Genomic DNA, 50,564 nt, shown 5'->3' on the forward strand with positions numbered 1-50,564 from the left:
CGCCTGTGCAACTTCGGAAACCCCGTGCGAGGGGGAACGACGCTCTCTTTCCGGCGTCCGCCATTCCGCGAGCAGGTGGTGGGTGAGTCCCCCCTCGGTCCCTCGCGCCTTCCCTCTCGAGGCCTCGCGTGCGGCCCAGGGCCTGCGCGCTTTCTTATGAGCCTGTTCCCTCCGCTTGTTGTCTCCTCCTCAGGTGCACGCGACGCCGGCGGCCGCCCTTCGAGCCGTCGCCATGCAGATCTTCGTGAAAACCCTGACAGGGAAAACCATCACCCTCGAGGTGAGGGAACCGGAGACGCGAATGGGGGCGGGGATTGACCGGACGAGGCCAGGGCACGCTAAGGAGAGGCCGGGCTGTAGGCCTCTGGCTCGCGCTCGTCTGAGTCGACTTCAGCCCTTTCTAGCTTGGCTCCTTTGTGTGTCGTCGTCCCCCCCCCCCCAAAAAAAAATTAGCTCTCGTAATTCCTTATTAGTGGCTGTTAATAATCAAGAATGGCAGTCTACCCTACGCTTCACAGAATAACTACAAGAGTCCTTCTGGATCAAACGAAATGCTGGATTGAACACATGAAGCTGCCTTGTACCGAACCAGATCCTTGGTCCATCAAAGTCAGTACTGTCTACTCAGACCGGCAGCAGCTCTCCAGGGTCTCAGGCAGAGGTCTTTCACATCACCTATCTGCCTAGTCCCTTGAACTGGAGATGCCAGGGATTGAACCCGGGACCTTCTGCGTGCCAACCAGATGCTCTACCACTGAGCCGTGGCCCCTCCTCTTTAGGTGCCTTTGGAAAGTCATGGGCGGTGCACGGAGACTGGAGCCCTTTGTACCCCCGCCCCCGAACTGCTGTTCACAGATACACTGCCTCTGAACGTGAAGGTTTTGATTGGCCATCGTGTCTGATACCTGCTCATAGACTTATTCCTCTGTAGCCCTTTCGAAAGTCGTCTTTGCTAGTGACTATCACTGCTTTGCAGGGCAATGTCAGGTGTTTTTTTTTTAAGGCCTCTGATCTTAAATTATTATTGTCTGAATTTTGACAGTGTTGAGGCAGCATGGGAAAGAATGGTCGCTTATATTATTGTACGCAATTACATTATTCTTGCAAAAACTAAGCCAGAGACCTTGCTGTAACATCGCCTTTCCCCCTCTCTTGTATGCAGAGCTGTGCGGACAGAGGAGGCAGAAAGGGTGATATTGTCCACTTCTCTCTCCCCACTGCAGCTTCTGACCCATGTGGCTATTAGTCCATATAGGCCCTGAGACACTTGGAATGGTGACTTGGGTGGGGGGTACAGGAAAGATCTGCAACCGTCAGCACATTCTGTGGACAGGTCACTGGATCCCACCCATAGTTTGCTGCTTTTGCCTCATTTTACAGTTGGGATGTTCTCAGCGTTGTCTATATGGGTTGTGGTACAGGTAGTCTCCGTCACTTGACTTCCATTTTTTGGCCATCTCAGTAGTTGACTACACTTCTAACTTGGCCTTTTCCAGCCTTGCTCTTGTAAAGGTTGAAAGGAAATTAAAGGGAGGGTCATTCTATTAGCATGCCTACCTACTACTAGCCAGTGGGTTGCCAGCTATGACTTCTAGTTATAAATACACTGTAAGCTGCAGAAAGATGGGTTAGAGGGAGGAAATCAAGCTGCTAAAGCTTTTTCTCATCACTTCTCCATTCCTGGAGAAGCTTCCTGCTAACTGTCTTGTGATACAGGAGGAAGGTCAATTAAAAAATATTAGCTAGAATGAAAAACATCCAGACAAAATAATTAACGAGACTCTGGAGTAGGGGATGCAAGTAGAATTACTTATAATGACCATCCTTTGGTTTTCCTGGTTACCCTATCCTCAATTGGCCCTTTTGCCCAATTCTCTCTGCCTTGGGATGGTCTGAACTATGTGAGCTTCCTTCCTGGGGTTACTGTTTTCCTTATAAGAAATGTCTCTTGAATTGTTTTTATTTTTGGATTCCATTTTACCTTTTCCTCCACCCTTTTCCTCAGAAGAGAATGTTCCCTGTTCCCAGCTCACTGGAGGAAATTGTCTAAATACTTTGTGCTCTATTAACATAGTTTGTTTTAAATGGATCGGTCAGGTTCATCATCAATTGCACAGTGCACAATACCTCTCTATATGTGATGTGAAACCTGCATTGTGGGGCTGCTTGAGTAAACATGCATAGAATCAGATTGAAGTTTTGACTGCAATGTCTGCAATGTGCAATTGCAGTATTTTACAAGAACATGCATGTTTTGAGATGTGCAATACTATGCTTTTAAGCTAGAACTATTTTCATTAATACGCTTCAAAGATATAGTGTGTACATATGCTGTTTTACAGTTGATGGAAAAGGGCAGTAGGATTGTCAAGTGTTTCATTGCTGACTTCTAACTTTTATGACAGGTTGAACCCTCTGATACTATAGAAAATGTCAAGGCCAAAATCCAGGACAAGGAAGGTACGTTTCACTATAGATTGGGAACTCTTATGTTTTGTAATATGTTCCAACTACACAGTAGAGCTTTTCAGTTTCTTGTTAAACAAGAATTTACTATACAATCCTGACTATGCATACTTGAGAGTAAGTCCCATTGAAAGCCTTAAGACTGACATGTAACTGGAGTGAGAGGCTGGTTGGTATTGCTTGTGATGCTATAAAACTTAATCATTAATGATCTGGAGATGTAGAAGCGTTAGGTTGGCTGTAGCTGCAAAAGAATTGTTTGATGTTCTCTTTAAAAGTAATTGAAGAAAGGCTGCATAACAATTCAGTGTTAAAATTCAGGGTAATTTTTCTCAGCGTACACTAACTTTTTGATTCATGTACTCCGGGTTCCGAATTAATTGTAAGCTCTTATGCCATTAAAGGTTTTTTTTTTAATTTTTTGAATTGTAAGCTCTTGGGAGGAAAAAATCCTGTGTCATAGAAAGCTCACAATCAATCCGGTTTGCTTTTGCAAATGGAACATTATCAATTAGGAAAGGGAATGCCCCCTACCCCTCAAAAAACCAAGTCAACCTATCCAAAACAAAAAAATCCTATGAAATGCAAGTAGGATGCCTGTCTAAAATATTTGTGAATATTTATTTGCACAAGGTACTACAAATGTGTACGTATAAACAGACGCATGCAGGGCTCTTTAGTATGGAAAGATGCAGAGAATAAAAAAGAGGAGAGGTGCAATATGGCTATAATTCTGAAAATGTCCAGAGAATGATGGGCAACAGTTACTGAAGACTTAGTTCATTGTCTGTAAGAATAATGGCCAAATTGTTGTCTGATGGGCACAAATGTGGAGGCTGTCAGGTACAAATAAATGATCACAATAGCCAACCAAAAGGATATCTTTTGTTCTGACAAAGTGGTTTCCAGTTATTAGGGACTCAGTATCATTGCCCCATCCTGTTGTATAAAACAAACATCAAACTTGAGATTAGTGTGATACCCATGTTTGGCATGTTTTGACATTATTTTACTTCTTGTTGCAGTGTTAGTAAATTGATCTGTTTTTTCTTTGCCTAGGAATTCCTCCTGACCAACAGCGACTGATTTTTGCTGGCAAACAATTGGAAGATGGGCGCACTCTATCTGATTATAACATTCAAAAGGTGTCTGCCTTCTCTGTATTTTGATACAGTAAATTGCTGAACTAGTACATTAAAAGTACATGCCTTAATATTGAGTGAGGATAACTTCCTTTACCTGACACTAGGCAAAAGAAACAGTGGTGACAGTATCCCCACGCATTCCTTGTTAAAAGAATGGGAATCGGCTTGTGTATGAAAGGCAGAAGCTTACGAAGAATTGTTTTGTTTTCCCCCAGCATCTCTTTAATAGGGTGATACAACTTTGACAGGAACAAACTGGAGGCTTAACTCTTGCATAGTTACATGAGCATATAGCAAGCCTTGAGCATACAGAACTTATTCTGACATTGCTTAATCCAAATAGATCCCCTCAAACGTGGTGAGTTTAGCAACCATGAGATTTTAAAAGATTGCTTTATTAAAAGGTAAAGGTCCCCTGTGCAAGCACCAGGTAATTCCTGACCCATGTGGTGATGTCACATCCCGATGTTTACTAGGCAGACTTTGTTTATGGGGTGGTTTGCCAGTGCCTTCCCCAGTCCTCTTTACCCCCAGCAAGCTGGGTACTCATTTTACCGACCTTGGAAGGATGGAAGGCTGAGTCAACCTTGAGCCAGCTACCTGAAACCAACTTCCATTGGGATCGAACTCAGGTCGTGAGCAGAGTTTGGACTTCAGTACTGCAGCTTTACCACTCTGCGCCATGTTATGTTAAAGAGTCACTGGAATTGTTTTCTATTCACAGCAGCCAGCGTTTGATTTGTTTCAGGCGCTGGTCGCAAGATGGTAGTGTTGAGTGATTATTTGTACTTCTTACATTTATCACCGTCACAGAAGCAGTGATGGTGTTGCCCTCACACAGTCCTGAGATAGGTTAGGCTGAGTGACTTGTCCAACGCTGTCTAGGGAGCTTTGCAACTGAGCAGAGAACTAGGCCTGCCCAACCCTAGCTGTTATCATTACATAGTCAAAATCATGTGCATCCCTTTTCCCTTAACAAAGTTTGCTTACTAAAAACAGGAGTCTACCCTTCACCTTGTGCTGAGACTTCGTGGTGGTGCAAAGAAGAGAAAGAAGAAGTCTTACACCACCCCTAAGAAGAACAAGCATAAGAGAAAGAAGGTGAAGCTTGCTGTCCTTAAATATTACAAGGTAAGAACAAATTCATTAGTTTTCTGGGATGTAGTGCAGTAGGAATAGGCACAGGGATAAGCAGCAAAAAACTGTTTGAAGATTTTCAAGTTCTCAGTGGATATGGATGTCATAGGCTGTGGTATTTGTATACTCAGACAAGCTAGAAAACTAGAATATGCTCCAGTCTCATTCAGATGACTTACCTGTTTTATAAGCCTGTTCATAAACAGAGCAAATAGGCAGAAGGGGCAAATAAATGCATTAGTACAACTGATTCATATTATACATTATTCTCCCCAAAACAACCCAGTGAGCTGGATTAGGCTGAGGGTGACTGGCCCACGGTTCTGTGGCAGTGTGGGAATTCGAAGCTGGATTTCCCACCAGCTCGAGCCACTACAGTACACTGCTGTAGGAAAGTTAATTGCTCTAACAACTTGTGCTTGACTTTAAAAGCTGGGCTCCTGCATTTGAAAGTCGGGCGTAGGGGCTAATGCAGTGCTGTTGATCACGCTTTTCTTCCTGCAGGTGGATGAGAATGGCAAAATCAGCCGCCTGCGGCGAGAGTGTCCCTCTGAAGAATGTGGGGCCGGAGTGTTCATGGCTAGTCACTTTGACAGACACTATTGTGGCAAGTGCTGTTTGACCTACTGCTTCAACAAGCCAGAAGACAAGTAAATGTGTCTGTTGTAATAAAAAACTTTAAGTGACCCTGTTTCTCTGATTACATGAGGGCAGACAAGTGGGTGGGGGCTGTACAACACTGCTCGGCTTGTATGTGTAATAGAGGTGCAGAGGGGGAAGGTGGTGTGGGAATGCGGGCGGGGCAACATCTTGTCAACACAATCTTGTTGCTCTTACACTGCCCACAGCATCATAAGATACAGCATTAAGAACCAAGACATTGTGCAGTGCTCAGATGTTGTTAAATCTGCAGTGAGGTTGAATTCTATGACTGCCCCTTACCTTGGTTTATTTTATATAACATAATCCGATTCCATTTCCCTGGTTGTTGGAAATGGTATACACACTCTGCCTCTTTTTGCAGTAATAAGAACTGTTTATTAAAGTGGGTCTGGGGACGCTTTGTGTCTGATTAATAAATGAAGTATAAACATTAAATCCACATGGATAATATCAAAACAGAGAGCCTCCTCAGTTTTGGAATGGGATAGTGGCATTTTAGTTGACTTCCTTGATTGTGACTCCAGTTACTCGATGCTGAATTTCCTTCAGTATGTTAAAAACAGGCAGTGCATTTTTGTTTCTGCTTCATTATTGCACAATTCATTTCCCAATGCATAGACACTTTTCTGTCTTAAACTATCCAATTGGTGATAGTTTTCAGGGATTATACACATTCCATGGCATATTCCTAGCAGAAAAGTTAGGCAACCTGACACAGTAGGTTTAAATATAGGAATTGCCATTCCCACTCTGATGATAGTGATATGGAGAGAGGCTGGGTAATTTTTAATAATTAATTTATGTAGTCCTTGTAAATGTTGCAATGTGTGTAAGGTGAGCTAGCACTATTCCATATTGCAGATGGCTGCATGACTAAGCCTACCTATTGATTTATGGTAAGACAACATTTGACCCAGCAACTCAATTCACAGCTCATGTTTTAGCATATTCTACAACGGTTTCCAAATGTACCATCTTTACAGCAGGCATGCAAGGTTTAGTTAAGCTGAGGGCAAGACCATCACCTGCCACTGTGCGATGTGTTCCCTTTTTCTCTAGGGCGCCACTAAATAGAGACTAGATATCTGATTGTATCCTTAATCATTTTTAGAAAAGCACCCACTTGTAAGCGGGGGCTGGGTGATTTACCTGCCACTCCCTAGCGATTAATATGTCATTAACAGAAAAGAGCTTTTTAGTGTGGTAGTATAATGGTACTCTGGACAAGAGGTTACTGCTAGGACATAATATGGAAAAACAGGAAACGTTTAAGTGTAAGGATGAGTCACATCTGTGAATGCCACAGCATCCTTGGGGTGCCACGCTGAGGTTTTACATGGTTCCTGAGAGCTCAAGTGTAAGGGGGATCTGTATCCTAAAATACAAAGATACTGCTATGTGTAAGAAATTCTAAAATACTCTCCCGCTTGATCAAAACCCTACCACCATATCATCCTCATCCCCCATGTTTTAATAAATACTCAAGCAGTCAGATATGCCCAGCAAAATTATATTTTGGTCCAGCCGGAACTGAGTTCTTGTGGGTTCTTTTTTTAATTGCAGTATAGATCAGGCATCCAACCAACTTATGTCCCATTTTGCAGCTCCTAAAATGGTTGTCCTGTCATCCTCAGCTGAAACTACCACAATGTAGTAAAAACAAATTATCTCCCCAGTAATCATTTCTGAAATGTCAGGGTGGGAGCTGTAATTCCTAACAGTGCAACCTGCTTCCCAAAAGGCTCCATGTTTTGCTTAGAGTTTGGGCCATTAATTCCACTGTCTCACATCAGCTGCTGTAAAACTCAAAATCCTGGGTTCCAAGAAATTTTCTGTTCAACCTCCTCTTCACTGAAACAAACAATCTCATCGCCAACTTGCAGCTCTACGTTTTTCTCCAGGCTGAGGCCACACTCCATGCCAGTCTTCACTACAGAAACATCATCTTGGTGGTGCTTCAGTGATGACAAGTAGCCTAGATGCAATGAATATGAAAAATATAATTGCAATATAAGAACATAAGAAGAGCCCCGCTGGATCAGACCAGTAGTCCCATCTAGTCCAGCATCCTGTCTCACGCAATGGCTAACCAGTTGCCATAGAGGGACTTCACAAGGGCATAAAGGCCAAGGTCTCCCCGCCCCCGCCCCCCGGTGTTGCCTCCTGGTGCTGGTATTCAGAGGTTTACTGCCTCTGAATGTGGAGGTTCCTTTCAGCCACCATGGCTAGTGGCCACCAATAATACGCTTTCAGAACTTAGAAGCATATGCTGAGCTCTGAACTCTATAGTCTCTTATTGGTGAGTCACTACTATTTGTGAAACATTACTTTTCAGAATGCCTTGTGCCAAAATGAAGCACTGGGTGAAGTAAGGTGAAGTTTCCCAGTGGCACGGATCCATTTTTTATTTTGTAATGCAGAGCTATTTAAATTCCAGTTCTGTTTGGCCTGTAACTAACTTCTCAACTGCCAACCAAATTTCAGCCTTGTGGGGGGGGCGGATAATCAGGCATAAAATTACAGTCAGATGGCAACCTGGTCATAGGTAAGCAGCATCCTCAATGACTCAAGAGATATGAAAACTGGGCCTTGAAATTAACTAGCAAGTAAGGAGTCACTTACCTGACCAAACAACATCTCCTTTACGAATTACTTTAAACTTCATCTTTCTGTCTAGTTGTCCCTTCTGTACCCTGCAGCCAGCTACTGGAACTTTTTTCTTCCCTACTGTGACTTCAAATGTAGCTAAAACAGCAGCTTCTCCTGCAGAAAATAAATGGAAGCATTAGATTCATAATTTTCAGCTGTTTCCTAAAGGGATATGCCCAGTTACAGAGCAATTCTCAAAAACCTAAGTTCTAGTTCGAGTCAATATTACATGTTCCACAATAAAAGAGTCTGTACTTAGGTTTTCCAAACTCAATGTAAACTGAGAATGTGTCAACCGTATCATTTTTATTGTGCAGTGTGCTTAATGGGGGAGGAGCAAGGAGCCACTTTGTCCCTGAAAACATTATTCAGTTAACTGTTACTGCCATTTTAGCTGGCACCGGGCACACATTTTCAGTCTTAAGATATTCAGGAAGTCGGATTTGACATCCATTAGGACATGCTGTATTGTTTGTGTTCCCTCAGAGTCATGGCAGGCCCAGACTCCTGAGCACTGTTTCTTATCATATCAATATTAAGAGTTTTAGAAGTCTGTCTCCACTACAAGTTCTACTGTCCACTGAACACCGGAAGAGCCCTGTTGGATCAGACCCTCTAGTCTGGCATCCTGTTTCCTAATATAACCTAGTTGGTTATGGCTGGGAAGCCACAAGCAGCTTGAAGGCACTAACCTTCCCCATCGTTTGACCTTAGCACCCAGTATTTATTCAGTTATACCTAATATATGCTCTTCCACAACATGGGGCAACGTGCAGCTCAGCTCCGCCTGCAAATCCTCAATCAGCCGGTAGATGATATTGTGGACTTTAATCTTTATGTCCTTTTTAGCAGCCAACTGCTGAATAGATTTACTTGCATTCACATTGAACCCATACACAATACCTGGCAGGTCGGGAGGGGGGAGGAGAAATAAATTAAGTTATTGTGTTTCTTAAAGATCGCTATTAAATACAAGCACTTAAATACAAGATGAGCTGTTCTGCTTATTAAACACTAAGGCTTGGACTGCAAGCACACTTTCTGTTATGGGAAAAGAAAAGGTTCTGTAGCATCCTGACAAAATCAGAACCATTAAGCAATGTGAATGGATTATGAAAATGTGCATCTTTGCCTATTTTGCATGAATCTGCAAGTCATGGAAATAGGCAAGAAGTTACATAGTATCCAGATGGCTGAAAACTCCTACTGGGAATTCCACTGTGGTTTTGAGATTTGCAAATACATTTTCAAGACAAACTTCACAGCCACAGGGACCTGAGGTTTTATAATAAAAAAGAAGAAAGGCTGAGGTTCTAATGATGCTGAATTCTTCTCCCAGAACTCCCAAATCTGTTCAAACGCTGTAGTTACACAGAGTTCACACAGCCCCAAGGTGAACCACTTTCACTTGCAACATTAAAAATACTGTATTTTCTTGCACCACTTTCCCAACCAGATTCCTGTTTGTAGCGACATGTATTTTACGACAGTCCATGGGTTGGATTCACCAGTAAAGTTCCATTAATGGGGAGGAGGGGGATTTTGTCAATCCCCCCATTTTATAGCAGACCCCCAATTCGTCCCCCATGCTGTTCTTTAGGATCCACTAGAATGAGCATTCTGGGGAACATTTCAGGCTGCAGTGGAAACGGGAGAGGTTGAAAAGTCCCATTCTGCTGATGGCAATCCCTTGCATCAGTGGAAATTACCCCTGGATCCAACCCAACATGCTAATGCCCCAATCCAGAATGTACAACATTGAAGAAGCACAGTTGCATGTGTGGTTTCCAACCCTGGATCAGAAGCTGCACATACAGCCCAAGCAGATGCCATCAGAGAGACATCTCTTATTTTTTTTTATGTACTTAATTTAAATTGTGACCCACCCTGAGCTCGGTAAGGAAGAAAGATGGCTAATAAATGTTTCAAATTAAATAATACAATAACAGTACAAAACAACTTGTGTGGGTTAGAATGCATCCTCCCATCTCTTATGACACGGATGGGGATTCACATCCCATTCTGCTATGCAGAGATAATTCAGTCAGTCAGTGTGGCATGCTTAATGTACATCTCTGTATCAGAGCACTGCTTGATCCCACTCTTCTCAGCTATTTACTGAGTTGCCAGTTATGCTACTGGAAAAGTGAAATCACAGTCTCCTAACCATCAAAGAGCCACACCATTTCATACAGATCACCTCAGCATCTGCTACCTTGAAATGTTTCAGCAAGGTTTAGGTCATTTTCACTTATATCCCCAATCCCAAAATGGAGAACGTCTAATTCACACTCCTCATCAGCATCATAGGTATCGAGGATATTCAAAATGGCTTCCACTGAACCATCAACATCACCTGGGTGGACAAGAGTGCATTAGTTGCAATGCAGGAAAAACAGCAAGAAAAAACAAATTATGGAATATCAACTACTAAGATTTGTCTACCAGGAATTCCAGGACCAGTCTCAATTCAATTAACGGGGGCTGAACAAGAAGTGCAACTTTGAAAGGTTCCTAAGGGCTTTTGTTCCATTTGTTTTTAAAAACCTCTTTTATTTTTAGTGTACATAACAACTTACACAAATCAACACGGATTACAACAAGAACACAAGGAATGTATTATAAATCAGGAAATATGTTAAAAGAAGCAAAATAACAACATGAAGAGAAAGTGGGTAACAAGAAAAAAAATCAAGACTCCCCTCAAACCCCAGAGTATAAATTCCTTGATTGTAGCAGAGAGAAAAATTATATTTTTATTTACACTTGTAATAACACTTGTAATACACTTGTAATAAGAGCCCCGTGGCACAGAGTGGTAAGCTGCAATACTGCAGTCCAAGCTCTGCTCACAACCTGAGTTCGATCCCAACGGAAGTCGGTTTCAGGTAGCCGGCTCAAGGTTGACTCAGCCTTCCATCCTTCCGAGGTCGGTAAAATGAGTACCCAGCTTGCTGGGGGTAAAGGGAAGATGACTGGGGAAGGCACTGGCAAACCACCCTGTACACAAAGTACCTAGTAAACGTTGGGATGTGACGTCACCCCATGGGTCAGGAATGACCTGGTGCTTGCACAGGGGACCTTAACCTAACAACACTAGTTCTAACATAATCTTCCTTAAGAAAATAAGTGCTTAGATTTGGGATTCTATCCATATTAGAGTTTTGCTCAGTTCAGAGTAAGAAAGGAAGTCCAACTCCAGCAAAACTATCTGGATCTGTTTGGCCTGTATTCTAGCTTAGGTGGCCAAGTTGACTTTCCCATGCCTAGTTTGACAGATGTAACTGAACCTGGCTTCCTTATCCATGTACCTGTGAGTCTTCCGCTTAGAAGCAATGGTTTTCCAAGCTGCTGAAACTCAATGGACATTAGGAACCTTCAAAGTGGCACCAGTTGTTCAGCATCCATTAATTGACCCCCCCCCATTTCTGAGAGAGCCACCATAAACTTTCTCAAACTACCAGATTTAAATGCTGTCGGAGAGCTGGGGTCCAGGGCCATTACAAATCAGATAGATGCCATTACTGGACAAGAGATGCTATTTACAATTTCCTTTACTACCATACATCATAATCTTAGCTAAGGGGAATTCAGTACTCCTATGGCTTCTCCCCTAACAGTTGCTATCGCAACAACTTTCATTTTAGCTTCCTCTCTAGCCCTCCTGGAGGCCTCTTTATGGTCCCTGCTGCCCCAGTTCCCCTCAGGGCATTTCCCTCTTTCCCTATAATCTGCTATGTTTTTTTCACAAAGAAAGGCACACTGAGTCAAGCCTGGCTCCTCTTGCATTGTTTCCCTCACAGGGCTTCTTGTGTTGTGGACAGTAAGTTTTGTGGGCTGAGGCTGGGGCTCAAAAAGTTCAGCCTCGCATTGTGACTTTGAGCATCAGGATAACGAAGAAGCAAACAGAACCTAACCTTTGATAATGATGGGCAATTTGTTTTTGTCACTCTGCACTCTTTCCTTAGGCCGCAAATACATGAGATGCCTTTTGGCTTTGTACATGGTTCTCTGTCTCTCCCTCCAGGTCATGTTGGTCAAGCCCTCTCGCTCCTTCTCGTATGCTTCTCTGTGCTCCTTTTGTTTCATTTCTATGACCTCTAGATCCTTCTTTATTTTCTCTTGTTGTTCAACAAAGACTCTCCAGTCGATAACTTCGTGAGCTCTTTGCTTGGCAGAAGAACACAACAAATTACTGTGCTAGATTGGAGCAGGGTCCATCTAGCTTAGCATTAGGTCTTCAGCAGTGAGTCAGACAGATACCTCTGAAAAACTCACAGCCAGGGTCTAATGGAGTCAACCATCCCCTATCGTTTACTTCCAGCATTGGTTATGCGGGGTATACTGCATCTAAATATGAAGGTTTCATCTAATTATTTTTTTCAATATAGAAATCCATCCATTTCTGTTATGATTTAGAAAAGCAGATAAAGCTCTACGCAATTTGCTTTCTGCAGATCCTTTTATCACCTGCAATAAGCTCAGAGCAAAGAGAAAGGGGTGGAGTGGAATTAGAGGGAAGGGGTAGAAATGAGGAGCTCCTCTCTGCTACACTCATGAAACAGGGAGAGTTGTTCTAACAAAATGGGACAGAGCGAGCTCACAACTGGCTACAGTTCCAGTCATGTTAATCTTTTCTTGCATTCTATACTTGAAGCCAAGCTGTAAGACCGAACCATTTGTTCCCTCCAGAATCTCTTTGAAGAAGAAGAGTTGGTTTTTATATGCCGATTTTGTCTACCTTTTAAGGAGAATCACACCAGCTTACAATCTCCTTCCCTTCCTCTCCCCACAACAGACACCTTGTGAGGTAGGTGAAGCTGAGAGAGTTCAGAGAACTGTGACTAGCCCAAGGTCACCCAGCTGGCTTCATGGGTAAGAGTGGGGAAACCAACCCAGTTCACCAGATTAGAGTCTGCTGCTCATGTGGAGGAGAGGGGAATCAAACCTGGTTCTCCAGATTAGAGTTCGCCGCTCGTAACCACTATACCACAGCTGGTCCTCTTATAACTCCACAGGTTTGGTGTCTGGGATAACTGACTCATCCTGGCAGGGCTGAATCAGTTTCTGGGTTCAAATCTAAAAACTGTGGTACCTCAGACTCTACTTCAAGTATGTCCTCTCCTGCTGAAGGAACCTCCTTCCATCCTGCAATCTCCACTGGCATGCCCGGGGAGGCAGTTTCCATTGGCTTGCCATTTTCATCAAACATCAGGCGCACTTTGGCCCAGCTTTTTCCTGCAACCAAAATACAGCCCTTTCTCAGAGTTCCTCTTTGGATAACAGCTGTGGTTACTGGACTAAAGGGGGGGAAAAGAAGGAAAATTACATTTGGTTCCACATTCATAAGAACAGAAGGATCATGTCAGTTTATGCTTTGTGAAAGCAAAATACAAATGGGACTTCACCAGGTCATTTCTGTTCAAGTTTTTCCCCATTGCACTGAGAAGGTGGTCAAAGACAGAAAAGAGAAAAACGCTTTCAGTGGTTTCCACCCAAATGGGTGACTCAGATAGGAACACTGTGAATCTGTCTGAGGCTTTCAAATGCTGTGTATTTTGCAGTTTGAATATTTTTTCTGAGGTTTTCACATGAACATATGAAGCTGTCTTACACTGAATCAGACCCTTGGTCCATCAAAGTCAGTACTGTCTACTCAGACCGGCAGCAGCTCTCCAGGGTCTCAGGCAGAGGTCTTTCACATCACCTACTCGCCTAGTCCCTTTAACTCAGGGGTGGGGAACGTCAGGCCCGGGGGCCGTTTAAGGCCCACAAAATCATTTGGTCTGGCCCTTTGTGGGTCCTGGCAGATCTCTAGCTCAGAAAGATCTAAGACTGGTTATCCGCCCTTTCCGGCGGACAGGAATAGCCTCTGTTCAAAGCAGATGTGAATTTGTTTTGCCGAGAAAAGGAACCTTTTCCCCTCCTTGCAGAAGAGTCTTTAGCTATGGAGCTGCTAGGACCGCCCAAGAAACTGTGTTAACCCTTTCCCACCCGGACCGTGGAGAAACGTATTCCCTCTGTACTACAAGTCGGCTGGGGGCGGAAGTGGCGACAATGAAAGGGTTACGGGTTAGGGCCAGAATGCGTGCGGTGGGGGGCTCATCTGGGGCAGCTGACTGCTTGGGGCTTGGTCGGCTAATTTTTAAGTTGATAATTTTGTGTGGCCCGCGAATGATGTTATAAATATCCAAATGGCCCTTGGCGGAAAAAAGGTTCCCCACCCCTGCTTTAACTAGAGATGCCAGGGATTGAACCCGGAACCTTCTGCATGCCAAGCAGATGCTCTACCACTGAGCCACAGCCCCTCCCCTTATACTGTAAACTGCCATATGGTAGAAAAAGAAGATATGCATTTATCAATACTTTCCAAAAAGTTTCAAAGTTGTTATGCCAGCCTATAATATACAGATAACAAATATTCTGGATCAGGATTTTTTTAATGGGCACAATGCAAGAAACATTAGCAAGTTCATATATCACATGAATGCAAGTTTCTGCCTTATACCAAGTCAGACCATTGCTCCACCTAGCTCTGTTTTAGCTACTTTGACCGGCAAGGGTCTCAGACAGAAAGATTTCCCCATCCCCTCTTTTTTAAACTGGAGATGCTGTGAACAGAATCTAAGACCTCTGGCCTGTAAGACAGGCGTTCTGCTGCAGCTGGAGCAGCCTGTGGCGCCTGCCATGATCTGTGAAGCAACCCAAAGCCCAACTGAAACCACAGTATAGCCGCAACAAAGACTTGTTCAGTACTCTGGATGGGATTTAGTAACATCTCACTTGTGTAGGATTGTGCCCACTGCTTATAGTTCAGTACGCAAGCATGTACTGATCTCAGTTGTATCCTGTCCTTAATTTCCAGCAGCTCAGCGCCATGTACATCCACTTCAGATTATCCCGACATTATTAGGCTACCTAATTTACTTCAAAGCAAAGAAGAATGACTGCTTGAGGGCCACCCATTGATGACTCAGGTCTTCACAGTTCAACACTTTTACTGCTTCAAAATAGTACTGCTACCACTCTCCATGGTTTTCATACACACCCTGGTCAGTTTCACATAGAAATTTCCTGAACTAACCTAGCCCTACAACACTGGAAAAAGCCTGATTACCAAATCCAGACAAACAAAACCCTCCTAAATTTATTTAGAAGGAAACTGTTTTATAGATAAATAGCTTTATTACTATAAAGCGTTCAGATAACAGGAGCTTTACCAAAGAAAGGTTACATTACAATGAAGTCTAGAGTCGGATCCAGTGATCTGTGGATGCAAGGATAGTGGCTCTTTCCCACATTCCCTTCCCCACAACAGTCCTCTCTGACCTCAGGTAAATTTATTTATTCCTGGAGCTGTGAGACTCATAACAGCAATGAGAGGTGGGCGGCTGTGCCCTGGGGAGGAGGAAGGAGGCAGAACTGCTGACAGAAGAGACTGAAAGGGCGATTTCACGCCCTTCCCCATGGGAGCCTTCCGACCCACTGGACCTTAGTCCATACGGGTCCCACAACTCCAGGAATAATCTTTCCTAGGGTCTGAAAGGACTGCTGGGGGGAGGACTCACATGGAAAGATCTGCAATTGACAGAGGTAACAGAACGTTGGATCCAACCCTATTTCAGTTCCACCTTTCTTGCTTTAAATGGTGAGCCAAAAATTATTGTGGGTTAAAAATAAGTATACATTCAAGCGAAGTTGGGAATTCCAATATAACTGATTAGGCAACAGATTAGTAGTTCTGGCAGAAAATGAAAAAGATGCGCTGACACGGCACCTTACCCTTTTCCTTTGTCTGTACGAGCTTCTATGATGGTGCCTTCTGCTAGGCCCATGAAGTCTGCCTTCAGTTCCAGCACTTCAGCAAGCGTGACAGTTGCCTCCGCCAAAGCCATCAAGTTGTCACCCTGTGCCCAATCACAGAGTTCAGAGGAGAATCACAAGCCACCACAGGGTCAAGAAAATGGAGCCTTAGCACATAGATCTACCCATTACTTCAGATGTTTGCAGTCACCAATTAGAGGCTGCCACCATTTGGCTGGGTATTCATGAGCCGCGTCAGCATCAGTCAGTTTTTCTCTGCCCTCAACTTTTGTCGTGTGGGTTTTTTTAAACATGTATGATTGATTCTTTAAGTTGATTTAAGAGGGGAGTGGACAGGTTCATGGAGGAGAGGGCTACCCATGGCTACTAGTCATGATGCATACCTATTCTCTCCAGAATAGAGGAACATGCCCATTATATTAGGTGCCATGGAGCACAGGCAGGAGAATGCTACTGCAGTTATCTTGTTTTGTGGGCTTTCTAGAGGCTCCTGGTTGGCCACTGCGTGATCAAACTGCTGGACTTGATGGGCCTTGGTCTGATCCAGCAGGGCTTTATCTTATGTTCTCACAATTAGATTTCACAAATAAAAATTTTGCTCTGAACACCCAAAACTGTCTCCTCCCAATTAACCAACTAAATCTTGGTTTGATTTATGTATCAGTTTGAGGATTTTCTCCTGTACAGAAACAATAGGTTCACAAGCATGTCTGCACTCCTCCTGTACTGTCCATCCTTAAGATCCTTTCCTTGAGCCCTGCTCTGGGTGCCCCGGCCTGCAGAGGTGAGGCGGGTGGCAACCAAAGACAAGGTTTTTTTTCCAGTGGTAGTGCTTGATCGTTGAAATTCTTACCTTACTTTCCTTTAATCTGCAGGCCAAAACATTTATTTTAAATAATTAAATAATAACATTTATTAAATGATACACCTTACGGTAGAAACCCACCTGGAACTAGACTGTGGAAAGTTCAAACAGGCTTTTAAGATCATGAGCCAAATTGAATTTGCAAAAGTCTCATATTCTAACATGTGTTTGTCCCTTATGTGCAATCTAGTTCAAGGCAGATGTTCACACTACAGAGATTTCAGGAAGTCAGCCTGCTGTGAAAACAGTCCAGATGAACATGGCACTGTTTATTTATTAAAAATACTTCCATTCTAACTTTTTGACACAATGTGCCTGATTTACCAGGATGAATTACCACAATTCTCATTTTCCAGAACTCAAGTACACAACAATGGCCCTGGAATTCTCCATTACCTTCAAGGCTGAGATGTTGATGGTCTGAACATCTCCTCCGTAGTCTTCACAAACCACATCATGAGCGAGCAGCTCTTTCTTCACTCTCTCAGGATCAGCTTCTGGCTTGTCGCACTTGTTGATGGCAACAATAATTGGAACTAAGAGCCGCACAGCAATGAAAAAGGGGAGGGAGGAAGAATGAGATCAAACAAAATTAAATATTTCCCCCCCAGCAAAAGAGGTTTTCCTTCAAATAAAAGCAAGTTTTATTTGCTTTTTTGCCATCAAGTCACAGCTGACATGGCGACCCCAAAGGTTTTCAACGCAAGAGACGTTCAGAGATGGTTCGCCATTGCCTGCTTCCACATCACGCCCCTGGTATTCCCATCCAAATACTTGCCAGGGTTGAGGCTGAGGTATGTGACTGGCCCAATGTCATCCAGCAAGTTTCCATGGCAGAGTGGGGATTCAAACCCTGGTTTCCTAAATCCTAGTCCAACACATTAACCACTACACCACAATCATTTCCAGTGGAACAACTTCTTGATATTTATTTATTTATTTAAACATTTGTATCCTGCCTTTCCCCCTTCTGGATGCACACCTTAATGTGGTGAGGGGGTTTGTGTGTGTCAGGGAAGCTGAGAGCAATACCATAAGGGGTCTAGACTCTATCAAGAGACTAAACTCCTAACAGAGTCACTCAAGACGGAATGGTCACAGCTGAGACACCAGATGAAGATGCAACCACCCCCTTAAGGGATCAACGGCCACATCCGCAGAAGAGAACAGGCAGTTCCAATGGGGATGGGGGCAGAGGAATCCCTGAAGGTTAGCTACTGGGCAGCAGCAGTAGTGGAAGGTGACACCGGCGGAGGATTTTTCGTAGACAACGGCAGTGCCACTACGGCTAACTCTGGTTAGTAGTGCGCAGAAGAAGGCACTGGTAAACCACTTCTGACCAACCTTTACCTTGAAAACCCTATGATGAGACAATCCAAAATGAAAAAAGATATAGTGCTGGAAGATGGGACCCCCAGGTCGGATGGTACTCAATCTGCTACTGGGGTAGAGCAGAGGACATGTACGAGTAGCGCTGTTCTTAATTATGCGATTGGACTAAAGCCGAAAGGACGTTCAGTGGTTGACATGAATAGATGCAAAAGGAAAGTCCGAAGCTGTTCGACGCATATAATAGGAACATGGAATGTGAGAAGCATGAATCAGGGTAAGCTTGACATTGTTAAACAAGAAATGGAAAGTATGGACATATCAGTCCTGGGAGTATGTGAATTAAAGTGGACTGGATTAGGACATTTTCAATCAGAAAATTACAAAGTGTTTTATTCAGGGAATGACAAAAAGAGAAGAAACAGAGTTGCTTTAATAGTGAGGCGAGATGTAGCAAAGGCAGTCAGGAGCTATAATGCAAAGTCTGACCGAATAATATCAATCAGACTTCAGGGAAAGCCTATCAACATAAGCATCATTCAAGTTTATGCCCCAACTACAAATGCTGATGAGGAAGAAATTGAAAGTTTTTATGCCAGTGTTCAGGAAGAAATTGATCACACACCTAAACAAGATATGCTGATAATCATAGGTGACTGGAACGCAAAAGTAGGAAACAAAGCAGAATCAAATGTTGCTGGCAGATTTGGGCTAGGAGCACGGAATGAAGCAGGAGAATGCCTCATAGAATTCTGTGAAGACAACAATCTGTTCATTGCAAACACATGTTTCAGGCAACCAAATAGACGATTGTATATATGGACATCACCAGATGCCAGTATAGAAATCAAATAGATTATATAATTGGAAGCAGAAGATGGAAAAGCTCTATTCTCGCGGCCAAAACAAGACCAGGAACCCACTGCAGTACAGATCATGAATTGTTAATATCGAAAATCAAGATAAAGCTTAAGAAAAACACCAAAACATTCATAGCACCAAAATACAATCTAACCAATATTCCGGAAGAGTTTAAAGACCATGTAAGGAACAGATTTGCATTACTGAGTTCAAGTGAATGTAAACCTGAAGAACTATGGGTGGAAACTAGAGATATTATCAAGGAAGAATGTGCAAAGACTATTCCTGTAGCCAAAAGAAAAAAACCTAGATGGATGTCTGAGGAAACTCTTAAAATTGCCAGAGATAGACAAAAAGCTAAAGTAGAAGGTGACAGAAATAGAATCAAAAGTCTAAGTGCAACGTTCCAGCGACTCGCACGTAGAGACAAAGAGACCTATTATAATAACCAGTGTAAAGACAGAGAAGAGAACAACAAAAAAGGAAGAACAAGAGATCTGTTCCACATGATCCAAGAAATCAAAGGGAAATTTAAAGCACGGTTAGGTATGCTGAAAGATCAGCATGGAAATACATTAACTGAACAGGACAAAATAAAGAAAAGGTGGGAACAATACACTGAAGAACTATACAGAAGAGATGAAAAGATAAAAGATTCTTTCCAAGAAGAATCTTTTGAAGAAGAACCTACAGTTTTAGAAAGTGAAGTGAAAGCTGCATTGAGAGCTATCGGGAGAAACAAATCACCAGGAGCAGATGGGATATCAATAGAGCTATTCCAAGCCACAGAAACGGAGTCCATCAAAATCTTGACAAGAATATGCTCACAGATATGGAAAACAAAACAATAGCCCACAGACTGGAAAAATCCATTTACATTCCAATTCCCAAGAAAGGAGACATCAAAGATTGCAGCAACTATTGGACCATCGCATTAATTTCTCATGCAAGTAAAGTGATGCTCAAATTCTTACAGCAAAGGCTGTTACCATATATGGAACGAGAAATGCCTGATGTTCAAGCTGGTTTCAGAAAAGGAAGAGGCACTAGAGATCATATTGCAAATATACACTGGTTAATGGAGCATACGAGAGAATTTCAGAAGAAAATCAGCTTGTGTTTCATAGATTACAGCAAAGCTTTTGACTGTGTGGATCATGAAAAGCTATGGCTGGTTTTAAAGGAAATGGGTGTGCCACTACATCTGATCGTTTTGATGCGCAACCTGTACTCTGGACAAGAGGTCACAGTTAGAACAGAATATGGAGAAACGGAATGGTTTCCAATTGGCAAAGGTGTCAGACAAGGATGTATTTTATCTCCCTATCTCTTCAATCTATATGCAGAACATATAATTAGGAATAAACTGGATTAGATTTAGATGAAGGTGGAGTGAAAATTGGAGGGAGGAACATTAATAATTTGAGATATGGTGATGACACTACATTATTGGCAGAAAACAGTGAAGATTTGAAACGACTACTGCTGAAAGTTAAAAGAGAAAGTGCCAAAGCAGGACTACAGCTGAACATCAAGAAAACAAAAGTAATGACTACAGGAGAATTACACAACTTTAAGGTTGACAATGAGGAAATTGAAATTGTTCAAGACTTTCTATTCCTTGGCTCCACCATCAACCAAAAGGGAGACTGCAGCCAAGAAATCAGAAGGAAATTGAGACTGGGAAGGGCAGCCATGAAGGAGCTAGAAAAGATTTTGAAGTGTAAGGATGTGTCACTGGCCAACAAGACTAGATTAATTCATGCCATTGTATTCCCTATTACTATGTATGGGTGTGAAAGCTGGACAGTGAAGAAAGCTGATAGGAAGAAAATAGATTCCTTTGAAATGTGGTGTTGGAGGAGAGTGTTACGATTCCGTGGACTGCCAAAAAAACAAATCAATGGGTTGTAGATCAAATCAAGCCTGAACTGACCCTAGAAGCTAAAATGACTAAACTGAGGCTATCGTATTTTGGTCACGTCATGAGATGACAAGAGTCACCGGAAAAGACAGTTATGCTAGGAAAAGTTGAGGGCAGCAGGAAATGAGGAAGCCCCAACAAGAGATGGATTGACTCAATAAAGGAAGCCACAGCCTTCAATTTGCAAGATCTGAGCAAGGCTGTCAAAGATAGGACATTTTGGAGGACTTTCATTCATAGGGTCGCCATGAGTCGGAAGCGACTTGACAGCACTTAACACACACACACACATCCTGCCTTTCCTCTTGGTTCAAGGTAGCTTACAATAAGAGATACCTCTCTTGTTTATGCATCTAAAGATAAGGAATGTACCGATGACCTTGAGGGTAGACAGGACTACGTGCATTATGTCAAAGTAGAACTTATCCTTAACATAAAAGTACCTTTGGCATTTTTTGCATGTTGAATAGATTCCACAGTCTGCTTCATTACTCCATCTTCTGCTGCTACCACCAATATGACTATATCAGTGACCTGAGTACCTCTTGCTCTCATGGCTGAAAACGCAGCATGGCCAGGAGTATCAAGAAAAGTTATCTTTTCCCCAGAAGGCAAATGCACTGTGAAAGTAATTGAAACACACACACAATGTCTTGAATACAGACTCGGTGCTTCTCACACTGCTTTCATGGAGCATTCTGAACACATTACCATTTCTGTAAAGGTAGCAATAATGTGTCACTAAAAATAAATTCTTTCTAAACATAAATATCCGATTTCTAAACACTGAAACCTGCTAAAACTGCTGCAGTCGATGCTCTACTGTAAGCCCTCTTTGCGGACAAAGCTCACTTTGAAGAATTCTTCCTTAGGCTAGGGATTCGTCTTCCTTGATGTGAAATTTAAAGCAGGATCAACTACTAAATGGCCAGACTGAGAACTGCAAAGGCTGGTAGCATTTGTTTGGTCCACATTCAGATGTCACAGCAAGCCTCTGTCTGAACTGAGCATGAACAAATCTTGTCCTCATATTCATGCATTCTTGGTCCCATCTTCTGCAGTGTGCACAATCAGAACGTCCCCACACCAGGAGGCTTCCAATCGAACTCCAGTTTGCCATGGCATCTGAATGCAGACACATGGGCAATCTGCAGTTTATTTCCACCCCACAAACTAAACTAGGATTACAAAGTGGTAATCTCTCCTTCCCTGGAGGTGGTAATCTCTCCTTCCCTGGAGGTTTTTAAGGACAGGCTAGCTGGCCATCTGTCAGCAATGCTGATTCTATGACCTTAGGCAGGTGAGGAGAGGGAGGGCATTTTGGCCATCTTCTGGGCATGGAGTAGGGGTCACTGGGAATGTGGAGGGGCAGGTGGTTGTGAATTTCTTGCATTGAGCAGGGGGTTGGACTAGATGACTCTGGTGGTCCCTTCCAACTCTATGATTCTATTAACGTGATTTTCAATCCAGGTTTCTGGGGAGGAAACAAATTCTAATTTGCCGAGGTGCTCATATTCAGACATTACAGCTAATCAGAGTTTTGTCGAGGGCTTCTCATTTTAGGAAGCTTTCAATGGAACTCCATGCAAGAGGGGAGGAGGGATGTCCTCAACAGGCTGACGACACCCAGCTCTGTTTCTCCGTATCCAAATCTCCTGGTAATGCAGGAGAGGTCCTGAATCACTGCCTGTCTTCTGTGCTTAAATGTCTCAGAGTGAAAAAGAAATGAAACTAAATCCTGACCAGACAATGCTGGCTGGGAAGGCAGAGACCCTGAAGGACACTGGGCCTCCCTACTTCTGATGCCAGTTCAGCTGACCCTTGTTGATTCAGTTAAAAGCCTTGGGGTCACACTGGATTCAACATTACTGTAAATGCAGCTGCCAAAAAACCAAAAAACCCATGCTTTCTTCCAACTCAGTCTAGCCAGGAAGATGGCTCCCTGCCTTAACTCAGCCATATGTCCAAAAATGCACTGCATGCATTATCTAATTGTAATTTTAGCACCAATCTTGTGAAATAAGAAGTATTATCGTCATCCTCCCTCTATTGCAGAGGGACTTCGTGACAGAGGTCAGATTGGAACCAGGGGCATCCTGATTCCTAGCTTACCACCATGGTAAGGAAGCAGGAAGGCAGGAACCCTTCCACCATGCTTGCATCCGGCTCCCCTCCCTCTTGCTTCTTACTGTCATCAATAAGGCCTTCAGAAGGATGGCAAAAAGCAGACAGGCATCCCTCCAACATCCCTGGATCCAACTGAGCCCAGCTCGCCTCCGGCTTCTAAGGACCATCGCTGGGACCACCAGCGGGAGGCAGGAAGCAGCCGGGTTCCCCTTGATTGTCCTTGGATCCAGATCAATCCTTTCCCCAAGAAACATTTGCATTCCATTTTAATTTTTACAGTCTGTTTGATCCTGTGGGCCACTTTAGAAGCCAATTTGGACTGAACAGCAGGCTAAAAGTGTAATCATATAACTACACCGGCTTAATATCTATAAGTTAAAAGCATATGTTTTTAACTTATAGATATTGAGCCCATATATTTATATTGTCTTAACCTTTTTGGATCTTAATTAAATTCATGTTGGGTCAAGTTACTTTTCTTTTCTTTTAAGAGTATAATAAATCAATTGTACTCCAGATCATGAAACATTTGGCACTTAGTAACAATTTTTCCCATCAAACATTCAGTTGGCAGAGGAAATCTAAACAAGGGAGTTATCAGACAAATAAATCATACCTAGAAAGGCACCGATATGCTGGGTGATGCCTCCTGCCTCCATTGCAGCCACCTGAGTTTTTCGCAGGCTGTCAAGGAGAGTTGTTTTCCCATGGTCAACATGGCCCAGAATGGTCACAACTGGAGGCTTTGGGGTTAATGAAGCAGGATCTGCGGGAGGCCTGCAACAAACAGAAACACATTTGGTCTGTGAGCACAGAAACTGTCCTTGGGTTCTTCCTCAACCGCCTCTTTTTAATGGGCTCCTTAATTTTGCGAAGCAACACCAATCTCTGCATGTGATCATCATCCTCAAGCCACAGCTCAGTAAAGTCCAGTCCAGATGTGTCCTTTCCAAGTCCAGTGCAAAAAAGTGCCTGTATGCAGATGAGCATTTTGGAGTAACTTGGTTATAATTTTTGGCGTATCTTCAAGGTAGCTGTTAAGTAATAAACTACAGATAAATAGCCTTATCTTTACCAGATAAATTAAATGGTAATCATAAGACCAAACAGGAAAGTGTGAAATCAATGGAGTGATAAAAGACAATCTTAAAGAATATAAATCACAACTGAATAAAAAATAGGTAAGTGTTTCTGTCTTTGCCTTTCCACACAGACAGACTCTGATTGATTGGATGTGACCTTTCTACGGGAATCAAGAACGCATGGCTGAATGGAACACTGTAACCCCTTTGAACTAAAAGGTTTTATCTCTCAACGCTTCTCTTAAGCAGTGATAGGAAAAAAGTTACAGAAAAGAAGGGCTATAAGCAAACACAGCAAGAACCAAAGATGTTACCTCCTTACAGCATCTTTATTTTCTTTGACTTTTTCCTCTTTTAGCTTGGCCCATTTAGGTTTCATGCCAGATGTCTTAATAATGTGCTTGATCCACACTTCATTTAAGACCGACTCTGGTTCTAGCACATCTAAATCAATGTCCATGTTCAACAGAGCTTCGTATATGTGATCTGATTAGAGAAGCAAAAAGACACATATCTGATCATGCTTAACCTTGTGGCGAAGACACGCAAGATGGAAACATCCTCTGTCATGAATGCTGCAGTCTACAGAGGAGGCCTATAGCTACTACTACAGTGGTCACAGAATTCAGGCTTCTGCTACGTTGACAGAGTCTGGTATATAAGCCACATATTTCACCGCTTTTTATTATTACAACTCTCCTTTTCAAATATTACATGCAGTGAAGGAAATCTAAGCCTAGCCAGCTAAAGAGTTACAATGAGGCATAAAAAAAAAAAAGCTTCCAATTGGGACCAATTTTACTGTGAACTCCTTTAACTGAAACTTTTTCCCAGATGAAAGCAGCTCAGGCCCATCGGAAGCAGATGAGTGAGGAATGCTGCAGAGGATGAAAGCCAGCTTGCACAAACCCCCCTTCACAGGCCTTTGTGGCACTGGAAAGGCAGGAAATCGTAAAATGATTAAAATTGGGGGGGGGGGGGTAATGAGCAACATAAGCATCCCTACAAAACTCCAAATCAGCAGGTATCAGACACACAGCAATCCTATGCATCTCTACTCAGAAGTAAATCTTATTGCGGTTAGTGGGGCTTGATCCCAAGTAAGTGTGCACAGGATTACAGCCACAGATTCTTCCTATTTATTTATTTGTTACATTTATAATCCGCCCTCCCCAGCCAAGGCCAGGCTCAGGGTGGGTAACCAACACTGAAACAACGTTATAACAATAAAATACATTAAAGCCATAAAGTATCATTTCTAAAATTATTTCTAAAATTATTAACAGAAGGCGCCGTATAATATGGTGCCCACTAGAGCAGAGTGCCAACTCCAGGTGTGTGGTGGGACCACACTGATCACTTCCCTCCATCGCAATTAACTGTCCATTTCTTCCTACTCTCTGCTTCCTGTTATTTAACCATCCCATTATCCCATGAGAGTGAAGTCTTTGAGAAGGTACCTTATCAAAAGCCTTTTTGAAGTCCATAACATCTACCAAATCACCCTTATCCACATGTCTGTAAGCTTGCGCAAAGAATTCCAAAAGACTGTTGAGGCAGAACTTCCCTTTGGAGAAGCCATGCTGATTTTCACCTCAGCAGGCTTTGTTCCCCTATGCACTTCATAATTTTATCTTTAATTACAGTTTCTACTGCCCTGTGGTGCAGAGTGGTAAGCTCCAGTACTACAGTTGAAGCTCTGCTCACAACCTGAGTTCAATCCCGATGAAAGTCAGTTTCAGATAGCTGGCTCAAGGTCAACTCAGTCTCCCATCCTTCCGAAGTTGGTAAAATGAGTACCCAGTTTGCCGGGGGTAAAGTGTAGACGACTGGGGAAGGAAATGGCAAACCACCCCATAAACATAGTCTGCCTAGTAAACATCCTGATGTCATCCCACGGGTCAATAATGACCCAGTGCTTGCACAAGGGACTAGCTTTATCTTTTACTAATTTACCTTGAATGGATGTTAGGCTAACTGAGCTGTCATTCACTGGACCCTTTTTAAAAAGTGGGGTGACATTTCCTTCTTTCTACTAGACTGGCTTGAAAGCTGAGTTAACACACTAGTTTGTAGATCAACAATCCAGTATTAGTTTAAGCTTGTCTAGTAGTCCTAGAACATCATCTCTTGTCACCTGAATCTGACTCAATTCTTCAGACACCCTTCCCAAAAACAGTAACTCCAGCGTGGGTACATGCCCCACATTTTCATTGAAAACAGACACAAATACCAGTAACTAATTTCATTTCCCTGTCATCTCCCCATCTTCCTTAAGCAATCTTTCCATTCCTTTGTCATCTAAAGGCCCAACCACCTCCCCTACTGGTTTCCTGCTCCTGATATATTTAAAGAAATTTTTATTGTTTGTCTTAATTTTTTTTTAGCAATGTGTTCCTCACATTTTCTTTTTGCTTGCCTTATTGTCAAATGACACCTGTTTTGCCAGAACCTGTGCTTTTTCTGTTCACGTCATTAGGAAAGAACTTCCACTTTTTAAACGAATCCTCTTTGCCTTTTATGGTTGCCTCGACCTGAGTTGTTAACCATGCAGGCATCCATTTAGACCTGGGGGTAACTCTTTAACTTGAAGGAGGCATTCTCTCTGGGCCCGTTGATGTGATTTAAAATAGTATCCAGGCATCCTGGAGGGAGTGGGAGCCCGAAGTGCAATGAGCAGAATATACAACTCAGCTGACCAGTCAAAAGCAGAAGGCTAAGCCCAGACAGTCCAGAGGCTTTGCAATAAAATTCACACACTGGGTCACAGCACAAAGACTTCAAGCAGGAACCGCTGGGAGGAAAGACCCGCAGATGATGCCCTGTGAAAATTTAATGCATTATTTGCACAAAGAATCAGGCTCACCTATGTCTTTATGCATGGCTTTTGCAAGGGCTTTCACAGTCATCTCAGCCATTATCTCAACCTCTTGCTTCTCCACTTTTGGTTTAATCCGTAGGAGTTTCTCCTTGCCAGATTTCTTTCTCTACAAAAGTGTTGAAAGAAGAGCACAAGGCTAAGGAAAGGACTGAAGAGGTAGTGTTTCAAAAGAAGCTGCAAGGAGTCTTGATCATGTATCTGTAAGTTAGTTTGGCTAGCACTGCAGTTAACATTATTTCATACGAATTAAATTAAAGTTCGATGCTATTAACATGCTTCCTATCACTGCATATGAAATACAGGCGTGAAAATACAAGTACTCTGGACTTGACACAGATCCACACAGAAGGAAGCACACCGTTCTTCCTGCATCTCATTCATGTCCAAAGCCATGCTCAATTTTTATGCGGTTGCTGCTTCTGTCAAATTTGAAATACATTTTGATTTGGTCAGGACTAAAACAGGGCAAAGATAAGAAGGAAATGGTAATCTGATTAAAGTCGTGGGGGGCTGGAGGTTACAAGGCCAGGAACTGGGAGGGAGTTTCGCCTACACATTCCATCTTGTTAACACAAGGACCCCTGGATGGGGGAAAGTGACTTACTTAATTGGGACTAGGTACAGCTGCAGAGTACGTAGTCTCATGCTGGCAACACACCTGATCGGTTAAGGTCACCTGGTTAGCAACACATTTGATTGCTCAACTAGAATCATGCAGACAGTTTGGCATAAAAGGAAGATCTTTCCTTCTAGTCTGTGCCCTTTGTCTGGATTGTATTTGCCTTTGGGTCATAGAATCATAGAGTTGGAAGGGACCACCAGGGTCATCTAGTCCAACCCTCCTCTTGATTCTGAACCAGGTTGGGTTCTTGCTGGCCAGAACACCTGCCTGGAACTTTGAAACTATGTTTAGACTCAGTCTGGTCAGGTAACATCTGGATTAGAGAACCAATGCTTGTAGAAGTGCCTTAGGTTAGATATCTAGCTTTTATCATTTCATCCTTGCTGAATGATCATATACCGTATATCTCTGCACATTCCTTTAATAAACCTTACTGGTTATATTTTGTGGTGTTCTTGGGTTTTGGAGCTTCAATATGAATCAAGTGTTTTAGCCCTTTATTGGCTGCAGCTACCAGAGTGTTTTGTGCAACTCACCTTGCAAGTGTCCCACCTTGTAGGGATGACTTTTTGTTTAAGACCCAGTAGAGCTAGACCAAGAGTCCCTTGGTCTCTTGGCTGAAGGATTAGTTAAGGAGACTGGTGATGGCTAGTTATCCTGGAGCATGGGGGCTCACCCCCCCAAGTCTTTTGGTTTTGGTTGTGCCTAACTTCTCACCTTTAAAGAACAATTTTTGACAATCACTGATAAATAAAATTTGGATTCTAAATCTAAAAGCTGCTAGCCAGGCCAAATTTATAAGTGATATAAGACCAGTTTATAATCTAAGGGCCATAGAGGGTGCATACCAAGGAACCTTAAGAATTGTTCTCAGGAATTTCATATATCTTATTCATTTTATGTTATTAAAGCAGTAAAATAAATTTAGGTTTGATAAGAAAGTCAGTATTAAATATATTTCAGTTTCCTCCAAAATATGCCCCCTGCACAATCCCGGAAAAAAAAGTTTTACACCTTTTTGCTTTGTTTTTAGCCATCAAGACCACCAAAGCAATATGCCCTTGCAAATATGTGGAGCATCATAAGAACATAAGAAAAGCCCTGCTGGATCACACCACGGTCCATCAAGTCCAGCAGTCTGTTCACACAGAGGCCAACCAGGTGCCTCTAAGAAGCCCACAGCCAAGACAACTGCAGCAGCATTATCCTGCCTGTGTTCCACAGCACCTAATATAACAGGCACGCTCCTCTTTCCTTATTTGGAATAAAGTCCTCTTAAAAGAGTGCCTCTGAGCACTTGCGAATTCTTCTTATGAAAGTCATATGAACAACTAGCATCTAAACTACATGGTGGGCAGGAGGGGACCAGAAGCCTCTTGCAGAGGACTTTGGGGTGTCTCTCTCAACTCAAGGCAACTGGCTGGTACTGGTTCCTCCTTGGACATTACTGCCGGTCCTTGTCACCCATTACCTCCCAAAGCTGGAATTGCTGGATGAGTGGGACTGAACCCTGGCAAGACAATTCCTGCTGAAAACACTGTAATAGTCCTTCATTCCAATTCACAGATTTTTCACAAGAAGCTGCACACATGTGGCTATTTTGCTTAGAGATTTCCTTGCCCTCAGCCCAATGAATAGATGTATGCTTGGTATAGTGAAGGAAGAAGCAAGTGTATTCAGAAGCTACCCATTTCCCCCCACTCCTGAGTTCAACATGTTTATGAAACAGTGAGTTAACAGATCTGTTTCAGATCTCATTTGGCATCGGCTTTTCTTACCAGTCTGTAGTTTCAAGACAGGCTAAATGCATTAATTGGTCATTTTACTTGGAAAGCACAACTTTAATGTTTTCAAAAAGTATCTGAGACATATACACAACATCCCCCCCCCCAAAATTAACCAGTTCAACATATTAACTGAAAAGTCCCTTACAAACAAAGCTGGCTTTCATTTCACATGCTGGAGATACATGACAGGAGATCTTAGGAACAAGAATAAAGCAACTGTCAATTACCTCCTTGGTAGTTAAAAGCCTGACTTGTGAGTTGGTGTCTGGCTGCCAGAGCTGAGGGTGCAGCTGAACCGGGCACACGGGGTAGGCAGATGCTAGTACAGGCTTCCACTGTGTTCTGTGAACTTTCCCATAAGACAGAGAATGCAGCTGTTTGCAAGCCCGATGCAAGTAAGCCAAGTTCTCCAGTGTCAGCATGACCCTCCAGTTCATTTTTTCTCTGCAAATAAAGAAAAAGTGGTGTTGAACAAGCCACCTTTTGATGTGTGAAGAACACTGGAAGTGATACATTAAAACATGGAGGTTCACTAGATGCAAAGGAGCATGGGAGCTATACCTTTCACCTTATAAAAGAGGAAATTTGGGTAGGTCCTACATCAGGGGAGAGGGGAAACTCTATTCTATGTTACTATTAAAGGGCAATATTCTCCTTTGTTCCCATTCATTTTAATGACAGGAATCTGTACCTTAAAGTTATTATCAAAAGGAGAAGCAAAACGTGAATAGTATTATCCCTTCTGAATGCAACTCAAACTCTTACAGTGACCTTCTCAGGGTCTGGGCCTGGCCCTGGCAACCCTAAAATCACAATATTACTTATCAAGCTTATGTACTGCATTTTCAGTATAAGACAGTTTGTGATTGGTAAATTTTAATCTCTGATAGCAATATTATAGCTAATACAGTCACATTCACAAATATTTATTATTGAGGATTGCTGTCCAAACCCAGAGAGTTTGTTTAAGAGCTGCAGGGAAGGAACATTAAGGGCAGTTGTGTTTTCTATACATCTTTTAAAGGATTTGTGCAAAGTTTGGGCTGGGCAACCCTAAATAACAACAAAAGGGAAATGGGCTGGATCCAAAGACACTGTTCTACCAATGTTAACAGCAGTTACACTGGCAGAAAGGCCCTCATTGGTGAAGGAAAGGGCAGTAGTTTCTGCCAATTTGCTCCTTCCACTGCAGACCCCTGTTCTGTCTCCCCCCATCCCCCCATCCTTCATCTCCAGAAGCAGAATTCGGGGGTCTCAGTGGACTGCAGTAGGAGCGAGAAGGCAGAAGTCCCACTTCAGTGTTGGCAGTACTTGGCATCCAAAACAACATTAATATAAACATTATTATAATTATTATTACTTATATGTTACTTTACTCAGCTTCCTCCAAAATCATATTGCAAAAACAGAGTCCTTCTTCTTCACTGCTTTGGGGGAAATTCTGGCTCACACTCTGGTCCTCTCTGACCAGGACTACATGCAACTTCTTCTTTTCAGACCTTCTGCTACTGCACGCCAGCTCCCTCCCATCAAAATAATTTACCTCTTTCATTATTCCCTGTGATGGCCCTCCTCATATCTCTACATTAGCTCCCCCCATACGTCTCTGGGCTCTTTTCCAGACACATCTCTGCCCATGACATTCACTCCTCCAGCTCCACCATCCTCAGCAGTCTGAAAATCTCCTCCTTCAAAACAACTCTTTCTTTGCCCTTGCTGCTCCTTCTGCCTAGAACATCTTCCAAGAACACCTTGGCTGGGTGACACCACCTCTCTCACTTCCTTCAACTTGCCCCTCAACACTCAATTTTTCTGCGACACCTTCGGCATATCTGGGGTTGTCAACCTCCAGGTAGGGCCTGGAGATCTTTTGGGATTATAACTGAACTCCAGACTGCAGAGATCAGTTCCCGTGGGGAAACAATGACTGTTTTAAAGGGTGAACTCTATGGCATTATACCCAGTGATGTCTCCCCAACCCCTCTCTCCCCAGGCCCCACCACATCTTCAGGAATTTCACAAAACAGAGTTGGAAGCCCTATTATCTTAGTCCCCTTCCCCTACATGTACTAAACCCAATAATGTGATAGTGGAATGAGGACACATTCCTCCCTGCTTATTCGCCACCTCCAGCAGCCTTCCCTCCTTCTCTCATATTTTACTGTAAATCCCTCGAGGCAGGGATCTGGCTTCTTACCTTATGTAAAACATCATACAAAGAAACAACAACCGAAGCACAGACGATAGAGATAGCTGAAACTTTCATTTCCATGATTTGAGATGCATTCCAAATGGCGCCACAGCAACAGTAAAAACATTACAATAAACGTAATAATTTACAAATTATTAACCTTTGATAGCGACTTGATGGCACTTTACACCCACACACACACAGTATTCCAAAATCTGCTGGGTAAGCAGAGCCACTTCGGCCCGCCTGATGACTGAGGATGGCCACGGGAGAGATTATTAACAGCATAATGTATTTTATGTTTTAAAGAATTGTCCACGCTATCTATTTTAAATATTTAGGGTATTACATTAGTATGTCTGGCATCAGCCCCAGATGAGGAAGAGGGGCCTAAGGCTTAGAAGAAGCGCCTTGTCTGGTTGATTTACGGTAAAGGCTCTGTTTGAAGCAGCAACGCCCTGGTTCGAATCCCCTCCACGACACCAATCCTGGGGAGGCCCAGGTTCAACCCCCCCCTTCCCTCGGCCACGTGAGAAGTCCTGTGACCTCGAGCCCTAGTTTATCAAGCCACATTCAAGGCCATGTTATTAGCAAGCAAAGCAGTAATAGCTCTGGGTTGGAAGGATAAAAGTCAATGGGCTATAGAAATCTGGCACAACTATCTGTTTGAATTTATACAGTCGGATATCGCCGAGAGGATGCGTCAGAAGACTTCATGGGAAGACAAGAGCAGGGAAATCAGGAGTAGATGGAAGACCTACTTAGAGTGGATATCAATGGAAGGAAGAAAAGACATTCGGTGGAAGATCCAGACTTTGTGCCCGTGGCTGGGGGTTAAGAGGCTAAAAATTATAGGGAGAAGGAGTGGGGCTAGGGAGGGGGAGGGGTGGGATGGAAGGGAATGAGAAAAGAATACGTTACACAAGCAATGTATGTAGAAAAAGAAATATATGTTTGAAACTTGTATAAAAAGAAATAATAATAATAATAATAATAAAAATCTACCTGACTGGATTGTTGTCGAGAGAAGGTAAAAGCCGGATATCCTCCTTATTCTAAATACACCCGCCGCCCTTTAGCGACCCCCTCCCTCGCCCACAATGAATACATATATTATAGGAGCGAGGGAAGCTTCTATAATATATGCATTATATTATAATACCTCTATAATATAGTATTCTACCACCATGCGCGGCCACGGGGACGAAAACGCAGCTCTACCCCCTCCTCTGCTTGCCTTTTTTTCCTGTTCTTCCACCGCCCGACCCCTGGGTGGCGCGCGCGTCGCCCGGTCACTCCCTCACTCTTTCCAAACCCTTAAGCGCGAATGCGCGTGCGCGGCTCGTTGGCGGACCCCGCTGTAAATCCGACGGCCGTGGCGTCAGGTAGGTCGTTAGGGGAGGCCACGTGTTTGTTTGTTTTCCACGCCTGCCTGGTTTCCGGTTTTCCATCTCCGAGCTATCTTCCCCTCCGCAAGAAGCCGGAAACGCCTGCGCAGCCGCTGAAAGAAATTAAAAAGGAGCTGCTTTTAGCTTTCACCCCCCCTCCTCCCACACACACACACAGAACACCACTGAGCATGCTCATTAGATCTTGGGCGTGCTCAGTAGCAGCCACTGAAGCTTTTTGCCCTTTCCTTGCCCTCACTTCGTAGGCGGAAGCACTAGGTGCCCTCGTTAAAAGTCCTGGGTCAAAGGGGAAAGCCCTGGCCCGGGTAGCCCCAGCTAGCCCGATGTCACCAGGGGCTCGGTAGCTAAGCAGGGTTAGGCCAGGTCAGTATTTGGATGGAAGACTGCCAAGGAAGACCGGGGTTGCTATGCAGAGGCAGGCAATAGCAAGCTACCTCTGAGTTCTCTTGCCTTGAAAACCCCACGGGGCGGCCGGAAAGCCGGTGCTCAAGTAGACAGTATTGCGATACGTAGGCCGAGCGTCTTGCTCTTTTTAAAGGCAGCTGTTACGTAGCTGCATCAAATTTCCTGGCCTTATATATGGACTAAAGAGTAGCAAACAAAGAAACCATGCAGGATGTTGCGTTAGAACAGCCAATTCTATAGCCAATTTTTTAAAAATTGTGAATAAATCGAATACTGAAAGAGAGAAACAAGGATTGCAGTGGCGTCTTAAAGAGTAACAATTTTTTAGTATAAGGTTCTGCGAGTCAGAGCTTGCTTCTGTAAGGAATGGAGCAGAGTTGGGGAGCAATCCTAAAACAAGTCTAAACAGTAAATGAGCTGAAGCATTCTGTACCAGCTGGAGTTTCTGAGGTGAAGGCTTTAGCCCAATGGAAGGTTATGCTGTGGCAGATGTTAGCCTTTAAGGTACCTCAAGGCTCCTTTCTTTGCTTTCATCTGGATCATTTATGACTGAGCATCATTATACTCAGGCCTAACCTACAAGGACCCTATTTGGACTACTCTTCTCACAGCCTCTTAAGGAATGGAAAACATTAGAGAATCTTGGCATCTGTAGTTTTGTTACCTTTGAAGTTATCTTTCACTTTTGTCTCATAAGAACAACAAAAGGAAGGCAAGCCGAGTTGTGCGCTGAAACAAACCTGCAGTTCACGCAGTTGCAGCAAGGAATAGGTTCCTCCACATTACCTTAGTCCCCATTTCTCTCCTTTTGGACTTTGAGGTCCTCCTTATGAACATGTTACCTTCTGAGCCTCTGAAACCTCCTTGATGGCATCTTCTTTAGTAGGCAATCACACAGAGCTTCAGCATACTGCTGTAAGGATCTGTAGATGGGGCACTAATCCCATACTGACATTATACAAGAACAGGGCACCTCATATTTCCTCCCAAAGCCAACTAGCAGGTGCTAGAGGAAGAGGAGGAACACTTGTTTCATCTCAGCAGCTTCCATGATTAGTATGGTTCCATTTTGGTTGCTGTACCAGAAGCCCCAATATACTCAAATATCCCTTCAGACTTCCCCTTACAGCTCAACAGACAGGAAAAGTTGTGTTGCAGAGACCCAGGAACTTGGCACTGCTATTAGGAGTCCTTAGTCTGAGACTTCATTGCCTTATAGTACACGCTCCTCCAATGTCCCCCACATAAATAGCAGCTATTTCCAGATTCCATGGTTCAAGGCTGCTGGTACCCTGTTACATGCCTAACACATTGTCAACAGTAGGGCAATAATTGACAAACAGCTGTGTGACATGAGAGAACCACTAGTGTGTTGTGAGTTCAATTACCAATAGAGAAGGTTTCCTGCTGTAGCTGTCATGAACGTTGTATCCTTCCTGTCCTGTGCAGTTAATCTCCCAGTGTGGAGATGCTGTCATAGGAAGTTGCCTGTTGTATCTCTACATGAGTCACTGGTTGGGTCACACCTGACTGAAAGTGCAGTGCTTGTTTGAAGGCAGGCATTATGTGCTCTTACGCATACTCAAGTAAATATTTTTGATTGTCAAAGTGCAATGTGCCTCATATATCAGAAGTCTGGGCAAATAAAAAATGTGACAAAACAGGATGATTCTTTTGAGAAACTAGGGGTGAAAATGCATGGTTGCTTTAGCCTCCTTTATTCCCTGTTTCAGCCAGGATTCAGCCAGGATCGAACTCATGTTCAGTGAAAACACATGCGTTCGATCCTGGCTGAATCCTGGCTGAAACAGGGAATAAAAGAGGCTAAAGCGACCATGCGTTTTCGCCCTAGTTGTCGGTTTCCTCAGAGGTGAAAAATACTTTCAGGGCAGCAAAGCAAAATGCATCCCGTCCTCCCTGGGAAAGTAACTACAAAATTGTTCATTTCTTGGTTTAGTTGAAGCAGGAGGTCTTTATAATGAGCACATGTAAGTATCCAGTTAAAATACACTTCTAGAAGCAGAGAGGCTGGCAGAACATATTACTTTAATCTTGTGTGGATTTGCATCACTAATATAACCATTTGTTGGTGCATAAAAGGCAGAATTATGAGCAACTGCAAGTTAGGTGACATCTAAGGGGTATTTAAAACAAAAAAATACAATAAAAGGCAGGAATGTAATAAGGAAACATTCACTGCAGAGTTATAGTAATTTTCTTTCTTTTGTATTTGCGGTAGGGAAACAATACAGGTTACATTCCTCTTTTCTTTATCCTTTCTGTATTCCCCTCAACAGGGCCGTGGGCATCTATGGCTGCAATTCTAAGGACACTTTCCTGGGAGTAAGCCCCATTGAATAACATGAGACTTCTTATTAATTCTTCCTAGGATTGCTCCTTATGCTTTATTATTTTTCATCTTAGGATTGCTTGATAAATGTTTTTTTGTTTGTTGAAGCCTAGTTAGGGCTTTTGTAAAATTCACAGAGTTAAGAATGTGTTAACAAAAATTAAGTAAAGCATGGCCATTTTGAAATGACATAGGATAAGCTTTATTTTTGGTTACTCTCCTGCCAGGAAACTGCAATTTGCAGCCATCCACTGCTCTAAGGCTCTCCCAAGAGAAATCGTTGCCCGCCCTCCCCCTTTCACTGGGCTAAAGAGCATTTTGCTTGTACTTTGTCATTTGGGATTATCCCTGGGGTTTCTAGGCAGTATTAATATGGGTTTGTGGTGGAAGATTAAGGGGTTTCAAAGGCTATTAAAAGGCCACTGCTTCCACCTCGCATTTCTTCCAACCCGCTATGCTACTGATGTCAGGCCTGTGTCAGGAAGAATTTCAGTGAAAAGACCCGGCCATCTGTAATAAGGCTGCAGTTTATACAGCGGTTGGGGGGAATAGGAGCACTCCAAGAGCACAGCAGACATATGGCTGACACCTGATAAGCGTGTTAAAGCTGCCTTTGACAAATGCTCTCTTTAATAGACATGCAGCAATGTTATGATTTGCTTTCTGCAAAGATTTACAAGGGTGCGCTGCAACTGCAAAGAGCTCTGCTTACATAAATGTAACACATTGAACTCTTATAATTATGCAAATCACTGCAGTTCTGGATTTTCCTGGTTTGCAGTCATAGTCTTAGACACCAGTGGTTCTTGGAACTCATCTGTGCCAACAGTAGTTTTGTTTGCTGTCCTGTAGAACACTGCAGGGGGTTGTGGAGCCATTAATTGCCCTACTGTTACAGGTAGGGTTGCCAGCCAGGTCCCTCTTCGCCACCGGCGGGAGGTGTTTGGGACGGACCCTGAAGAGGGTGGGGTTTGGGGAGGGGAGGGACTTCAATGCCATAGAGTCCAATTGTCAAAGTGGCCATTTTTCCCAGGGGAACTGATCTCTATCAGCTGGAGATCAGTTGTAAGAACAGGAGATCGGCAGCTAGTACCTGGAGGTTGGCAACCCTAGTTACAGGGTGGGTCTCCAGTTGCCATCACCCAAGCCCCTCTAATGTCATCTGCTGAAATTTCATTTTTTGCACAGCAAAAGGGGCAGAAACCCAGCTCTGTGGAATTCCTGCTCAACATTCTTCTGCAATTTTAAGACATATTTATAAAGAAACCAGTTTAGTTAAATATAAATGTGTGCTTGCAGGTTGCCTGGGATCTGGAGAATTATTACATAGTTACATAATTCCAAGGGGGGGTGTTTTTCTAAAATTACAGCCTCCCCATTGAAGGCTGATGGGAGTTTCAAAACCAGTAGAGATGGGGCTGAGGCGCATCAGATGTGCAAAGAGAAACAGGCAACAATACCACTAGCATAATCCCCTTGCATAAGGCTCAGCATCTCCTTGAATCTTGGACACTTACTTACAGAGAAGATTGACTCATGTAAACTCATAGTACTGCAATACAGATCTTGGCGGGCATTAGAACTTGGTGAGTGGAGGGATTCAGGATTTTAGACTGCCCCTTGTCCTCACTTGCAGTGGCTTTTGCAGGCAATGGAAGAGGTTTTTTTTTTTTTTATGGTGATCATCCCACCCTCAGGATGATATCCCAGACTCTAGTTTTCTCCAAGTCCTTTAAAAGTGGCACTTTGTAAATAGGAATCAAACCTTACGTTTAAGAGTTGGCTGATATACATCGTGCACAAATGGATAATTAAATGTGTGTCTTGGGCCTGTTTATTGTCTGCATGTCATAGATGTAGCTGTATTGACTGATTCTCGGGCCCCATTCTGTACATTTGCCGAGGGCCCCAGAATTGCGAAGACTGCCCTGCTTAAAATATTATCTTACATTTTTTTTCATATTTGTATAACTCTAAGCAGAAGTGTTTTAACAAGCGCAGTATTACATCTCGCTAGTGTTGCTGATGAGATGGCAGAGATAATTAGTTTATTAAATAAAATGCTTTGTCCTCTAGGAGCAGCTGTTATCATTAAGCAGCTGAAATGAAATGCCATGCATTTCATACCCTTGGTCACCTAATGCAAAATCTGTGAATGCCCAATTAAGACCATTCAGTTAAATGTCCATTTCCCCCTAAAATTTAATGCTAATTTATTCAATTTGCAGTTAATTTATTTGCATTAGAACAGTTTGTTCTTTAACTGCTTAGTGAACCCTCCCAACATTACACTCAGACTCTCAACGTTCCAAGAGAGTCTCAAAACAAAAGTACAAATACAATCCCTGGAAAGCTGGTCTGTGCAAACCCCACTGAAATTATTATGAACGACAGAAGATTACACATTTATTTCAATGTGACAGGCGCTGGAAAATTGGCCACTGAATTGCACCCTTGTTTTAGGCTTGCACAAAATGGAAGATCAATTTAGCTCTAATCAATTTATGTAAAGGCTGGGAATTTACCACCATAGCCATCTTAAAAGGGAAAATTACTGCCTGGAACCAGCCAGTGGGGCCTATACTGTATGTCGTAAAATAAGTTACATGTCTTTACAATGGTACTTTCTGAATTTTCCAGTAAGCCAAGCAGAGTTCTTAAACTTTGTAATAACACGGCTATGAAAGAGCCAATTTACATCATTCCCCCCTCTCCCCGAAGATACTGGGATTAACTTCTTCCACAAGGCTGCCAACATTTTACAGCCTCCTGCTCCTGTGTTGTTACCGTAATACCACACTGATCTGCAGATGTTTAAAACAAACTTGTAAAACAGGCACTTGATCACCTCTGGGAAGGATTTTCTCCTGGAAACATTTTATTAAAAGTGTGAAGGAGAAAGCAAAAGTACTAATGTTGAGGGAATGTGTTCATTAACGATAGTCTCTTATCAGACCAGCCAGTATAACACTGTTAAACTAGTGTCGCCAATCTCCAGGTACTAGCTGGAGATCTGCTATTATAACTGATCTCCAGCTGACAGAGATCAGTTCTGGAGAAAATGGCCACTTTGGCAATTGGACTCTATGGCATTGAAGTCCCTCCCCTCCCCAAACCCCGCCCTCCTTAGACTCCACCCCAAAAATCTCCAGGTATTTTCCAATCCGGAGCTGGCAACTCTATGTTAAACTCAGATATGGTATGAAATGTCCAAAGAACAGAACATTTCCTAGAACATCCATTAGTCAGTATAAACCAGTGGTTCTCAAATTTTTCGGGTCACTGCACCCTTGGTTCCACAAACTCAACCCCAGTGCCCCCTACCCTATCAAAAGCATTATTCAAAATAGGGGTTTTCATGATGCACTAAAGAAGATAATAACAATAAAAATTCAAAACAGTAACAATTGCACATCTATTCAAAATCAAATTAAAACTTTTCCGTTGAAATCTATTCCCTCCCCAAACTCTGCCCTCCTCAGGCTCTGCCCCAAAAACCTCCTACTGGTGGCGAAGAGGGACCTGGCAACCCTAAATATTGTATGTGTGAGTTTCTGAGGACGACGACGAAGAAGAGTTGGTTTTTATATGCCGATTTTCTCTACCACTTAAGAATCAAACCAGCTTACAATCAGCTTCCCTTCCCCTCCCCACAACAGGCACCTTGTGAGGTAGGTGAGGCTGAGAGAGCTCTAAGAGAGCTGTGACTAGCCCATGGTCACCCAGTAGACTTCATGTGTAGGAGTGGAGAAACCAACCTGGTTCACTAGATTAGCGTCTACCACTCGTGGAGGAGTTGAGAATCAAACCCAGTTCTCCAGATTAGAGTCCACCGCTTCAAACCACTGCCATTAACTGCTACACCACACTGGCTCTCCATGAGTGATGTAAGTAGAAACAAAGGGTGCTGATAGGGTGTAGCAGTTATAAAAGATTCTGATGTCAATTTGCCTATATATGCTTATGCTTTTGTCTGTAAATTTGTCAGCATCTTGAACTTTCTTAGGAATAGGTGCTTTCCTTGGTCATGATCAATTAATAAAGAAAAGAGTGTCTACTCCTGTTGTTAGTAGCGGTTGGACTCCTTTGAACCCAGATGAAATTATTTTTCCCCATCAAGTGCTTAAAAAAAAAGGCAGAACAACGAATGGCTTACATTGGCATGTCTGGGATTGTAAATTGTTGTTGTTTTTGGCAAAACCTCTGTGTATGCCTCTATGTATGCCATGAAAAGCTTCACCTGCTAATTTGCTTTAGCTTTTTGTCAGTTAACAAGCTCATCCCTTCTCCAGTGCTGCAATGTGTGTCTGCTCTGGTTTCATTTATTTGAAAACAGCAAATGAAACTATTAAGTCAGTGTTGCATAGTGGTTAGCGTGTCAGACTAGGACCTGGGACAACCTGGTTTGAATCTCCACTCTGCCATGGAAGTTCACTGGGTGATCTTGGGTCCATCACAACTTCTCAACTTGGGAATCAACTGGGGACAGCCTAACCTACCTCACAAAGTTGTTGTTCTGAGGATATAAAGGAGGGGAGAACAATGTGATAAGCCACTTTGGGCTCTGATTAGGGAGGAAAACTGGATATAAGAATAAATAAAAACATTGTTCCTGAATTAAGAAAGCTGGCATATTGCAGGTACGGAGATTGAATATAGAAATCCTTTGACTCTTCTTTTTTTACTCTGCTTCAGACATCCATCTGCATTATGGAATTGTGAAGTGGTGGTTAGATAGGCAGGCTAGGATTATGGAGACTTGCACTCTACCTAGATGTTTGTTGGGTGATCCTGGTCCAGTCACTCTTAGCCTATCCTGCCTCCATAGGGTTGTTGTGAGACTAAGAACAGGCAGACTATATATGCTTCCCAGAGCTGCTGGAAGGTGAGATATAAATGCGACTGAAGAATATTGCCCTGGTTTACAGACCTTCTGTAAGGATTATTGAGATAATGTGTGCAAAGCCCTTTACAGTACTATGTACAGTCTAAGTATAGGGAAAGACTCAATGGTTTAGTACAAGCTTTGCAGGCAGAAGGTCCCAGGTTCAATCCCTGGTATCTTCAAAGAGATCCCTGGTAGCGGGCTTGGAGGGGGGGGGAGTTCTGCATCTAAGATCCTGGACAGCCCTGGGCTAGATTAACAATCTGATTTAGTATAACACATTCTCTCCAGTGCAGAGTTTATGTGCAAACTAAGCAAAATACAGTTTAGGCCTCAGATTATGGGGAACCTCTAAATACACTCCCAATTACTAAATTACTGGTTTTGTGTTGTTGTTTTTGGTAATGCTACAAGCCTCTTAAACGTGACATCGTTTAGGCCACAATGTCTCTTAATCAAGCTGCGATTCTCTCTCCTGCCTGTTCCATGTATTAAATAAAACGATGCTCACAGGAGAGTTCTGAAATGAATGGGAGTTACTTCCGAACGGTTAGGCTCCGCCTGTAAGAATAATGGTACTACGAACAGACCTGACTTTCCTCGCACAGGGCTTAAAAGTGAAAGAAAGCATCCCTGTTCTTTTTGGGCAGATCGGTTGCTTTGCCAGCAGGGCCCGCCCCTTCAGGAGTAAGGGCTGTTTCCTCCTTCCTCGTATACCGTCGAGGAGCCCCGGTTCGGAAGGCCTGCGCCAAGGAAGGAGAACATCGTCGCCAGCCATGACTGAGCAGCAGCAGCAGCAGGCGGCGCTTCGAGAGGCGCTAGACCAGCATCTGCGTGGCTTGGGCATCGAAGCGCTCTGCGTGGAGCACCCCGAAGTGAGTGAGTGGGGGCGTCGCTGCTACCGCACGAGCAGCAGCAAGGGAGGCGAAGGGAAGCCCGAGCGCCCGTCCTGCAGGCATTGTCTGTTGCCAAACACAGCGGACACTTCTCTGAGTGGAAGCGGCTGCGGTAAAAAGCCATTGGGCAAAAAACGCATGATCGCTTTATCCTCCTTTAATCCCTGTTTCAGCCAGGATTCAGCCTGGATCGAACGCGTGCGTTTTGCCTAATGTGCGTTCGATCCTGGCTGAAACAGGGATTAAAGGAGGATAAAGCGACCGCGCGTTTTCGCCCAATTGTCTTTCCTCTCCGGTTGTGCTTTGATTGCTCAGCGGTGGGCGGAAGCCACTTTTGGGCCGATTTTCATGGCTTGCTTGTAACAACTTCCCTCCCTCCCAACTCTTGCTGGGTCTTGGGGTCTTTGATAGGTGCAGGACAGGAACTCAGTAGGCAAACTCTAGGCAAACTCAGTAGGCAAACTCTAGGCAAACTCAGTAAGCCCACTAGGTAGTTTTTGTTGATTACCGGTTATCATGGAGATGGCTGCATAATAGCCGGAAATCAACTGGGGACAGGAGCCAGGCTGGAAACTGAAACCTAAAATTCCAAGCATGTTCTAGGGTTATTCCAGGTAGGGGCTAGATTGTTTGGCTTGTCGGTGTATGGAATCATCATACATCCCACATAACAGAATCTTTGAAACATAAGGAATTATGTTTATTAACATGAGACTTATTTTGTCTCATTGGTCCATCTAGCCTGTTGTTGACTGCTCTTAGTGGCATCAACTCTCCTGGGCCTCAGGCAGGGGCCTTTCCCAGCCTACCTGGGACTGAATCTGGAATCTTCTGCACACCTATGAAAAGTGATACACTTTGGGGGGATCCTTCTTTTGCAGGTCACACTGGATGTTCTTTACCTGTCATCCAAACCTCTGATTCAATCACAGCACCTTCATTAGTATTTTAGTGGAGAGATGTAATTCTGGAAGAATGTGCATTAGACTCGAATTTGGCATCCCATCATATACTGTTAAAGACAATTAGGTATTTCCAGTGCCCATCTGAGCTGTTCAGTTGCCTTTATGGTCACAAAGTGCAGGAAATGGTATCAAGATGCTAGGATGGAAAGTACAGCCCATGATTCAGCAGGATAAGGAATTGATGCTGGCGTGTTTCATCTGAGGTTTTAATTCCAGCATCTTTTCTCAAATAATGGTCAGATGCAGTTGATCATACTTAAAGAGATTAAGATTTTAAAACATCTTAATTTTTAATTTATAAACATATAACATCTTAAGTATTGTGATGCTACTTAACACGATACTATTAATATGCTTAACATGCTACTATTATCTTTTAATATTGTTTCCTAAGAATTTTTCAGTTTTTTTATTACTAGTGGTAGAGGGCTTCACATATTAACTGTAGCCTGTATGTGTTGATAGTCCCTTGAAATCTACTTTGCCCACTTAACACAAGAGGGTGTGAACAGTTAACCTTCCTTCATTTGTTCCAATTCCTTTGTTATTTTATTCTTGTAACTCTGATTCTCAGTTCATGATTATATGCTCTTGAGTTTGTATGTGGCTGACCTTTTATGACTGATTACCTGGATTAGGATAGTCTTATATCAACATGCCTCTCCTTACATGCATGTTACCTCCCTACTCCGGCTGCTGTCTGGGATCCCATCGTATACATCATAGACAATTAGGTATTAAGTAGGATGTAATGTCTGCAATGCTTATAAGTTGTGATTATGTGACTTTTCAGTGCAATCTGCCTCTTACAGCATTCGCTGCCTGTCTTTATCTCATTCTCTATGGTAGGGAGAAACCATCCCTGTATTGTCAAAGGAAACCATACATTATTCAAACAAGAAATCATGGAGGAAAGCCAGAACATGTTAGCCACATGTGATTGCCTTGTCAAGAAAAAATGCCCGAGAGTGTGATAGAAGGAATTGTCACAAATGGGCTGAACTGCAAACTATCATAGGGTCACATGTCGGATAACAATATGGAAAATAAAACAGGAGAAATTACAAATTTCAGCTGGGTTCAAAGAAGGGGTCTGAGTGTTTAGCAAGAAACTTTTTTCTTTATTGATTGATCTTGATCAAGGAAAGCATCTATTCCTAAGAAAGTTCAAGATGCTGACAGCTTTACAGGTAAAAGTATAATCATATATAGGCAAATTGATATTAGGATCTTACAGAACTTATCAGCACACTTTATTTCTACTTATATCACACATGGTTTACTGTTACACTAACCCATGTATACAAAATTGTTTACATTGACTTATGGGTGTTCAAGGAAATAGTCTGTTCTTTGGACTTTTCATACCATACCTGAGCTCAACAGTGTTAAGTTGGGTGGTCTGATAAGAGACCACCTTTAAGTAACACAGTTCCATTCTCCTTCATTTGCATAACCTCATTCTACTCCAATACTAATACACCCAGGAGAGTAATTTTAGGGATGGTTTATAATTGGGGCTAACAGCCATAAACCACTGGCCCAAATCTGGTCCCAGGAAATCTAACAGGTGGCCCATGAGCAAACTAAGAATATAAATTGCACCACTATCATGACCTCACAGCTAGTTCAAAAACAAATATTCCATCAAGGACGAATTGGTTTATTGACCTGAAATCACTCATGTCACACACACCCCATTTAAAGTATCTTGAAGCGTCTGGTGAACCATGGCTGGTTACTAAGTAGCCACCCAAATGCATCTTGCAATAAAGCCCACTTGTCCTGGAAGAAACTCAAGCTGACCATGGGGAGCTGCAATGTAGTGACAATGGAGGGTTGCAACGTATTATCCCTGTGTTTATCATTTTATTGTAGTAATAATATCTGATGGTTTTAACACCTTTTTTGGTATTATATCCAATTTTGCTGGTCTTTTGACTGTAAATAAATTGAATATTATCCCTGGGCTTAGTTCTGTTGTATACACCAGCCAATCTAGTTAACGTCCAGGAGTGTGTACAAAGCTACTAGCAATGTCTCCAGCCCATACTTCACTGGAACAAGATATTGCTCAGTTCTCATTAATCTGATTAGCACTTCTGCTAGATAAATTCTCTGTGGATTGTGGTTTGTGACTTTGCCTTAGGTTGGATGCTCCTGGGAAGCGGCCTTTTCCCCACAGCATTGTGGTGCATTTGTGCACCTCCCAGGTTTTCCCCAGCTTTTCTCTGATCTTTCCCAAACCTGCTTTGCTGCAAAGTATTGGAAAAATCATGGCAAAACCTGGATGGCTGCTGTATGGACAGGAAAGTTAGGATTTTTCCAGTCCATGGACGCCCATTTTCCTTGCCCCCACAGTGGCCACTCCTACCCTTTCTACTGGGGGGGGAAAGGGGTTTAAGGATCCCCCCCCCTCCATGTACCGGTATGCCTTCTTGTTGTAATATCACCGTGTCCATTACCAGGGACAAAAAGGATCAAAAATCTCCCTGGTAGCTCAGGAGTAATTACCACCACTGGGGCTGGGAAAATGTGAGGAAACTCACTATCCAGAAGCCCTGTTGCTATTCTACACTGCAGGGACAGCCACAGCAACAATGGGGCTTCTGAAGGAAAGTGCTGCTATGTGGAACAGCTCTAATTATTTAAAAAGCTTCAGCTGGAGAAGTACATGAGGAAGAGTCATATTGCTTCAATTGTTTTCTAGGTGTTCACAGTTGAAGAGATGATGCCTCACGTGCAGCATTTGAAAGGAGCGATCAGCAAAAACCTTTTCCTTAAAGACAAGAAGAAAAAAGTATTATGGTTGGTGACAGTTCTGCATGACAGGCAAATCAATTTAAACAACTTGGCAAAGAAACTGGGTGTCGGCAGTGGGAACCTGCGCTTTGCTGATGAAGCAACCATGTTGGATAAACTGAAAGTTGGCCAGGGTTGCGTAACGCCTTTGGCTCTCTTCTGTGACCAGGGAGATGTAAAGTTTGTGTTGGATGCTGCCTTTCTGGAAGGAAGTCATGAGAGATTGTATTTTCATCCAATGACAAATGCAGCAACCATGGGACTATATCAAGATGACTTCCTAAAATTTCTTAAGTCTACTGGACATGAGCCTATACTTGTGCATTTTGATGATGTAACATTATGATATCACTTTGGTATTTAATGTGTGTGGTTTTTTTTGTCAAGTCACAGCTGATTTATGGTGACCCCATAGGTTTTCAAGGCAAGAGACCTTCGGAGATGGTTTGCCATTGCCTGTCTCCCATCCAAATACAAGCCAGGGTCAGGGCTGAGCATGTGTGACTGGCCCAAGGTCACCCAGCAAGCTTCCATGGTGCGAGTGGGCATTTGAACCTGGGTTTCCCAGGTCCTAGTCCAACACCTTAACCAGTACACCATGCTGGCTCTCCATTTTAGGTATAGGAAATAACTATTTAGCCAACAAATGTAAGAAACATATTTCTGTACTAATCAAAAGTTGATTTTTTAAAAAAGTTGGATAATACTGGCTTCAGAGTGCATTAGATAATGCTGAGATGTTCTCAGCCACACTGGTCTACAGGAGAAGCCCACAGCTCACTGGTAGAGTTTATAGTTTGCATGTAGAAGGTCTCAAATTCAATCCCCAGAATTTCCACCTGCAAAGAATCACAAGTAACAGGAAAAGGAAATTGTCTGAGAACCACAGCCAGTCAGATAGACAGACCAGAGGTCTGACTTGGTATAACCACTTAGTTATTATGAGTTCCAAATCTTTTATTCTGGAGGCCTACAGAATAATTTTTCATTTCTGCCAAAATTGCAAGCTAGTTCCAATACTTAACACAGTGCCTAGTCCTTCATCAACTTTACGGTATTGTGGTTTGTTTCATGACTGCACTAGAAAGTAATAGGATGGTAGGAACTGGGAACTGTTTTACAGGGTTAGATACCATGGCTGTATAGAAACTCCCATCTAGAATTGGTTCTTGTAGGTTATCCGGGCTGTGTAACCGTGGTCTTGGAATTTTCTTTCCTGACGTTTCGCCAGCAGCTGTGGCAGGCATCTTCAGAGTAGTAACACTGAAGGACAGTGTCTCTCAGTGTCAAGTGTGTAGGAGAGTCAGAGAGGGGTTGGGTTTGAGCTGAGTACTGTCCTTCAGACGTAATGTGCTAATCATTGTCCTGTAAGTATCAAGATAATGTACTAATGAGAGTGTGGTATGTTAATATGGAAGCATTGTATCCTGAAATGATCTGGTAATCTGTGAAATCTGCATGGCTATTGTTGACTGTAGCTTTTGTTAGTCTGGAGGTTTTTCAGGGCAGGAAGCCAAGCCTTATTCATTCTTAAACATCTAGAACTTTAGAAACTTACATGCTTTCCAGAGACCTGCTTGAGGCTGGAGTCATCTCCCACTACAAATTTCAAATTGTGTTGCTTGCATATGTTAACTCTAGAAACTGTTGTGATCCTTGCAACAACCTGCTGCTAGAATCCAAGACACCATCTGGGCATCATTGATTTAAACTCATCCACCACCACCCCGCTTGCTTTGCTTCTTCTGTCCGTTTTTCCTGTATTTCCAACCAGTGGTCTGTTTCTTTTGGAATTTATATATTACAAGTGAGCCTTGCACCCATTCATGCATATTATGATGCAACTGAATTGAATATAAGGCTGTGCAGAATTGGAATTTGTAATACATGGTTATGTTCCAGGTTCATGATTCTCAGGAAGTATCCTATAGGGCAGGGGTGGGGAACCTTTTTTCCACCAAGGGCCATTTGGATATTTATAACATCATTCGCGGGCCATTCAGAATTATCAACTTAAAAATTAGCTAACCAAGCCCCAAGCAGGCAGCTGCCCCAGATGACACCCCCCTCGGTGCGGGCAAGCAGGCAGGCATCCAACCAGTGGCACACTCGCCCACCTGGTGGCACAGGATGGTCTGTTGCACCAGCCAGGCGTAGCCGTCCAGCTGCACGCCAGAGTTGCTCCTGCTCTACATGGTCGGGGCCGGATTCTACAGCAGGCTCCTGCTCCCTCCGCCTGCAGCGGTGAAATGAGGACACACTGGCTAAGAACTCGCGCCCCCACCCCCGCGTGCATTCTGGCCCTGCCTCCTTTAACCCCTCCATTGTCGCCACTTCCGCCCCAGACCTCTTGTAGTAGAGGGAATACGTTTCTCCATGGCCTAGGTAGGAAAGGGTTAGCACAGTTTATTGGGCAGTCCTAGCAGCTCCATAGCTAACGACTCTTCTGCAAGGGGGGAAAAGGTTCCTTTTCTCAGCAAAAAAACTCACATCTGCCTTGAATAAAGGCTATTCCTGTCCACAGGAGGGGCAAATTGCCAGTCTTAGATCCTTCTGAGCTAAAGATCTGCCAGGACCCACGAAGGGCCAGACCAAATGATTTTGCGGGCCTTAAACGGAACCCGGGCCTGATGTTTCCTACCCCTGCTATAGGGAATGTCCCACTTTGCAGTCTTCTGCTTCTCCATTTCTTTTATCTCCACGACTTTAAATCTTCACGACGCTCATCTCTGGCCATATCCATATTAGTATTGTAGGGAAACATGAAGGCAGGGTCTGAATGTTGGCATCAGCCATGACAGCAGGCACAGTGGAACAGCAATGGTTCCCATGGCAGCAAATCTACAGTGGGCTGGGCCATTCACAGTCTGAGAACACTTGCCGAGATATGCTCCCTTGCTTTATAAAACCTTCAAACTAACTACCCCATTTAGGTCCCTGGTATGTTTATATACACTTTGTGCATAAAGCACAAACTGGTCCTCAGCAGATTCTGTTTGCAAATGTGGCAGCTGGGGTGAATGAAGACTTAATTACTATAATCTGAAACTAACATAGGGAGTCCTGTGGTGCAGAGTGGTAAGCTGCAAGTACTGCAGGCAAAAGCTGTGCTCACGACCTGAGTTCGATCCCGGTAGCCAGCTCAAGGTTGACTCAGCCTTTCATCCTTCCGAGGTCGGTAAAATGCAGCTTGCTGGGGTAAAGTGTAGATGACTGGTGAAGGCAATGGCAAACCACCCTGTAAACATAGTCTGCCTAGAAAACATCGGGATGTGATGTCACCCCATGGGTTAGTAATGACCTGCTGCTTACACAGGGGTCAGCCTTTACCCTTTTAAAACTAACATGGACAATCAAGTATCAAGTCGTCCCACATATTGCAATTGATACTGTGAGGTTCATCTACACTTTATGAAGGATGCTGACCTCTGAACCCAGGCTGCCGTGTGTGGACGTGGCCTTTTAAGGTTTCCAAGTCAGAAACTTCAAAAGGATACCTACCTCAAGCCTTAGTGCCACAGTGATAGCCTTTGGGGCTCCACCTGTGCTTCCTGCAGTTTCAGTGCATCATGCCTTTTCTGTGCCATAGACACAATGACCTAGTGCCTACCCTTAAAACAGCCACTAACCTTTGGCCCCCAGCCACCCTTGCAAAAACTACCATCCCTTTTTTCCATATCCTTTCTGAAGACAGTGGTGGCTTCCCATGGCAGTTTACCAGAAGGCCACATGAAAGCAATGGAAACCTCTGATTTTACAGGATTTGTACAGCAACAGTGTGAGGAAAGAGTATTATTCAAAGAAGGGCCATCCTGGTATTCTGGTGCTTGCCCCATGCTGTCTCCTTGTTAATTGGGAGGAATTATAGCTGCAGAACAATGACATACATACAATGACCCATGCTGTATCAGACCAAAGGTCCATATCTGTTTCTCACGTGTGAGCAGATCTGCAGATATCTATATCTATATATATCTATATCTCTGCAGATTGGGCTTGCACTGAGAGAAAAGAGATTTTTATGTAAACTTGGGAGATTTAAAAATACATTGAAGGAGTTTAAATCCCCCCAAAACAATGTTATGTGCACATGCGCAGTTTACTTACCCGCACAGCAATGCAGCAGCTGGCGGGGGACCTGATGATGACACAGTGGCTCCTGGGGGCCCTGACAACTGCCAGGGGCCCTGCCACCAATGCTGCTGTCACGAGGTAACGGGGGGAGGGGGAAAGAAAGAGTGATGGCTGGAATATTGACAGAGTAGGGGAGGGGGAAGAGATAGACTGATGGAAGGGGGTTACGATGTCAAGGAAGGGAAGGGGAGAAATAGAGGGGGAAGATTGTCAGAGAAGGGGAAGGGGAGAAAGGGGCTGGAAGATTTGTTGAGAAGGGGGAGAGGGAAGAAAGCACTGGTACGGGGGTGGGATTCATCCTCACTGTAAGCTTCATGCAGGTTCCACTTGTCTTATCCTATTTTCAAAAGTGGCTACCCAGACAGAAATGCAAGCATCGCCACTGTGTGTCAGGCCAATAGTCCTAAGTCCAGCATCCTATTTCATATAGTGACCAAACAGATGCCCCTCAGATGTGGGATATGAAGGCCAAAGCCACTCTGTTGTTGTCCTCCAGCTCTGGAAATCATGGATGGACCTTTCCTAATAATAGCCATGGATGGACCTTTCCTTCACAAATCCGTATAATCCCTTTTTAAAGCCAACAAGAATAATGGCCACCACTGCATCCTATGGCAGTGAATTTCACAAGTTCATTACATATTGAATGAACAAATACTTGCTTTTGTCTGTTCTGAAAGTACTGCCCATCAATTTCATAGGGTGCCCATTAGATCTAGTATTGTGGGAGAAGAAAAAAGTTCTCTATCCACTTTCTCCACTCCATGCATACATTTATAAACCTCTATCATGTCCCGCTTTTCTAAGAGTCTCTCTAAACTCAGTTTTTCCTTGTAGGAAAGTGCTCCATCCCCTTGATCATTTTGGTTGTCCTTTTCTGGTAAGTGCACAAATAGAAGCTAAAAAATAATAGCTTTTGTCCACTGTTGTCCCCCAGTGAGATACTGTCTTTGAAGCTGGAGGTTCTATTTAGCCATTTTAGTTCCATAAGTATGTCTAATTACCATTTAAATCCAAAACATTTGATCCTCCGCCTTCTTTCAGATATGGACCCATAATGATTCAAATTTAATCCCTTCTCCCCAGTTTTATACACTGAAATGGTTCCTGACTTGAAATACCAGATAAAGGCTTACTTGAATAAAAAGTTGAAGAGTTATTTGGC

General features: G+C 43.3%; 3 protein-coding genes across 3 annotated transcripts; 2 read left to right on the forward strand and 1 right to left on the reverse strand.

Annotated features, from left to right (window-relative positions):
* The first annotated feature begins 205 nt into the window (after positions 1-205).
* Positions 206-5,433, forward strand: RPS27A (ribosomal protein S27a). Its single transcript, XM_056852691.1, has 5 exons — positions 206-280; positions 2,406-2,460; positions 3,526-3,611; positions 4,611-4,742; positions 5,253-5,433. Exons 1-5 carry the CDS (start codon positions 233-235, stop codon positions 5,400-5,402), a joined length of 471 nt encoding a protein of 156 aa, XP_056708669.1. The 5' UTR covers positions 206-232; the 3' UTR covers positions 5,403-5,433.
* Positions 5,434-7,188: 1,755 nt separating this feature from the next.
* On the reverse strand, positions 7,189-29,802 carry MTIF2 (mitochondrial translational initiation factor 2). Its single transcript, XM_056852640.1, has 13 exons — positions 29,590-29,802; positions 26,939-27,059; positions 24,387-24,558; positions 23,607-23,767; positions 21,307-21,483; positions 17,146-17,285; positions 15,843-15,967; positions 13,156-13,360; positions 11,978-12,230; positions 10,276-10,416; positions 8,799-8,963; positions 8,034-8,174; positions 7,189-7,386 (listed from the first exon to the last, which is right to left on the reverse strand). Exons 1-13 carry the CDS (start codon positions 29,797-29,799, stop codon positions 7,217-7,219), a joined length of 2,181 nt encoding a protein of 726 aa, XP_056708618.1. The 5' UTR covers positions 29,800-29,802; the 3' UTR covers positions 7,189-7,216.
* An 11,576-nt stretch (positions 29,803-41,378) lies between these two features.
* On the forward strand, positions 41,379-45,619 carry LOC130480950 (prolyl-tRNA synthetase associated domain-containing protein 1-like). Its single transcript, XM_056853579.1, has 2 exons — positions 41,379-41,477; positions 45,174-45,619. The coding sequence occupies exons 1-2, from the start codon at positions 41,379-41,381 to the stop codon at positions 45,609-45,611; spliced, it is 537 nt and encodes a 178-aa protein (XP_056709557.1). The 3' UTR covers positions 45,612-45,619.
* Positions 45,620-50,564: the final 4,945 nt, after the last annotated feature.

The sequence above is a fragment of the Euleptes europaea genome, chromosome 7 (assembly GCF_029931775.1).
Source record: "Euleptes europaea isolate rEulEur1 chromosome 7, rEulEur1.hap1, whole genome shotgun sequence".
Lineage (NCBI taxonomy): Eukaryota > Metazoa > Chordata > Lepidosauria > Squamata > Sphaerodactylidae > Euleptes > Euleptes europaea.

What these genes read in the sequence shown, in the direction of transcription:
- MTIF2 (XM_056852640.1), bottom strand. Translation starts at nt 29,799, where the DNA reads ATGAACTGGAGGGTCATGCTGACACTGGAGAACTTGGCTTACTTGCAT. An exon ending in GGCTTTTAACTACCAAGGAG is followed by an intron (nt 27,060 to 29,589) that starts GTAATTGACAGT and finishes ACACTTTTGTAG; the next exon opens with AGAAAGAAATCTGGCAAGGA. An exon ending in TACTTGAAGTAGAGTCTGAG is followed by an intron (nt 12,231 to 13,155) that starts GTACCACAGTTT and finishes TCTTCTGCCAAG; the next exon opens with CAAAGAGCTCACGAAGTTAT.
- LOC130480950 (XM_056853579.1), top strand. Translation starts at nt 41,379, where the DNA reads ATGACTGAGCAGCAGCAGCAGCAGGCGGCGCTTCGAGAGGCGCTAGAC. An exon ending in TCTGCGTGGAGCACCCCGAA is followed by an intron (nt 41,478 to 45,173) that starts GTGAGTGAGTGG and finishes ATTGTTTTCTAG; the next exon opens with GTGTTCACAGTTGAAGAGAT.
- RPS27A (XM_056852691.1), top strand. Translation starts at nt 233, where the DNA reads ATGCAGATCTTCGTGAAAACCCTGACAGGGAAAACCATCACCCTCGAG. An exon ending in CAAAATCCAGGACAAGGAAG is followed by an intron (nt 2,461 to 3,525) that starts GTACGTTTCACT and finishes TTCTTTGCCTAG; the next exon opens with GAATTCCTCCTGACCAACAG. An exon ending in CTGTCCTTAAATATTACAAG is followed by an intron (nt 4,743 to 5,252) that starts GTAAGAACAAAT and finishes TTCTTCCTGCAG; the next exon opens with GTGGATGAGAATGGCAAAAT.